At 46.2% G+C, this 50,699-nt stretch overlaps 1 protein-coding gene across 1 annotated transcript; it reads right to left on the reverse strand.

The window, feature by feature from the left end:
• Positions 1–8,090: 8,090 nt before the first annotated feature.
• cct4 (chaperonin containing TCP1, subunit 4 (delta)) lies at positions 8,091–48,151 on the reverse strand. The gene is made up of 14 exons (XM_068025976.1): positions 47,893–48,151; positions 44,507–44,559; positions 35,054–35,143; positions 32,895–33,003; positions 30,991–31,133; positions 28,179–28,300; positions 21,759–21,891; positions 15,313–15,452; positions 12,032–12,128; positions 11,778–11,888; positions 11,519–11,649; positions 10,000–10,234; positions 9,756–9,869; positions 8,091–8,292 (listed from the first exon to the last, which is right to left on the reverse strand). The coding sequence occupies exons 1-14, from the start codon at positions 47,999–48,001 to the stop codon at positions 8,278–8,280; spliced, it is 1,602 nt and encodes a 533-aa protein (XP_067882077.1). The 5' UTR covers positions 48,002–48,151; the 3' UTR covers positions 8,091–8,277.
• Between the last annotated feature and the right edge of the window lie 2,548 nt (positions 48,152–50,699).

Genomic DNA, 50,699 nt, shown 5'->3' on the forward strand with positions numbered 1-50,699 from the left:
TGAGAGAGAGGGGGGGGAAGAGAGAGGGGGGGGGAAGAGAGAGGGGGGGGGGAAGAGAGAGGGGGGGGGAAGAGAGAGGGGGGGGGAAGAGAGAGGGGGGGGGAAGAGAGAGGGGGGGGGAAGAGAGAGGGGGGGGGAAGAGAGAGGGGGGGGAGAAGAGAGAGGGGGGGGAAGAGAGAGGGGGGGGGAAGAGAGAGGGGGGGGGGAAGAGAGAGGGGGGGGGGAAGAGAGAGGGGGGGGGGAAGAGAGAGGGGGGGGGAAGAGAGAGGGGGGGGGGAAGAGAGAGGGGGGGGGGAAGAGAGAGGGGGGGGGGGAAGAGAGAGGGGGGGGGAAGAGAGAGGGGGGGGGGAAGAGAGAGGGGGGGGGAAGAGAGAGGGGGGGGGAAGAGAGAGGGGGGGGAAGAGAGAGGGGGGGGAAGAGAGAGGGGGGGGGGAAGAGAGAGGGGGGGGGAAGAGAGAGGGGGGGGGAAGAGAGAGGGGGGGGGGAAGAGAGAGGGGGGGGGGAAGAGAGAGGGGGGGGGAAGAGAGAGGGGGGGGGAAGAGAGAGGGGGGGGGAAGAGAGAGGGGGGGGGAAGAGAGAGGGGGGGGGAAGAGAGAGGGGGGGGGAAGAGAGAGGGGGGGGGAAGAGAGAGGGGGGGGGGAAGAGAGAGGGGGGGGGGAAGAGAGAGGGGGGGGGGAAGAGAGAGGGGGGGGGGGAAGAGAGAGAGGGGGGGGGGGAAGAGAGAGGGGGGGGGGGAAGAGAGAGGGGGGGGGGAAGAGAGAGGGGGGGGGGAAGAGAGAGGGGGGGGGGGAAGAGAGAGGGGGGGGGGGAAGAGAGGGGGGGGGGGAAGAGAGGGGGGGGGGGGGAAGAGAGAGGGGGGGGGGAAGAGAGAGGGGGGGGGAAGAGAGAGGGGGGGGGGAAGAGAGAGGGGGGGGGGGAAGAGAGAGGGGGGGGAAGAGAGAGGGGGGGGGAAGAGAGAGGGGGGGGGGAAGAGAGAGGGGGGGGGGAAGAGAGAGGGGGGGGGGAAGAGAGAGGGGGGGGGGAAGAGAGAGGGGGGGGGAAGAGAGAGGGGGGGGGGGGAAGAGAGAGGGGGGGGGGGGAAGAGAGAGGGGGGGTGGGAAGAGAGAGGGGGGGTGGGAAGAGAGAGGGGGGGTGGGAAGAGAGAGGGGGGGGGGAAGAGAGAGGGGGGGGGAAGAGAGAGGGGGGGGGAAGAGAGAGGGGGGGGGAAGAGAGAGGGGGGGGAAGAGAGAGGGGGGGGGGAAGAGAGAGGGGGGGGGGAAGAGAGAGGGGGGGGGGAAGAGAGAGGGGGGGGGAGAAGAGAGAGGGGGGGGGAAGAAGAGAGAGGGGGGGGGAAGAAGAGAGAGGGGGGGGGAAGAGAGAGGGGGGGGAAGAGAGAGAGGGGGGGGAAGAAGAGAGAGGGGGGGGGAAGAAGAGAGAGGGGGGGGGAAGAAGAGAGAGGGGGGGGAAGAGAGAGAGGGGGGGGGAAGAAGAGAGAGGGGGGGGAAGAAGAGAGAGGGGGGGGGAAGAGAGAGGGGGGGGGAAGAGAGAGAGGGGGGGGAAGAGAGAGGGGGGGGAAGAGAGAGGGGGGGGAAGAGAGAGGGGGGGAGAGAGAGGGGGGGGAAGAGAGAGGGGGGGAGAGAGGGGGGGGGAAGAGAGAGGGGGGGGAAGAGAGGGGGGGGGAAGAGAGAGGGGGGGGGGAGAGAGAGAGGGGGGGGGAGAGAGAGGGGGGGGGGAAGAGAGAGGGGGGGGGAAGAGAGAGGGGGGGGGAGAGAGTGGGGGGGAGAGAGAGTGGGGGGGGGAGAGAGAGTGGGGGGGAGAGAGAGGGGGGGAGAGAGAGGGGGGGGGGGAGAGAGAGTGGGGGGGAGAGAGTGGGGGGGGGAGAGTGGGGGGGGGAGAGAGTGGGGGGGGGAGAGAGTGGGGGGGGGAGAGAGTGGGGGGGGGGAGAGTGGGGGGGGGAGAGTGGGGGGGGGAGAGAGTGGGGGGGGAGGAGTGGGAGAGTGGGGGGGAGTGGGGGGGAGAGAGTGGGGGGGAGAGAGTGGGGGGGGAGAGAGTGGGGGGGGGTGGAGAGGGTGGGGGGGGAGAGTTGGGGGAGGAGAGTGGGGGGGGGGGTTGGGGGGGGGAGTGGGGGGGGGGGTTGGAGAGAGATGGGGGGGGGGTTGGAGGGGAGATGGGGGGGGGGAGGAGTGGGGGGGGGGAGAGGTGGGGGGGGTTGGAGAGGAGATGGGGGGGGGGTTGGAGAGGAGATGGGGGGGGGGTTGGAGGAGGGGAGATGGGGGGGGGTTGGAGAGGAGATGGGGGTGGGGGGGGTTGGAGAGGAGATGGGGGGGTGGAGAGGAGATGGGGGGGGGTTGGAGAGGAGATGGGGGGGGGGTTGGAGAGGAGATGGGGGGGGGGTGGAGGGATGGGGGGGTGGAGAGGAGATGGGGGGGGTTGGAGAGGAGATGGGGGGGGGGGTTGGAGAGGAGATGGGGGGGGGTTGGAGAGGAGATGGGGGGGGGTTGGAGAGGAGATGGGGGGGGGTTGGAGAGGAGATGGGGGGGGGTTGGAGAGGAGATGGGGGGGGTTGGAGGAGATGGGGGGGTTGGAGAGGAGATGGGGGGGGTTGGAGTGGGGGGGGGAGAGGAGATGGGGGGGTTGGAGAGGAGATGGGGGGAGAGGGGGGGGGGGTGGAGGAGATGGGGGGGGTTGGAGAGGAGATGGGGGGGGGTTGGAGAGGAGATGGGGGGGGGGTTGGAGAGGATGGGGGGGGTTGGAGAGGAGATGGGGGGGTTGGAGAGGAGGTGGGGGGGGTGGAGAGGAGATGGGGGGGGGTTGGAGAGGAGATGGGGGGGGGTTGGGGTGGTGGATGATGAAGGAGTGGGGGGGGTTGGAGAGGAGATGGGGGGGGGGGTTGGAGAGGAGATGGGGGGGGGGTTGGAGAGGAGATGGTGGAGAGGAGATGGGGGGGGGGGGTTGGAGAGGAGAGATGGGGGGGGGGGTTGGAGGAGGAGATGGGGGGGGGGGTTGGAGAGGAGATGGGGGGGGGTTGGAGAGGAGATGGGGGGGGGTTGGAGAGGAGATGGGGGGGGGTTGGAGGAGATGGGGGGGGTTGGAGAGGAGATGGGGGGGTTGGAGGAGATGGGGGGGGGTTGGAGAGGAGATGGGTGGGAGGGGGGGGGGTTGGAGAGGAGATGGGGGGGGGGTTGGAGAGGAGATGGGGGTGGAGGGGGGGTTGGAGAGGAGATGGGGGGGGGGTTGGAGAGATGGGGGAGGTTGGAGAGTGGGGGGGGGGTTGGAGAGTGGGGAGGGGGGGTGAGTGGAGAGGGGGGGGGGGTTGGAGAGTGGGGAGGGGGGGGTTGGAGAGTGGGGGAGGGGGGGTTGGAGAGTGGGGGAGGGGGGGGTTGGAGAGTGGGGGAGGGGGGGGTTGGAGAGTGGGAGTGGGGGGGGGGGTTGGAGAGTGGGGGAGGGGGGGGGTTGGAGAGTGGGGAGGGGGGGGTTGGAGAGTGGGGGAGGGGGGGGGTTGGAGAGTGGGGGAGGGGGGGGGTTGGAGAGTGGGGAGGGGGGGGGGTTGGAGAGTGGGGGGGGGGGGGAGTGGGGGAGGGGGGGGGAGGGGGGGGGGGGTGGAGAGTGGGGGGGGGGGGTGGGGGGGGGGGGGGGGTTGTGATGTGGGGGAGGGGGGGGGTTGGAGAGTGGGGGAGGGGGGGGTTGGAGAGTGGGGGAGGGGGGGGGTTGGTGGGGTGGGGGGGGGGTTGGAGTGGGGAGGGGGGGGGTTGGAGTGGGGGGGGGGGGGTTGGAGAGTGGGGGAGGGGGGGGGTTGGAGAGTGGGGGGGGAGGGGGGGGGGTTGGAGAGTGGGGGGGGGGGGTGGAGGTTGGAGAGTGGGGGAGGGGGGGGGTTGGAGTGGAGTGGGGAGGGGGGGGGTTGGAGAGTGGGGGAGGGGGGGGGTTGGAGAGTGGGGGAGGGGGGGTTGGAGGGGGAGGGGGGTTGGAGAGTGGGGGAGGGGGGTTGTCAGCCGCTGATTTACTGGAGCCGCTGATTTCGATATTTCAGCCGGAACTGCAGTCAGAGGTTGGGGTTGAAGAGGTTTTCCCGGGACCGGCGGCGAGACGAGCAATCCCCCCGCACCCGCTGTTAGCCCCAGGGCTCCGCCCACCCGAGGCCCCGCTCCCCCGGGGCGCCAGCTGTTACCTGAGAGCGGCCACCGCTCTGGATAAGCCAGAGTCAGCAGCCTCCTGGCGTCTGCGACTGCGGCTCTGGCGGCGGCCTGGCCCGGCTCGCTCTCCCGCCCGGCCTCTGGCTGCTGTTGTCGGGGCTTGGGGCCGGCTCTGATACTCGGTGATGGCGGCGACCGGTTACCCGGGAATGGCGAGCCGGTGGCGGTGCTGCTGCTGCGGTGAGGCGCGGCCTGGGTTCGGTTGCCATGGTCACCGCCGCCGGGCTCAGGCCAGAATCCCCGGGCTGGGCGCCGCGAGCACGAACAGGAGCAGCAGCGGCTCAGCAGCAAAGTTATGCCGGCCGCCTGCAAAGCGCGTGTGCCAAGGCCGCTCCGACCGAGCTGCAGAAACCGGGAAGCCATTCGATGGAATGATAGTAAAGTCAATATACGGTCAGGTTGCAGGGCACCGAGCCCCGGTCATTGCTCCTCCGCCCCAATAACTGACGCCCTGCCTCAGCTCATCCTAAAGGTGCCGGGCGTGTCCTGCTCTTGCTTTCATTGGCCGGGTCACACAGTTTGCACCGCCCAGTGTTCATCCACACAGGCCGGCAGCACTCACCCCTGCATCCCGCTGCAGCAGCAACACTTTAACCCCGAGCTCCAAACTCCTCTCTCATTATACCTGGCGCTCCACTATGAGTATTGTCAGCTTTTAGCTGTAACTTTAATCTTTGCAATTGTTTTCGTGTAATTATTAACAATGAATATATCTCCTACGGTTTTCCTTAACCTTGCAATTAAAGAAAATTAAAAATGCAACAACTTAAAATTTCAATGACGGAGACACCGGTCCGAACAAGCACTGCCACCGACACGGGTGTTAGTCCAGTATTATTCCTTCGCGCTCATGCCCAAGTGACTTGCTCTAGCACAACGGCCATATTTCAGGTTCCAAGTTTTAACGTTTATATTTCAATCTTAGTTCTTTTGAATATAAAAATAGGATCTGCGTATTTATGCAAGTTCTTGCTGGTTATCCCACATAATCTTTGGCAGTGTCTCAGGAACCAAAACGACTTTCTTCCACTGCAGGGTTTTGGATTCTTAGGTGACTAAATAGTCCATTTCTGGATCGGGCACACGCTGCCAAAGCTGCGACAGGTGGTGCTGGATGAGGCGAGTGGATGGGATGCTCGAATTTCAAAACACTGCTTCCGCTGTTCGTGCTTGGTTGCTGCCTGGGCATGTGGACATTGTTCGAATGGGCTGGCACCTGCACCAGATACTTCTCCATTTTGGGCAGTCTCAGGCAAGAGATTCATTCCCATGACTCAGTGGGATGTCCATTTTTTCAGGGAGGCTTGAAGGACATCCTTGTACTGTTTCCTCTCACCTCCTTGGAACCTCTTTGCCACGATGGAGCTCAGAGTAGAAAGCTTGTTTTAGGAGTCTTCTGAGGCATACAGACAATGTGGCCCACCCAATGTAACAGAGTAGCCATTACCAATGTTTCAATACTGGGGGTGTTGGCCTGAGAGAGGACACTGATACTGGAGTGCATGTCCTGCCACTCAATTTGCAGGATCTTAGAGGCACTGCTGGTGATATCTTTCCAGGGCTTTGAGATGTCTGCTGTTCAGTGTCCATGTTTCCAATGGATACAGGAGGGCAGGTAACACTGTGGCGCTGTAGACCATGAGCTTAGTGCCAGATTTGAGGTCTTTGTCATCTAACACTCTTTTCCTCAGACGACCGAAGGCTGCGCTGGCACTTTGAAGGCAATGCTGAGTTTCATTATTGATGTCTGTCTGGCCTTGCTGAGAGGAGGTTCCCAAGTTATGAGAAGTGATCCACATTGTTCAGTGGCTCGCCGTGGATCCTGATAGTTGGGGGTGGGGGGATGGGGGGGGAAAACAGTGCTGCACTGCGGGAGCAGGCTGATAGAGGACCTTTGTCTTGCGGATGTTTAGCTTAATGACCATTATTTCATATGCTTCCGTGAATGCAACGATAATGCTCAGCCTGAGTGTGCACATATGCAAGCGCATCAACGTACTGCAACTCGATGACAGAGGTTTGGGTGACCTTGGTTCTGGACTGGAGGCGACGTAGATTAAATAGTTCCCTGCTCGTCCTGTACAGTAGATCTACTCCGATAGGGAGCTTCATGGAGATGAGGTGGAGTGTTGCAGCGAGGAAAAGAGCATTGGTGCAATGACATCGCCTTGCTTGACCCCAGTTTGCACTCTGATCGGGTCAGTGGAAGATCTGTTGGCAAGGATTACAACTTGCATGTCGTCGTGCAGCAGGCGGAGGATGGAGGACAGATTTGAGGAGGATGTTCCATAATCCGTCCCAGTTGAAGGCCTTTGTGAGGTCAAAGGAGGCCATGTATAAAGGTGGCTGCTGCTCCCAACATTTTTCTTGGATTTGTCCTGCTGTGAAGATCATGTCCACAGTGCCTCTTGATGGATGGAATCCACAGCATGATGCTGGTAGCTCTTCAGCCACGGGGAGGACTCTTGCGATAACCTTCCCTGTGGCAGACAGCAGGGATACCCCGCTGTAGTTAACACAGTCTCGTCACCTTTGTTGAAGATGGTCACAATTACGGCATCGCAGAGATCCCCCAGCATACTCTCCTCCTCCCAGATGAGGGAGATGAGTGTCAAGAGTGCCTCTCCACCATATTTTAGAATTAAGGCAGGAATTCTGTCTACGTCAACAACCTTATTTTTTTTAGCTGTCGGATGGCCTTTTCAATCTTGTCGGGCTGGGATTGTGCTGAGTTCGCGACGGGTAGCATGGTGTGGAATATGGTCGAGGGCACTCGCATCAAGGACTGAGTCGTGATTGAGGAGATCGTCAAAGTGCTCCTTCCAATGAGCGGCCGCTCCATTCTTTGTTCTAAGTGGGGTAGGTCCTTGAGCCACAATTGGTCTTGACTGTGCTGAAGAATCCACGCAGGTCATGGCTGTCGGCAAGTTGCTGTACTTCCCGCGCTCTTTCAGCCCACCAGCTGTTCTTTAAGTCACGGGTCTTTTGTTGGACCTCGGCCTTCAATTGTCTGCATACCTGCTTTTTCTCCCCCTCGAATTTTGGTGATACTTCCAGTTCAGGAACATTTGCGATTCAGTATCTCCTGGTTGTTCTCGCCAAACCAGTCTTGACGTTTACTGGTCATGAAACCAAGAGTATCTTCGCAAGTGCTGATTATAGTAGCTTTGAGGGCAGACCAGGCATTTGGACATTGTGGTTCCTGTTTGTTGAGCATCACGAAGTTAATTATGAAATACTGCCTGAGTAGGTCTTTCTTCGCAGAGTCCTTGATACCATCGATATTGATTTTCCTGCAGCAGTGCTTCTGCTGCCATTTTTGGAGTGGGTTTATCCTACTAAATTACATTTGCTGACCAAAGCACAATTTCACTGCTACAATAAACTCTTCCTGAAAACATATTGCTCGGGAGGTAATTGAATGTAGTAAAGTTTTTTCAGGAAATATGTGGGATTCATTCTATACAAATATTATCCAGAATGTATAGGAACAGAGAATTAAGAAACTCTTCTGCTAACAAGCTGAATTGTTTCAAGAATTATTCTGTATTCACACAATAACTCTGAAAAGCCAACTCTAAAGCAAACATCTGGAGAATTGGTGATGCAATTCTCCTGCTAGTTAGTTGTCCAAATGCTGATTGTCATTTTACTCAACTGGTTTTTGACTACAAAATATCTTAGTAAGCAACTCATTCTTTGTGTACTCACAAAGAAAATTACCCGTCAGTGTTCACGCATCCCAATATCAACATTTAGTACAGACTGCTACTGATTCCTTCAAATTTGTTTCTGAAATCCAATCAGCAGTTATAAAACCGAGATGGTATAACATACAATACATGGTTAATACGGTCTTTAAAAAAATTGCTGGTATACAAGAACATGAATGCTCAAAGGAAAATGTGAATCAAGCCAAGATGATTTTCAAACTTTCAACATTTTATTAAGTTATAACATTACTACAGTTAGGAAACACAAATGCGGCAACTCTGCAGTGATAGCCTTTCTGATGTTCCATAAACCTGTGTTCAATCACAAGTTGTCATAGCAGATGAGTGCATGTGGAATAAGACATCTCACTTACTTCTGTTAAACATTTCGGAGCTTATCGTGCATTAACCTGGAAGAAAAAGAAAAGTAACCAAATTATATGTTGCATTCCAAGGCAGGGATAAATTTACATAAACATGTTGGTCTGAAAACTCAATGCAAACATCAACCCTGAGCAACATTAATTACTCGTGTATGTAATTAGTGACCTACTGAAAATGACGCAAAAATTTTTTACTTCTACATTATTCATCTGCTTTATCCTCCTATCTCTATCCTCATTTGCACATGGTACCAGGATTAATCTGAATTTTCAAAAGGGCCTTCGATAAGGTGCCCTATAATAGACTAATAAATAAGGTCAGAGAATGCAGAGTCAAGGAACAAGTGGCAGAATGGATTGCTACCTGGCTTCAAGACAGAAAGCAGAGTGGGAGTAGAGTAGTTCTTCAGAGGGGCAGAGCAAGGGAAATGGTGTTCCACAAGGATTAGTGCTGGGGCGACTGCTGTTCACAATTTTAATAACAATTTGGATTTTGTGGAGGGTGGTCAATAGTGAGGAGGACTGTGACAAATTACAGGAGGACATTAATAAACTTGCAGAATGAGCAAATAATTGGCAAAAGTTCACAGATAAATGTGAGATGGTACATTTTGGTAGGAAGGTCACTTGTTACTTGGAAGGTGCGAGTCTAGGTGGGGTAGGGGAACAAAAGGATCTTGAAGTTCAAATACACCAATCACTAAAAGGTGCGCCACAGGTTAGCAAGGTTATCAAAAACCAAATCAAGCACTAGGCTTCATTTCTAGAGTAATAGAACTGAAAAGTAGGGAGGTTATGCCTAACCTATATTGAACCTTGGTTAAACCAGATATAGAGTTATTATATTATAGAAAGAATATGCAGGCATTAGAAAGAGTGCAGAGAAGATTTACAAGGCTGGTACCCGAAATGAGTGGGTATACATTTCAGGAAATGACGAACAGGCTGGTTCTCTTGAAAAAAGGCGGCTGAGTGTGTGATCTAATAGAGGTCTTGAAAATTATGAAAGATTTTGATAGTGTGGATATAGAAAGAATGTTTCCACTTGTGGGGAAGAGCAAAACTAGAGAGCACCAATATAAAATAGTCGTGAAGGAATCCAATAGGGAATTCAGGTGTAACTTCCTTATCCAAAGAGTGGTGAGAATGTGGAACTTGCGAGCACTGGTAGTGGTTGAAGCGAATAGTATAGTTGCATTTAAGGGGAAGCTCGACCAGCAAATGAGGGAGAAGGGAATAGAGGGTTACAGTGATCGATTTAAATGAGGAAAAATGGGAGGAGACTTGAGTGGAACATAAACACCGCATGGACTGGCTGGGCCGAATGACCTGTTTCTGTGCTGTTTATCCTATATAATTGGTATCAGACCATTTTTCTGCTCATTTTACCTTTAAGAAAATGAAGCTTTTGGGAACACGATAACAGTGTACAAAATTTACATTGTATGGGGTTGGGGAGTGGTGGTGGGAAGAAGGAACAAAAAAATTACCACATCATCAATCTTGAGGATACTACGAACAGTTTCTGTAGCTAGTGTCAGGGCACTGAGGGAGACCAGCAGAGGCTGCACAACCAGCTCCTCCAGAATGTTTGAAATACCACCCTGAAAAATAAATTAACAAAAAAAACCTGAAAAATAAATTAACAAAAAAAAATGCACAAATTCTGCTTGCAAAAGTTTTTCTTCAACGTGTATAAGCAATACTAACAAAAACTAGGAATGCAAATCTCACCTTTCTGACATTAATTCCTGCAGTCTTTTCTCCCTGTGCATGTCTATTTCTCAGCTCAGTGACAGTCGAAATGGGATTAAGACCCGCATTTTCAGCCAAAGTAGATGGGATAACTTCCAGGGCATCAGCATATGCACGTACACAGTATGCCTCCATGCCACTAAGAGTACGGGAGTATTCAGTCAAACGTAGTGCCAGCTCAATCTCAGGAGCTCCACCTCCAGCAATCAAAGCCCTGTTAATAGACAGTCATTAACTGGAATGTACAATAATTTTTTTAAAATAAAGTACTGATTTCATCTTTGTGTTGATTGGACGAGTGAGATACTTTATTCTGGGTAACGGTCCTGCAAATTATCCTCCATTAATTATGCTGGGCAGAGTCAATGGTGGTGCAAATTTAAACATAAAGTGCCTGAACTAATGGGTTTAAATGGGCCAGACAGCGTTTTTACACATTTCAATAATTTTTGTTAAACACTGAAGTACCAATTCAGAATTCTCATGATTTCATGGTGTGATCTCCCATGACCATGTAAATTGCAGAAAAATCAAAATAAATGCATTTTGTATTGTTGATCAGAGACTTGTATTGATGGGATTACTAAGACAAAAGAAATCAAGTAGCCAAAGCACCAATTTTCTTTGACATTGGGAGAAGTCATAAATTTACGAAATAGAATTTTAAAAAGCAGAAATTACAGTAATCCAACAAAGTCAAGATGTAATTACATTTTTTTCAAAAACACACAGAAGTGCAATAAAGTGGCCAAATAACTCCCATTAATCGGTTAAATGGTTAACTTCCATTCAGAAGGCACGTTTTAAACTCCAGCCTCAAACGGAGAGCGTGGTGGTGCGAACGGGAAACAATCTGCCAGGGGAGTAGGGGGGAGCAGCTAGGTCTGGAACGAGCGGCTGAAGGGGGCAGGGGGGAGAGAAGGGGCCGGTGGGGAGGAGGGGGAGAAAGCGAGTGGCCGAGGGGAGAACACGGCCAGTGGGACAGGAGCTAGTAGCTGCATTCGCCCGAAATCAGTCTTGGTCAGTTATATAAACAAATCACAATAACGAATTAGCAGCACATTTTACACGCTGCCCAGTTTTCTTTTCTATCGATCGGGGAGCAAACAGCCAGAGAGCGGGGTAGGGAGGAACGGGGAACAATTGGCCTGGGGAGTGGTGGGGGGGCGAGCAGCTGAGGTGAGGAAGCACTGAGGCCTGGAGTGAGTTGCCGAGAGGGGAGAGCTCCAGCCTCAGTCTTCCGCACAGCCGCTTTCTGCAGCCGAGTGGGGGGCTGGATACCTGATGACGTTTTATCGTGCATGCACGAAGATAGACCTGGCGTGCATACACAATGACGTTGGTGCTGTGCGATCACGTCATCCCGCGCATGCAGAAGTTCGTCCTGGCAGGATGTGGCTGTGCACGTGCGTAGCCTTGCGCACTCTGATGACCTCAGTGAGCTACTGCGTTGTCAGGAGTCACATTGTAGGATAAAGGAGTAATATGGGAAAATTACCTTTTCTTTACCAAGCAGCGAATGACACAGAGAGCATCATGAATGGAACGCTCAGCCTCTTCCATTACCAATTTATTGGACCCACGGACTACAATGGATACTGTTTTTCCTGGATTTGCACAGCCAGTAATCTACAATAAAAAGTAATAATTTTAGTATAATTAAGGCAACTACAATTACATACAATATTGAAGCTTCAGTGCAACTTATTTAAAATGGAAGCACTTAAAAGCAGATTGCTGTTCGCTTCCAATATTACCTTAGTCAGTTTGCCAGAACCATTCAAACGGATTTCTTCTGCCAACTCGGCAGTACCCAACATATCAGGTGTGAACTGATCAACATGGGCAACTGGTTTTATGCCTAGTGTCTACAAAGAAAATTAATATTTCATTAATTCAATAATTAATTAAATCAGGACTATAAAGAAATAGAAATTTAACAATTAGAGCATGTAAATTTTGCAAACAAATATAAATTTAGTCACACAACTGTATCAAAAGCCTCTTGTACCTTACAGATGAACTCAATATCTTCTCTCTCAATATCTTTGATCACCATAATCTTCATCTTATTGAGGAAGTGCAGGGCCAGGTCACTAAGGGCATCCCTGTAACAAACATTAATAGTGTTAATCCTGAAGGGATAACCAAGACCGAAGGAACAAAACATTTCAAAGTTATGTGACTACATAAAGGAACAACGCAAAAAAAAAAAATTACATGACAAATAGTTCAACTTTTTTTGTACTCAAAGGTCTTGAAAAAGGTCATTTCTTGGTAAGTGAACAAGGATGTTTTTGATACCCAGCATCAGTATTAAGCACTCCCTGGTAAATGTACGGCAAAGACTCCTTCCAGCATGCATGCTTGACATCAGCTACCCTTATGATCTGTGTGTAATACTGTTAAACAACAAACAGTTTGCACTTTGGATTTACACCAACCAGGAGCTAAGCTGAAACTGAATAGACTTGCTCTGCTGGCGTTTAGACATCGATCTTCCACGCTGGTCTAGGCTACAAGTCTTAGAAGATACAGAGTGAGAAGTCATTTTGCTCATTAACATAAGAAATAGTAGGAGTAGGCCATTCAGCCCCTCAAGCCTGCCCCACCATTCAATAATACCATGGCTGACCTGTTCCAGACCTCAATGCCTCTTTCATGCCAACTCCTCATAGCCCTCAACCCCCCGATATTTCAAAAATCTATCTACCTCCTCTTTAAATACTTTCAGTGATTAGCCTCCACAAATCTCTGGGGTAAAGAATTCCAGACATTCACCACCCACTGAGAAAAGAAATTCCTTCGCATCTCAGTTTTAAATGAGCATCCCCTTATTCTTTAACTATGTGCCCTAGTTCAAGATTCCCCCACTAGTGGAAACATCTTCTCAACATCTACCCTGTCAAGCCCCCTCAGAATCTTGTACGTTTCAATAAGATCACCTCTCATTCTTCGAAATTCTAATGAATAAAGGCCTAACACCTGTTTAGCCATTCTTGATAGGTCAACCCCTTAATCCCAGGAATCAGCCTAGTGAATCTCTTTTGAATCACCTCCAATGCCAGTATATCCTTTCTTAAATACGGGGACCAAAACTGTACACAGTACTCCAAGTGCAACCTCAGCAACACTCTGTACAGTTGCAACAAGACTTCCCTATTTTTAAACTCCAACCCCTAGCAATAAAGGCCAAAATTCCATTTGCCTTAATTACTTGCTGCACCTGCAAGCAAACTTTTTAAGTTTCATGCACAACACCCAGATCTCTCTGTGCTGCACTTTTTTGAAGTGTCTCTCTATTTAAATAATAGTCTGCCTTTTGATTCTTCCTACCAAAGTGCATGACCTCACACTTTCCTACATTAAACTCCATCTGCCAAGTTTTTGCCCACTCACTCAACCAATCTATATCCTCTTGCAGATTCCATATGTCCTCATCACAACATGCCCTCCCACCTATTTTTGTATCATCAGCAAATTTGGATATATTACACTCTGCCCCTTCCTCCAAGTCATTAATATAGATAGTAAATAATTGAAGCCCTAGGACTGATCTTGTGGCACTCCACTAGTTACGTCTTTCCAACTTGAAAAAGACCCATTAATCCTGACTCTGTCTTCTGTGAGTTAACCAATCCTCAATCCATGCGAATACATTACCCCCAATACCGTGAGCTCCTATCCCGTGCAATAATCTTTTTTGTGGCATCTTAACTGAATGCCTTCTGGAAATCCAAATACACTACATCTACCAGTTCCCCTTTATCCACTGTGCTTGTTATATCCTCAAAGAACTCTAGCAAATTGGTCAAACATGATTTCCCTTTCACAAAACCATTTTGACTCTGTTTGATTGCATTAAGCTTTTCTAACCATCCTATTTCTTCCTTAATAATGGACTCTAGCATTTTCCCAACGACCGATGTTAGGCTGACTGGCCTATAGTTTCCTGCTTTTTGTCTCCCTCCCTTCTTGAACAGGGGCATCACATTCGCAGTTTTCCAATCTACTGGGACCCTCCTGGAATCCAGTGAGTTCTGGAATATTTCGACCAATGTCTCCACTATCACTGCAGCCACTTCCTTTAAAACCCTTGGATGCAGACCATCAAGTCCTGGCGACTTGTCTGCCTTTAGTCCCATTAGTTTGTCAAATACTTTGTCCCTCATGATAGAGACTGTTACAAGATCCTTCCTCCTATTAGCTCCTGGCCTGTCTGATATCTGTGGGATGTTTATTGTGTCCTCCACCGTGAAGACGGATGTAAAATATTGGTTTAAATTATCTGATATTTCCCTGTTCCCCGTTATCAATTCTCCAGTCACATCCTCCAAGGGTCCCACGCTCACTTTAGCCACTCTCTCTTTTTATATACCCGTAGAAGCTCTTGCTGTTTGTTTTTTTATTTCTTGCCAATTTACTTTCAATCAATTTTCTCCCTTTTTACTAGCTTTTTAGTCATCAGCTGCTGGTTCCGAAAAAATTCCCAATCCTCTGGCCTACCACTAGTTTTCGCCGCTTTGTATGCCTTAGTTTTTGATTGGATACTCTCCTTGGCCGCCTTTGTTAACCACGGGTGGTTCATCCTTCTCATAGAGTCCTTTTTTTGACCAGGATAAACTTTTGCTGAGTGTTATGAAATATCTGCTTAAATGTCTGCCACTGCTCATCCACTGACATTCCCCTTATTTTCCCAGCCCACTTTAGACAACTCTTTCTTCATACCTCTGTAATTGCCCTGAAGTTGAGGACACTGGTTTGAGAACAGAGTTGCTCGCCCTCAACTGCCCCACCCAAGCTCCAATCAATCTTCAGTTTGAAAAATAACTTGCCAAAGTCTAATGTCAAATATGCCATATTTTATTTTACTCTCTTGACACAATCCCCAAGTCCCTCATAAATTGAGTCTGAGTGATCAGAATAATCTATATTTTAGTACATATGAAATAAAAGTATGGCCAGCTGTGTAAATATGTAACATCACACAATGTCCTATTACTTCCCACTTAAATGAAAATGCAAGTTATGTTTTATGTTCACAATCAAATTAAGTTACTAGCATGTTGTAGAAAGCTGCCATTAAGAGTTTTTCCCTTCTATGGGCCCTAACCTCTTCAAGACACCTTAAACATTACCAAAAACAGTTTGCCACAGATAGGGTACAGTATAAGTACATGCTATACTAGCCAACAGCCTAGTACCTTGCTGCACCAGCACACCAGACCACATCACCAAACTACCATTTTTTTTTTGAAAAAGCACAGGTTCACGTCTGACTCAAAGAATTACCTCAGAATTGATTTTTGTATTAGCAGAACATTGCATCCAGCTTTTTTAATCTGTTTCACCAAGTTCAAAATGTAGGCTCTCTCTTCACGCAATACCCGGTCCATCTGAGCATAGTCAGAAACTACAATTTGACTTTCCATCTGTGGAATAAAATAATGACACAAGAAGTTCTTGATCACATACACAGTGATTCTGACCTGAGTCAGAAGGTTATGGGTTCAAATCCCAGTTCAGAGACTTGAGCACAAAATCTAGGCTGACATTCCAGTGTCACACTAAGGGAAAGATTTAAATTAAATGTACATCCCACATTACAAATTTAATATTTAACAAATAGTTACTGGACAAAAACTCAACTGAGAATACCAGCTGTTACACTGTCTGAAACTTTGGGTGGGCAATTACCCTATGCCAACCAACAAGCAAGCAACTTGCTGTGCCAGAGGCTACAAGGTGTGATGCAACAGGAATTTAATGCTTTAAATGTACTAAAAAGGTGGGGCACAAGTTTCTGGTCTGATAAAAGCACAGCACAAATACAAAGATTTTGAGGCATGAGACTGCTGAGTATGCGCTAATCCCAAAAACACATGTAATCCGTTGTACTTCTTGTGCCTCATCATGATAAATAATTGGCAAACTAATGGATGTAGCCTAATACTAGTACAACTTAATCTTCTGCAGAGTGACCAGTGTTAATCTATTAATGGAGTGTCAATGGCTTGATTATATGCAGGTGAAGGGTGTTAACTGGGGTCTTAGTTCAGCACTGAGAAGCAGATACTCAGAGAGACTGGTGAAGAGTTTGAATGAGGAGCTACATGTTTGTAATCCCTTTTACTCTGCACGATAAATGTGAGGCTGAGTAAATATCGGCTCCAGCATTATCCTTCCATAACAAGCTTTCTGAAGTTTAACATGGTAGCAGAGAATGATTGCCTAAAGCTGAAAATTGGAAATTAGGATTTTTTTTTAGTTAGAAAACTAAAATCTCAAGGGCTATTGGGTAAAATATAGCAGAAAGCAAGTGTAAATTGTCAGGCTATGATTACCCTCCCTGATGTTATCGGAGTCTGAACCATATGACCAATGGAAAAACCAAGTGGAAAGGTAGTTACGGATTACATCTCTATCAAAGAGGAAACAAGGTATGGCCTTGGCGTCGTCACTTCCTACCAAAAGTAAATTTAAAGTGAAGTGTTTTGTGAACTGGAAGCTCACCAGCTGGATACCAACGAAGGGTTGGGTCTTCGGTTAGAATTCTTGGATGAAATTAACAAGAAAAATGACCTACTAAATGCGTTATGAGGCATGGTCAGACTTTGATAAATTTTGGAAAACAGATGGTTATTCAATGCACTTTTAATAGACTGTATACAAGATTGAGGAAATTCAATTCAAAGTGATTCCTGACAATGCAGCCGGCCGCTGAGTCATCAGGCTGCGCCAAGATGCGCTCATGCGCAGACAAGCTCCTGCTCTCTGCGTGTGCGCGGCGTTCCAACTCGCCAGGACTGGTTAGCGCATGCGCCAACACGTAACGTGTACATTTTCGTGCAACGCACCTGGTCAGCTCCTCTCCTCCCTGCCCATCCCCTACCCCGCCGCTCTCTTCCCCCCCGCCACCCGCCCTCTCCCCCCTCCCGCTCTCTTCCCCCATCCGTCCAGACGCTAGCTCGAGGCGGCGCCGCTTCTCTCCTCTCTGCCACGTGCTCCTACATCGCATTGCTTCTTAGAGCGGTGCGGGAAGGAGGCAGGGAGCGAGCAGCCAGAGCGGAATGGCACTGAAAACAATTAGAATTGTGCAGCACTGTCAGAGGTGTTGTACTTTCGATTTCCATTGCGTGCTGCCATAGGTTTACTTTGCCATTGTGATTATTTGAGCAGCGCCATCTTTAGTCCTGGTAGCTGCCTTAACGTCGCAGACTGTGACATTTAAGTGGAACAAGTTGCATTTGCGCATGTGCAAGTACAGCGCCATCTAGTGGTTGTGTTGTCAGCAAATGCAGCCAATTCAATTTGGAGATCCCTGGTGCAGTGCTAGCTTTTAAATTGCGAGACTGTGCTCGGGTGTAGCATATGGACAGGCTCCTGGATCTAACTAGGGTTCGGTTCTTGGACAAAGACTTCTTGTTGGATCAAATGTCTGCGGCTTTAAAAAAATTCCTGGGGAAACAGTAATTTCCTGCAGCCCTGGTAGAACAAGCAGGGCATTCAGCGGTGACACAAAGAATGGAGAACAAGAACATTAATATTTACTAGATTTAGAAATAATCCAGATAACTGGAAGTAGTCATAAGTACTATGGAGGAGTCAAAGACAGGAGGAATGAGGATAAAAGCACTTTTAGCAGGTCTGACTATTACAGTGGAAGACAGAATTCTAACAGCAATCATAAGCGAATGAATCCCAGGAATGCCCAAGAAACCGTTAATAGGTGCTTTAAGTGTAACTCAGAACCACCCTAAGCGGAGGGCAGAGTCTTCGAAACAAAATACAACACAGAATTCTGAGGCAGAAGAGGAAGATACTGATGGATTTGAACAAATTGTACGAGTCACAAGGAGCTTTAGTCCAGTGACGAATGTGTTAGTTGCAGATTCATTCAACTGTGCTGTATTGGATAGTGCTTGCACGTTGACAATATGTGGAACTGACTGAATCCAGCTAACACTGTAACCACTCAGTAGTGAGGATGGATGCAAGGTTAAGGAGTATAAAAGTACTAGCAGCTTTAGTTTTGGTGACAACACACTGAAGAGAGTAGTAATTCCATGTAAAGTAGCTGGGGTAAGCCACTTTATCAGGACTGATGTAATCTCCAGTGAGAGACCTTTACTCTTGAGTAAGCCTTCAATGAAAAAGGCACAAATGAAACTGGATATGGAGCATGATAAGGTAATTGTTTTTGGGAAGTCAGTGAATTTTCAATTTACCCAGTCAGGGCATTATTGTATCCCCTTAACAAAACCTGATGTTTCTAGACACAGCGTTAGAGAAGTATTGATGGCATCAGGTGTTATGAATCACAGAGAAAAAAGGCAAATTGTCTAAAAGTTAGAGAGATAATTTTCTCACCCTTCCAGTTAAGAGATTAAAACCCTGCCAAAGGATGCAGATGTGATTGACTGAAGAGGATACGAGGATAATAGGGGAGATTAGCACAAAGTGTGAAATCTGCAAAAAGTATTGGAGGACACCATCACGTCCTATTGCCAGCCTTTCATTGGCACGTGACTTTAACAAGGTAGTTGCCATGGAAGTTCCCATAAAGCTATGGGACAAAGACAAGAATATTTTCATTCTACATTTTATAGACCTAGCAACTAGATTTAGTCTTTCTACAATAATAAATAGCAAGGACAAAAGGGTGATTATAGACAAACTTATAGAGAAATGGATAGGGGCTGCACTTGGGGCACCAGATAGGTTTCTGACTGATAATGGAGGGGAATTTACCAATGACGTGTTCAGGGATATATGTGAAAACGTGAACATTATGGTTATGAATACTGCAGCTGAAAGTCCTTTCAGCAATGGGCTTTGTGAAAGGAATCACGCAGTGGTTGATGAAATGTTGCATAAAATCTTAGCTGACCAGCCAAACTGCAAGTTGACAACTGCCCTGGCACGGGTGGTTCATGCGAAGAATTCGCTTCAGATGGTTGGAGGATATAATCCCTATCAATTGGTCGATAGGTGAAATCCTAAATTGCCTTCTGTACTGCACAACAGTCCTCCTACTCTAGAAGGTACTACGATTAGTTCCATTTTTTTCTAGGCATTTGAATGCTTTACATGCAGGGAGACGGGCTTTCATCAAGACTGAGGTCTCAGAGAAAATTCAGAGCTCTGAGGCCTTGTACAAGGCCTTCTGAGGCAGAATTTAATTCAGGAGATTTGGTGTATTATAAAAGAGGGCCAAGGGAATGGAAGGGCCCTGGTAAGGTAATCGGTCGTGATGTTAAGATGGTAATATCAAGCATGGAAATCAAACCGTTAAGGTTCAATCCTAATGGTTAATCGGAGTTGATTACAAAATCTCAGAATCTGAGCAGCTGATAGAAGGGAAAAGAGGCACCTTGTACCTCAAATACTCATATTTTGTGATGAAGGTCCTGAGGCACTGAATATGGTAGATCAAGGATTGGATATTAATGTGAGTGATCATGATGCTCAGTCAAGAGCTATCGCATCCAAAGGCCAATTGCCCCGAGTCGGTACTCGGGTGACATATATTCCAGAGGGGTTTAATAAATGGAGAGATGTAACAATTGTGGGACATGCAGGAAAATCTAAAGGCATGTTTAAATATTGATTGAATGTTCAAGATGATGGCCAAGAAGCAAGGTCCATGGACTGGCAGAATGGGGTGAAGGAGTGGAGTGTTAAGAAAACGCAGTGCAAGTTCTAAGAGTGGGTCTGGAAGTGACTCTTGCATAAGGAAGTGATCACTTACTGGAGAAAGAGCCTCCGATAAAGTGCGAGGGAGATCTTCTCGCAGTAATTCCGAAAGACAAAGTGCTAATAGAGGCTTGATGCTGGTTTTGATGTGCTGGAGTTAAGCACGATGATGAAACATCCGAGGGTTAAGAATGTTTTAAGGGCAAATAAAACATTGAAAAAAACTAAATCTGGAGAAATGTGTATTGAAGTTCCCATCCTTAGGTGACCCAAAGAACATGAAGCTAATAATTTTAAGTGATGCTTCACATGCTAATCTTGCTGATGGGTATTCAAGTGCAGCTGGCTTCACAATACTTCTGATGGGTGAAAATGGGAAACATTGTCTTTTAGCTTGGGAGGCTAAGAAAATAAAACGGGTTGTTAAAAGCACTTTAGCTGCAGAAATACTGGGTCTCATGGAACCAATGGATATGGGGTTCTATTTGTCAAATATTTTGGGTGAAATTCTGAAGAAGGGACATACTCAAGATAGGATACGCATTGAATGTTATCTGGATAATCGTTCTTTGTGGGACAATGTAGGCTCACACTTTGTGTAAAGTGAGAAAAGATTATGCATTGACCTTGCTGGATTGAAACAAATGCTGGACAGAAAAGAACTCTCCAAACTTAAATGGGTAGATGCAAGTCATCAGATATGAGATTGTACTAAGTACTTCTTTTTGTGAAACAAGGAAATTGTTAGGGGTGCTAGAGGAGAGGCGTCTCACAATGTAATACTTTGTACCCAATATGGAATTTAATTTGATTTATCTTGACATGTCCTTTGAACGTATAAAACCAAGTTGTATTGTAAAAGAAAGAAGGGAGTCTGTTCATCTGTTGTCTATCAATGGTTTGATTATATGCAGGTGAAGGGTGTTAATTGGGGTATTAGTTGAGCACTTATAAGCAGACACTCACTGAGACTGGCTAAGGGTTTGAGTGAGGAGCTGCATGTTTGTAATCCTCTCACTCTGCACAATAAATGTGAAACTGAGTAAATATAGGCTCCAGCATTATCCTTCCATAACAAGACTTTTGAGTTTAACCACCAGTAATTGCATTTTTAAAAATTTTTATATGGCTCGGTGTGAAATTTTTGTTTCATAATGCTCCTGTGCAGCACCTTGGGACATTTTACTATGTTGCAGGCTCTATATAAATAATTTTTAGGTCAGTGAGCACTGGGGAGTGGGACAACTGGAACAGGATGCATGTTTTTCACAAGTTGCAGTTTAAGGGAGTATCCGATTACTATTTAAGGCTACAGGCAATGATCGGTATGTAAAGGCCAAGACGAGCTCACATTCGCGGCTTTGCAAGGGTAGACTTGCTCCAGGTCCTAGTAGGGTCACAATATCCCACACGGACGTAGACATAGTGCTTTCAGCGCCTGTGCTATTTGAAATTTATCTTTATTAGGAAATGATTTAAATGATATAATCAATATATTTAACAAGGAGAAAACCAAGGCTGAAGAAAGAGCTACTCCTATGGAAAAGTAGCAGTCAGCTGTGACAGATGCAGGAACAGAGGCTTCACGCACCTTAACAAGCTAGACTGCACACAAGCAGGGGATCTGCTGCTTTATTTCAGCAGAGACATTTGGAGTGTCTGACTTCCCCATAAAGTGGCACTCGATATATATCTATCAGGAGTTCCTGGTTGCTGCAGGCCAAGCAGGACAGGGAGAGGTCCAGCACAGTGACCTGTAATCTGGTGGAGAGGCAGACAAAATATTGTAATGTTTTTTCTGGCAGAGAATGCTACTGGCTAAGTAGGGGCATTTGTCACAATACAATAATTGTTCCAATACCACACCTCATCCATACCAAGGTCGACATATGTCTAATATAGTATTTTCACAACTGCATTCTGCTTTTTAAACTTTAAGAATATTCACAGCAATGTCAATTTTAATTAAATGTGTGTTAAGAAACTGAAGGCTGATCCTGGTTTAATCCTTCAGCCAAACTACAAAAAAAAATTGTACTTACATCAGTCTTTGGAGCAGACAAACAGAACTGGATGAGCCCAACCTTAGCCTTTTCCACTCGGCTTACACCGGCATTAACTACTTTCTGAGTCAGAACCAGTCCATTCACCAATTCACAGTCATCAATAGTTCCGCTGCAAAGCAGATTTTGATTATTTATTGTAAAAATGTATTTTGTTATAAAAAGGCATGCAAATATTTTAAAAAGCACAAATGCCACTTGAAGACTTCCAATTAATCGACGTCTGCTGATTGGGGGCTCAAACCCATGCTCACGAGTTTTAGGTAGGTGCAACTACCTAACTATAGCTCGAGGAAAGGTGACTATCTTTGGAGTGGAGGTGATTCATATCCGACACTTTTAACAACAAAATTTCTAAAGTGAGTAAACCTGCTGTGGCAGACTCAATAACCCAATAACTGAGCCAGACTGGTCTGCAGAACTCCAGAACACTGTTGATGTTTGACAAACTAGCCTGACAAGTGAAGCCATGCAATTTTAGCTGGCTAATTTTCAGCAGTGCTCCTGCATAGACTTGGAGGCCAGTGGCTGGGGAGCAGCAAGAATCTTCCTATCACCGGGCTCCCAAACACAACTTAAACATCAGCACAGACTGAGGGATTAGGCCTGGGACCTGGTCAGCACATCCCTGCCACTGTTCAGTCTTTTATTTATTTTTTTTTAAAAAGCAGCCTGGTAGCTCCACTCTAAAACAAACCAGATGAAAGTCAACCAAAATCACACCAACCCATGAAGCTACTAAATGAACTAACGATCTAAAACAGATTTCCCCATCATGTTCGCCAAAATATATGAAAAGAACCCTGCTCTTCCAAAGTACAGAAAATTGAAGAAACCTTACACAGAGTTAAAAGAAATTCATGCAAAAGTTCCTCATTAATTTAATGTCAACAGCTGCTGTGACTATGCCAGAATCAACTTACAGCACACCTTTTGCTGGAGTGGAGCATCTCTCAGCATGTTACACTTAGCTACACTTTGCTACACTTTATTGTGCATTCGTCGGATTAAAAATGTTTTGCTTTTTAAGTTGCGCGAAGTGCAAGCTGCAAGGGAAAAGTGGCAACTGGGACCTCAGTGAACAATGGGACTGATAGTCTATCTCCCTAGTGGGATTCAAGGACTGAGAAAGAAACAGGAATGACTGAGAAGGAACGTGACTTAAAGTCAGATTAGGCACAGAAAGAGAAATTAAGAGGAAAAGAAAGTTTGGATTAAGGGAGAGAGAAAAGACAAAGGAAAATAATTTTTTTTTTAAATCACACCTCAATTTACTATCTTTAGGAATGAGACTCCACTGTTCAAAACCTTGTCTTTCTCAACTGGAGAGATTGAATGGCATTGCAGGAACATAAATCACATTAAAAAGGGTACTTGGTTAATTTCCAGTCCCAACTTTCTGCAGCTAGTTTAACGATCAATTAACGTGTAAATGCAGCAACTTCATGAAACTCAAGGTGGGCCAAAACTGAGCTGCCATTTTTGTGAGGTGAACAGTGCAAAGGCGCAAACTGTCCAGCAACTTCTGTCAATTTGCAATTCACAGCTTATCTCTTCCTCATCACATGCTGCTGGATATTTACACATTCATAATGGTGAGCACCATTAAACTCAGTTATTGTGACAGAAAATTCTGGACTAAAATGCAACCTCAGTTGGGATATGGGGAGCAGGCAGGCAAGTAGAAGTGAGGCCCAAGATCAGCCATGATCGTATTGAATGGCGGAGCAGACTCAATGGGCCATATGGTCCACTTCTGCTCCTATTTCATGTGTTCAAGCAAAAAACAGAAAATGGTGACCGGAGAAAAAGAGAGAGAGGAGCACGGCAGGAGCAGAGGTTTAAAAAGTGCGGCAAAAGCTCAGACAGAACGAGAGAGGTGTGCATGGCGGGAGCGGAGGTTTAGAAAGCGCCAAATTAAGAAGCAGAACCTCAAAGGTGAAAATCTCTGGATTATTACCTGAGACACGTGCAAATTGGCATAGGGCAAATAAGATTAGAGAAATAAATGCGTGGCTCAAAGAATGGTGTGGTACAAGTGGGTTCTGGTTCGTGGGGCACTGGCACCAGCACTGGAGAAAGTGGTGGCTGTACCGTTGGGACGGTCTACACCCTGAACCGTTCTGGGGCCGGCGTTCTAGCAAGGCGCATAACTAGGGAAGTCGAGAGGGTTTTAAACTGAACAGTGGGGGCAAGGGATCAAATTTGGGAAGATATGATAAATCAAGGAGTAGAGACAAGGCAAGAAAGGTATAAATATGGGAAATGATATACAGACTGTGACAGGAAGGAACAGAGCATATAAATGTAACAGTAAATCAACAGATAAGGCTAGATGTTACAAAAATAATAAAAAGGACAAAACTAAAGGCTGTGTATCTGAATGCACATAGCATTCAAAACAAAACAGACAAACAGCGCAAATAGAAATAAATAAGTACTGATCTGATAGCCAGTACAGAGACATGGCTGCAGGACGCCATAGATCGGGACCTGAATATTGACGGGTACATGGCATTTAGGAAGGACAGGGAGCTAGGAAAAGGTGGAGGGGTGGCTCTGTTAATTAATGATGATATTAGCGCAACAGAAAGAGATGACTGAAGTTCAGGATACCAGGATGTAGAAGCAGTTTGGGTAGAAATGAGAAATCATAAAGGCAAGAAGTCACTTACGGTAAAGGCGTACAGGTCCCCTAACATTAACCAAACTGTAGGACAGGGTATAAAGGAAGAAATAATGGCAGTTTGTCAGAAAGGTACAGTGATAATTATGGGGGATTTTAACCTACATATAGAGTGGAAAAAATCCATCCATCAATATTGGCAACCACGCTCTGGAAGTGGTTCAAGAGTTCACCTACCTAGGCTCAACTATCACCAGTAACCTGTCTCCAGATGCAGAAATCAACAAGCGCATGGGAAAGGCTTCCACTGCTATGTCCAGACTGGCCAAGAGAGTGTGGGAAAATGGCGCACTGACACGGAACACAAAAGTCCGAGTGTATCAGGCCTGTGTCCTCAGTACCTTGCTCTATGGCAGCGAGGCCTGGACAACGTATGTCAGCCAAGAGCGACGTCTCAATTCATTCCATCTTCGCTGCCTCCGGAGAATATTTGGCATCAGGTGGCAGGACCGTATCTCCAACACAGAAGTCCTCGAGGCGGCCAACATCCCCAGCTTATACACACTACTGAGTCAGCGGCGCTTGAGATGGCTTGGCCATGTGAGCCGCATGGAAGATGGCAGGATCCCCAAAGACACATTGTACAGCGAGCTCGCCACTGGTATCAGACCCACCGGCCGTCCATGTCTCCGCTTTAAAGACGTCTGCAAACGCGACATGAAGTCCTGTGACATTGATCACAAGTCGTGGGAGTCAGTTGCCAGCGTTCGCCAGAGCTGGCGGGCAGCCATAAAGGCGGGGCTAAAGTGTGGCGAGTCAAAGAGACTTAGCAGTTGGCAGGAAAAAAGACAAAAGCGCAAGGGGAGAGCCAACTATGTAACAGCCCCGACAAACAAATTTTTCTGCAGCACCTGTGGAAGAGCCTGTCACTCCAGAATTGGCCTTTATAGCCACTCCAGGCGCTGCTCCACACACCACTGACCACCTCCAGGCACTTACCCATTGTCTCTCGAGATAAGGAGGCCAAAAGAAGAGTGGAAAAATCAAATGGGCAGAGATAGCCTAGATCAGGAGTACATAGAATGTTTTCGGGATAATTTCTTGGAACAATACTTTCTGGAGCCAACAGAGAGCAGGCTATACGAGAGCTGGTATTGTGCAAAGAGATAGGATTAATGACCCTTTAGTAAAGGCGCCCCTAGGTAGCAGTGATCATAATATGATCAAGTTTGAAATTCAGTTTGAGGGGGAGAAGAGTGGGTCCAAGACTAGCATTTTAGACTTAAATAAGGGCAATTATCTGGGCATGAAAGCAAAGCTAGCTAAAATGAACTGACAAATTAGCTTAATAGATAGGTTAATAGAGATGCAGTGACAGGCATTTAAAGGGATATTTCAGAATACACAGAATAGATACATTTCAACTACGAAGAAGAATTCCAAGGGTGGAACCCGCCATCCATGGTTAACTAAAACAGTTCAAGATAGTATCAAACTTTAAAAAAAAAGCCTACAATTGCACAAAGATGGGAGGCAGGTCAGACGATTGGACAAAATATAAAAAACAGCAAAGAATGACTAAAAGATTGATAAGGAAGGTAGAATTAGAGTACGAGAGAAAGCTAGCTCGACAAAAAGATAGATAGTAAGAGTTTCTATAGATATTTAAAAAAGAAAAGTTAACAAAGTGAGCGTTGGTCCTATACAAAGTGTGTCTGAGGTATTAATAATGGATAATGAGATGGCAGATCAATTGAACAGATATTTTGCATTGGTCTTCACTATTGAGGATACAATTAACATCCCAGAAATAGCTGTAAATTAGGAAATGGAAGGGAGGGAGGAACAAGAAAATTACAATCACCAGGGAAGTGGTACTGAACAAACTGTTGCAGCTGCAGGCTGACAAGTCCCCAGGTCCTGATGGACTTCATCCTAGAGTGTTAAAAGAAGTGGCTACTGAGATAGTTGATGCATTAGTTTTAATTTTCCAAAATTCCCTAGATTTGGGGAAGGTTCTGTAAGATTGGAAAATAGTGAATGTAACTCCTTTATTCAAAAAGGGAGGGAGACAGAAAGCAGGTTAGCTTAATATCTGTCTTCGGAAAAATGTTAGAAGCTATTATTAAAGACATTGTAGCAAGGCATTTAGAAAAATTCAAGGTAATCAGGCAGAGTCAACATGGTTTTGTGAAAGGGAAATCATGGTTAACCAATTTATTGCAGTTCTTTGAGAGTTACATATGTTGTGGATAAAGGGGAACCAGTGGATGTATTGTATTTAGATTTCCAGAAGGCATTAGATAAGGTGCCACATCAAAGGTTATTACAGAAAATAAAAGCTCATGGTGTAGGGGGGTAACATATTGGCATGGTTAGAAGATTGGTTAGCTAATGGGAAACAGAGTAGGCATAAATGGGTCATTTTCTGGTTGGCAAGATGTGACGAGTGGTGTGCCACAGGGATCAGTGCTGGGGCCTCAACTTTTTGTAATTTATATAAATAACTTGGATGAAGGGACCGAAGGTATGGTTGTTAAATTTGCTGATGACACAAAGATAGGTCGGAAAGTAACTTGTGAAGAGGACATAAGGGGGTTACAAAGGGATATAGACAGGTTAAGTGAGTGGGCAAAGATCTGGCAAATGGAGTATAATGTGTGAAAGTGTGAAAATGTCCACTTTGGCAGGAAGAATAAAAAAGCATATTATCTAAATGGCGAGAGATTGCAGATCTCTGAGATGCAGAGGGATCTGGGTGTCCTAGTGCATGAATCTAAAAAGGTTAGTATGCAGGTACAGCATGTAATTAGGAAAGCTAATAGAATGTTATCATTTATTACGAGGGGAATTGAATACAAAAGTGGGGAGGTTATGCTTCAGCTATACAGGGCATTGGTGAGACCACATCTGGAGTACTGTGTACAGTACTGGTCTCCTTATTTAAGGAAGGATATAAATGTGTTGGAAACAGTACAGAGAAGGTTTACTAGACTAATACCTGGAATGGGCAGGCTGTCTTACGAGGAAAGATTGGACAGGCTAGGCTTGTATCTGCTGGAATTTAGAAGAGTAAGAGGTGACTTGATTGAAACATATAAGCCCCTGAGGCGTCTTGAGGGGCTGGATGTGGAAAGGATGTTTTCCCTTGTGGGAAAATCTAGAACTAGGCGTCACTGTTTAAAAATAAAGGGTGTCCCATTTAAGACAGAGATGAGGAGAATTTTTTTCTCTCAGGGGGTCTTGAGTCTTTGGAATTTTCTTCTTCAAAAGGTGGTGGAAGCAGAGTCTTTGAATATTTTTTTTAAGACAGATAGATTCTTGATAAGCTAGGGGGTGGAAGGTTATCGGGGGTAGGTGGAAACGTAGAGTAATCAGTTCAGCCAAGAACTTATTGAATGGCAGAGCAGGCTCGAAGGATCGAGTGGCCTTCTCCTGCTCCTATAATTCGTATGTTCGTATGGTAAAAACACTCAGCAGGTTCGACAGCATCTGTGGAGGGACAAACAGAGTCAACGTTTCAGGTCAATGACTTATCACCAGTTCCGTCTGTCCCCTTCTCTCTCTCATCCATCGCCGTCTCTCAAGCATGATCAGTTGTAATGACTCTATTTCACTCTATCTCCACAGCTTCTGTATGACCCTCTGAGTATTTCCAGCAATGTTATTTCAGATTTGCAGCAGCTGCAGTATTTTGTTTTAAGTTCTCGAACACCATTTTCAAGTTCATGAAATTCAAGATATGAATAGCTAGCATGGAAGCTTGTTCTTACCCTAGTTTCCTGACAATTTTGATATCTCGGAGATCCACACTGGTGGCCGTTGCAGGATCAATTACATTCATTACGGCATCAACACTCATTGGAGCAAGAAGGCTGGCATACTGAGAAACAACCTACAAAATAAAAAAATAAGTTAAATTTTAGTAGAGTGTATCGTCATAACATGGCTCATCTTCAGTAGAAAATATTAATCAGAGTGCTGAAAGCTGGCCTAGTATTTTATCAACTTCTTTCCTCAGTACTTTTACATATCTGGGAATTCCAACTATATGCTGCTCTTTTGCAAATAGGCACATTACATGTAAACCTGGAGGAAAGCAGGGGCACAGAAGGTACTCTGGATGGACGAATTCAGATCCCACAGAATGGCTCAGGGGTACCATCACGAAGGATGCATCTTCCAGAATAGAAGGGAACCAACTAAGAAATTAATGTACTTGGCCTGATCTTCACCAATCTATGTGGCCCAGGTACATCTGTCCACAACATCGTCCCTTTGAAGGCAAAATTTCATCTCCAATAAGGAAATCCTCCATCATGAGGTGTGACATTACTAGAGGGTTAAGTAGGATGGACTAAGGGCAGATCAAGCAGCCGAGAAGTGGGCCATCACCAGCATTAGAATGGCGTGCCACCACAATCTGTAAGCTCACAGACTAGAATATTCCTCACTCCGCCATCATCAAACTATAGGAGAGAATCTATCTCCACTTGGAGAGGCAAAATTTGATTAGGAATAGTCAGCATGGCTTTGTCAGAGGGAGGTCATGCCTAACAAATTTGATTGAATTTTTTGAGCATGTGACCAGGTGTGTAGATGAGGGTAGTGCAATTGATGTAGTTTACATGGATTTCAGCAAAGCCTTTGACAAGGTCCCACATGGGAGACTTATCAAGAAAGCAAATGCACATGGGATACAAGGTAACTTGATAAGGTGGATTCAAAATTGGCTTAGCTGTAGGAGACAGAGAGTGATGACAGATGGCTGTTTTAGTGACTGGAGGCCAGTGTCCAGTGGTGTACCACAGGGATCTGTGCTGGGTCCCCTATTGTTTGTCATTTATATAAACGACATAGATGACTATGTGGGGGGTAGGATCAGTAAGTTCGCGGATGACACAAAGATTGGCCGAGTGGTTAACAGTGAGGTGGAGTGTCTTGGGTTACAGGAAGATATAGACGGGATGGTCAAATGGGCAGAAAAGTGGCAGATGGAGTTTAACGCTGAAAAGTGAGAGGTGATACACTTTGGAAGGAGTAATGTGACACGCAAGTATTCAATGAATGGCTTGACACTGGGAAGTTCAGAGGAACAAAGGGACCTTGGTGTGTTTGTCCATAGATCTCTGAAGGCAGAAGGGCAGGTTAACAGGGTGGTGAAAAAGGCATACGGGACACTTGCCTTTATCAATCGAGGCATAGATTACAAAAGCAGGGAGGTCATGTTGGAGTTGTACAGAGCTTTGGTAAGGCCACAGCTGGAGTACTGTGTGCAATTCTGGTTGCCACATTATAGAAAGGATGTGATTGCATTGGAGGGGGTGCAGAGGCGATTCACCAGGATGTTGCCTGGGATGGAATATTTAAGCTATGAAGAGAGGTTGGATAGGCTTGGGTTGTTGTCACTGAAGCAGAGAAGACTGAGGGGTGACCTGAGCGAGGTGTACAGGATTATGAGGGGCATGGACAGGGTGGATAGGGAGAAGCTGTTCCCCTTAGTTGAAGGGTCGGTTACGAGGGGTCACAAGTTCAAGGTGAGGGGTGGAAGGTTCAAGGGGGATCTGAGGAAGAACTTTTTTACCCAGAGGGTGGTGACGGTCTGGAATGCCCTGCCTGGGAGGGTGGTAGAGGCAGGTTGTCTCACATCCTTTGAAAAGTACCTGGATGAGCACTTGGCACGTCATAATATTCAAGGCTATGGGCCAAGTGCTGGCAAATGGGATTAGGTAGACAGGTCAGGTGTTTTAATGCATCGGTGCAGACTCGATGGGCCGAAGGGCCTCTACTGCATTGTATTATTCTGTGATTCTGTGATATAGGCAGCAACAGGCACAACTAAATGAGGCATCAATCTAGCAAAGCTGCAACTGAACAGGATACTAAAAACCAAAAGATGACTACAGGCAAAGCCAACGAATCAGGGCAAAGCTATCTCGCCCGACTAAATCCAGTTCAGTGCTGTGATTAACAACCAGGTGACTAACAGGAAGGTCCCCATTCTCAACCATGGTGAAACTCAGCACCTGAGTGCAAGAGACAGATTCAAGTGTTTGCAAGCAACTTCAGCCAAAAGTGAACAACCCTACTTCTCCTCCCAAGGTCCCCATCATCATAGAAGCCAATTCTGTTCACTTCACAAGACATTAAGAAGCGAGAGTTTATACCAGACAGAGCAAAGGTTATCAGTTCCTGACAATATTCCACTGATGTGCTGATTTTTTGTTGCCAAGTAATTTAATTGGTTATTTTGCCAAACTTCAACTCTTAATGACTGAATGTCAATGAATAAATTTGCATGTCACCAAATTAGCTGAAAAATTTGCTTGATGTGCAATAAATTTGTACAGCATCCAACAGACTCCAAAAAGTTCAGATACAAAGTTGTAAAATATTTGCAATATATTAATGAATATACATTTATAATGAACATACCTGAATATGATTCAAGTGCAACAAAGCATGTTACAGAAATTGTGTGATGGTCCACTCTATACAATATTCTTAATACGTTAAATTGTATGCAGCAAAGCCTATTAATGTAACAGTAAACAGCATGTACCACACAATTAAAAGTGCCCTTACTTTGGAGCTGAGAGCAGTGGTAGCACTGTTCAGGAGAGATTCTCGGTCACTTAGTTCCACAGGTTGGGCAATGCCGTTCAAAACCTCAACTCCCTTTTCCAAAGCCTTTTGGAAAGACTCAGATATGATTGTAGGATGGATTCCTTTAACAGAATAGTTGATCAAATAATTTTGTAAAAATAAAAAAAAACTATTAAAATTACTTGCACATCAACATTTAAGCATTTGTTTACCAGGACATAAGTGACTTGTCCATAGATCACTGAAGGCAGCAACACAGGTAGATAAGGTGGTTAGGAAGGCATATGGGATACTTGCCTTTATTAGCCGAGGCATAGCATATAAGAGCAGGGAGGTTATGATGGAGCTGTATAAAATGCTAGTTAGGCCACAGCTGGAGTACTGTGCACAGTTCTGGTCACCACACTATAGGAAGGATGTGACTGCACTGGAGGGGGTGCAGAGGAGATTCACCAGGATGTTGCCTGGACTGGAGCATTTCAGCTATGAAGAGAGACTGAAAAGGCTAGGGTTGTTTTCCTTGGAGCAGAGACGGCTGAGGGGGGACATGATTGAGGTGTACAAGATTATGAGGGGCATTGATAGGTTAGATCGGAGGAAACTTTTTCCCTTAGCGGAGGGGTCAAGAACCAGGGGGCATAGATTTAGGGTAAGGGGCAGGAGGTTTAGGAGAGATTTGACGAAACATTTTTTCACCCAGAGGGTGGTTGGAATCTGGAACGCACTGCCTGAAGTGGTGGTGAAGGCAGGAACCCTCACAACATTTAATAAGTATTTAGATGACCAATTGAAACGCCACAGCATACACAGCTACAGGCCAAGTGCAGGAATATGGGATTAGAATAGTAGGGTGCTGGATGGCCGGCAGACAAGATGGGCCGAAGGGAAGGGCCTGTTTCTGTGCTGTATAAATCTATGACTTTTACATGTACAAGTTGCAGTATGAGTTCGAAGAAAATTAATCTAATAAAAATCAATGTTAAAGAGAAAATGCAAAAAAGAAACAGGTCAGTCAGCACTTAACAAGAGAAATGACAAATGTATACTCTTATTCAGACGTGTAAACAAAGACAGGCAAGCATTTAGTCGGTTGTAGGAAAAATAGAGGGGTTGGAGGAGATGATTAATAGAATACTGTGAGATGATATAAATGATTTACAGTGTGTGGAAAGAAACTAAAAGACATACAAAAAGGCCAACACAAAGACCCAGAAAATGGCAGTCTGTTTTTATCATGTTGGACAGAAGGTAGAAACAGCCTGTGTTGTTAGGGAACAAGGCTAGGGCCATAACCAAAAAGGAAGGCGTGGAATAAGAGTTCAGTATTGCGTCAAGTTCGAAACACACTCAGGTCTGGCTCGGGGGGAATGAAACCAAGGCCTTTGCTGGAGACTGATCATTCAGGGACACAAAGGGAAGAGTCAGAGGGGATGTTGAAAATTTGGCAAGAAGCGAGGTTAGGAGTGATGGGAGTCAGAAAAACGAACTGTGGACCAATAAAGCCAGGATAAAGACTGAACCAATGCTGTTGGAGAGAAAGATGGCAAGCATGCAAGCAGCAACAACAGTAGAGGGCAGACTGCATTAAATGCCACAGACAGTAGTCAAGAGAAGCACCAAACGGGGAAGAAGGAAATTGTAATGCAGATGGAATAAAGCTGAACGAGAGACAAGTGCTGAGAAAACATATGTTGGTAAAACCAAGTCTTGGGAAATCATCATAAACAAGAAAGGGAGAACAATGACTATCTTACAGAAATCAAGTTTCAAACTTTTTTCTATAAAAAGGATCATTGCATTAAATCTGATGAAATTGCTTCATCCTGTCATTTCAGTATGTATTGATATTAAGAGTCAGCTCTGATATTAATTGTGACACATACCTTTTTGAAGCAGTTTTGCGCAGTAGTCGAGCAAAGCTCCTGCAATTACCACAACAGAAGTGGTCCCATCACCAGCTTCCACATCCTGGGCCTTTGACAACTCTACCAGCTTACGTCAAAGAAAAGAAACTGCTTTTAGATTACAAGTGTGGAAGTGATGCAAGTTTGGAATGGCAACTGTTTATTAAAGGTGACACAAATTAATCTTCATGATCAAATAAATATGCAAACTACAGGCAGCTTATGCATAACAATTTCTGAGTAACTTTAATTTATAATCAAATCATTGGAATCAACGTAAAGAGAGACGACATTTTAATTGAACTGATTTCCTCCTATCTTGACTACTTTTTCGCCCTTTGTCCAGTCTCTCCCCAGCTACATCCATGACTTTTCTGATTCCCTCTGTCCTTTTAACACTTTGCAATTTCCTAACCCTAACTGTCTTCTCTGCACCATGAGCGTCCAATCTCTCCAGATCTCCACTCCCCACCAGGACAGTCCAAGGGCTCTCCATTTCCTCCTTGAATGAAGGTCCAACCAGTTAACATCAATCACCCTCCTCCGCCTGGCTGAACTTGATCTCTCACGGAACAATAGCTCCTTTAACTCATCTCACTTCCTCCAAATATTTGATATTTTCGGGTTGGGCATGAAATAAAATTGAAGGATTCGGCCCAGGGTCGGGTTTGGGTAGCAAACTTCATCAACTTTGCTTTCAATTTCCACCCTTCTCTCACCGTCACACAGTCCATCTCTGACTCTTCCCTTCCACAAGTGTCTCCAATTGTGGGGATAAGCTATGAACAAATATTCATAAGCCAACTGACTCCCGTAGTTACCTCGACTACACTTCCTCACACATTGCTTCTTGTAAGGACTCCATTCTCCGAGTTTCTCCGTCGCATTTGTTCTGATGACACAACCTTCCACACAGTGCTTCTATGTCTTTCTTCAACTGAGCATTCCCCCCCTTCCATGGTTGAATGAGCTCTCATTTCCATTCTCATTTCCAGCAATTCTGCTCTCACCCCTTCCTCCCAGAACCACAATTGGGTTTCCCTTGCCTTCACCTTCCACCCCACCAGTCTCTGCATTCAATGGATCACCGTCCACCATTTCTGCTACCTCCAGCGTGATGCACCACCAAACACTTCTTCTCTTCCCCTGTCAGCATTCCTAAGGGACCGTTCTCTCTGCAACATCCCGGGCCACTCCTCAGTAACCCCCAACACCCCGTCCCCTTCTCTCAGCACCTTTTCATGCAAGCACAGAAAATGCAAAATCTGCCCTTTTACCTCCTCTCTTCTGATAGTCCAAAAACTCCTTCCAGGTGAAACACTATGTACTTCTCTCAATTTAGTATACTATGCTCACAATGTTGTCTGCTCTACATGGGGAGACCAAACGCAGACTTTGTGGAACGCCTCCGTCCAGTCCGCAAGCATGATCCTGAGCTTCCAATAGCCTGCCATTTTAAATCTCCACCTTGCTCTCACACTGACTTCTCTGTCCTCGGCCTACTGTAGTCATCCAATGAAGCTTAACACAAACTCGAGGAATAGGGCCTCATCTTCCGATTAGGCACTTTACAGCCTTCTAGACTCAACACTCCAATGTCAGACCGTAATCTCTGCCCCACATTAAGTTTCCTTTTTTTTTGTATGTTTCCGCCTGAATTTTGTTTTCTTGTTTTTGCTTTCAGACAGCAGCTGTTCATCATTCTGCCACTGACACCTCCTCTGGACACATGTTTTGTTTCTTTACTTGTCCCAAAGCCACTCCCTTTGGCTCTGCCTCATCAACTCTTTTGTCATTTAATGTCTCCCGTCTTCCCCCAGCACAGACCTTCCCTTTTGTTCTTTTTCCATCCATTTATCTACTTAAAACCCGATTACATTCTAACTTTTCCCAGTTCTGAACAGGCATCAAACTGGATCTTTAAATCCATTTCTCTCTCCACAGATGCTGCCAGACCTGCTGAGTATTTCCAGCATTTTCTGTTTTTATTTCAGATTTCTAGCATACGCAGTACTTTTCCTTTTTATAATATCTTGTTGGATTAAAAAAAATACATTCCAGCGAATTGTTCCAGATAGCCATATACCAATTTAGGAATATCTCTGAGAACAATCGTAACAGAGTAGCTTCACATTTACCATTTTTGCTGCTGGGTGCAAAACCTGCATTTGCTTCAAAATAGTTGCTCCATCATTGGTAATGATCACATCTCCTTTTCCATCTTGAATCTATAGGAAGAAATAACATTAACTTACACAAAATGTCAAGTGAAAAGGGCATATTGTGTGACAATGTATATTACTGCTAAAGTTGGCATATAATCTGAAAAACCTTTCCCAGACCTTGGTGGGTGAGGGCAGGATGAGGAATGGGAGAGAAATTGCATTTTACATAGGATTATATAGGATAAACAGCACAGAAACAGGTCATTCGGCCCAGCCAGTCCATGCGGTGTTTATGTTCCACTCAAGTCTCCTCCCATTTTTCCTCATTTAAATCAATCATTGTAACCCTCTATTCCCTTCTCCCTCATTTGCTGGTCGAGCTTCCCCTTAAATGCAACTATACTATTCGCTTCAACCACTACCAGTGCTCGCAAGTTCCACATTCTCACCACTCTTTGGATAAGGAAGTTACACCTGAATTCCCTATTGGATTCCTTCACGACTATTTTATATTGGTGCTCTCTAGTTTTGCTCTTCCCCACAAGTGGAAACATTCTTTCTATATCCACACTATCAAAATCTTTCATAATTTTCAAGACCTCTATTAGATCACACACTCAGCCGCCTTTTTTCAAGAGAACCAGCCTGTTCGTCATTTCCTGAAATGTATACCCACTCATTTCGGGTACCAGCCTTGTAAATCTTCTCTGCACTCTTTCTAATGCCTGCATATTCTTTCTATAATATAATAACTCTATATCTGGTTTAACCAAGGTTCAATATGGGCGGCACAGTGGCGCAGCGGTTAGCACCACAGCCTCACAGCTCCAGCGACCCGGGTTCAGTTCTGGGTACTGGCTGTGCAGAGTTTGTAAGTTCTCCCTGTGTCTGCGTGGGTTTCCGCCGGGTGCTCCGGTTTCCTCCCACCTCCAAAAGACTTGCAGGTTGATAGGTAAATTGGCCATTGTAAATTGCCCCTAGTGTAGGTAGGTGTTAGGAGAATGGTGGGGATGTGGTAGAGAATATGGGATTAACGTAGGATTAGTATAAATGGGTGGTTGTTGGTCGGCACAGACTCGGTGGGCTGAAGGGCCTGTTTCAGTGCTGTATCTCTAAATAAAAAATAAAAATAAATAATATAGGTTAGGCACAACCTCCCTACTTTTCAGTTTTATTACTCTAGAAATGAAGCCTAGTGCTTGATTTGCTTTTTGATAACCTTGCTAACCTGTGGCGCAACTTTTAGTGATTGGTGTATTTGAACCCCAAGATCCCTTTGTTCCCCTACCCCACCTAGACTCGCACCTTCCAAGTAACAAGTGACCTTCCTACCAAAATGTACCATCTCACATTTATCTGTGAACTTTTGTCAATTATTTGCTCATTCTGCAAGTTTCTTAATGTCCTCTTGTAATTTGTCACAGTCCTCCTGACTATTGACCACCCTCCACAAAATCCAAATCATTTATGAAGTTGTGAACAGCAGTGGTCCCAGCACTAATCCTTGTGGAACACCACTTCCCACCTCTGCCCCTCCTAAGTACTACTCTTTACTCCCACTCTGCTTTCTGTCTTGAAGCCAGCTAGCAAACCATTCTGTCACTTGTCCCTGGACTCTGCATTCTCTGACCTTATTTTTGAGTTTACTCTAGGGCACCTTATCAAAGGCCTTTTGAAAATCCAGATTACTCCGGTACCATGTGCAAATCAGTCCAGAAATATGAGGATAAAGCAGATGAATGCATGGCTGGAAAAATGATGCAAGAGGACTTTAGATTCCTGGGACATTTGGACCAGCTCTGGGGGAGTTGGGACTTGTAGAGGCCAGACAGGTTATACCTAAACAAAGCCAGGACCAATTTCCATGAGGGCCATTTGTGAGAGCCATTGGAAAGGGCTTAAAATTGGCAGGGGTGTGGGAACCAGGTGAAAATACTATAGAGGAATCCCAAGGTGCACAGAATACTGGGAGAGACAGACAGCACTAGAATAGGAAATAGTAAGGTATTTGGTGGGTTCAGACGAAGGGGAAAAGTAATTAAGTCTAAATTAGGTTTGCGGTGAATGTGAAGAGAGATTGGTGAGTTGCAGGTGCAGATAGCCACCTGAAAATATGATAGACCCCTAAACTGTAGTGGTGACATTGGGAATGGCATTAAACAGGAAATTAGAGACACATGCGATAAAGGAACATCTGTAATTATGGATGACTTTAATCTGCATATAGATTGGCCAAATCAAATTAGTCACAATACCGTAGAGGAGGAATTCATGGAGTGTATACGGGATGGTTTTCTGGACCACTATGGAGAGGAACCAACTAGAGAACAGGCCATCCTAGACTGCCGATAAATCCCCAGGGCCTGATGGTATGCATCCCAGAGTAATTAAGGAAGTGGCCCTAGAAATAGTGGATGCATTGGTGGTCATCTTCCAAGATTCTATAGACTCTGGAACAGTTCCTACAGATTGGAGGGTAGCTAATGTAACACCACTATTTAAACTGAGAGGGGGGAATATGCAACGAGACCTGGGTGTTCTCGTACACAAGTCGCTGAAGGTAAGCATGCAGGGTGCAACAGGTGGTAAAAAAGACAAATAGTATGTTGGCCTTCATAGCGAGAGGATTCGAGTACAGGAGCAGGAATGTCTTGCTGCAATTATACAGGGCCTTGGTGAGGCCACACCTGGAATATTGTGTGCAGTTTTGGTCTCCTTTTCTGACGAAGGATATTCTTGCTACAGAGGGAGTGCAGTGAAGGTTTCCCACTAATTCCTGGGATGGCCGGACTGACGTATGAGGAGAGATTGAGTCAGTTAGGATTATATTCACTGGAGTTCAGAAGAGTGAGGGGGGATCTCACAGAAACCTAAAAAATTCTAACAGGACTTGTCAGGGGAGCTGCAGGAAGGATGTTCCCAATGGTGAGGGAATCCAGAACCAGGGGTCAGAGTCTAAGGATATGGGGTAAACCTTTGAGGACTGAGATGAGGAGAAATTACTTCACGCAGAGAGTGGTGAGCCTGTGGAATTCGCTACCACAGAAAGCAATTGAGGCCAAAACATTGTATATTTTCAAGGAGGTAGATATAGCTCTTGGGTCTAAAAGGATCAAAGGGTATGGGGTGAAAGCAGGAAGTATACTGAGATAGGAAATGATCAGCCTTGATCATAATGAATGGCGGCGGAACAGGCTCGAAGGGCCAAATGGCCTACTCCTGCTCCTATTTTCTATGTTACAGCCATCGTAGTCCATGTAGGTACCAACGACATAGGCAGGACAAGGAAAGAGATTCTGTCAAGTCAGTATGAGGAGCTAGGAACCAAATTAAGCAGAACCTCAGATAATAATCTCTGGATTATTACCTGAGCCATGTGCAAATTGGCATAGGGAAAATAAGAATCGAGAAATGAATGCATGGCTCAAAGACTGGTGTGGTAAAAGTGGGTTCTGCCTTGTGGGGCACTGGCACCAGTACTGGGGAAAGCAGGGACTGAACCGTTGGTACTACCCTTGCTGGAACCAGTGTTCTAGCGAGCCACATAACTAGGGAAGTAGAGAGGGTTTTAAACTAAATAGTGGGGGCAAGGGATCAAATTTGGGAAGATGTGGTAAATCAAAGAATAGAGACAGGGCAAGAGAGAAAGGTATTAATATGGGAAATGATAAACAGACTGTGACAGGAAGGAACAGAAAGTACACATTTATGAGGAAATCAGCAAATAAGGCTAGAGGTTACAAAAATAAAGGACAAAACTAAAGGCTCAGCATCTGAAGGCACATAGCATTTGAAACAAAACAGATGAACTGATAGCACAAATAGAAATAAATAAGTACAATCTGATAGCCATTACAGAGACATGGCTGCAGGATGACATAGATTGGGACCTGAATATTGAACGGTAAATGACATTTAGGAAGGACAAGAAACTAGGAAAAGGTGGAGGGGTGGCTTTGTTCATTAACAATGGTATTAGCACAATAGAAAGGGATGACTGAAGTTCAGGAAACCAGGCTATAGAAGCAGTTTGGGTAGAGATGAGAATTCATAAAGACAAGTCACTTATGTGAGTAGTGTACAGGCCCCCCAACAGTAACCACACGGTAGGACGGGGTATAAAAGAAGAAATAATGGGAGCTTGTCAGAAAGGTATAGCGATAATCACGGGAGGATTTTAATCTACATATAGACTAGAAAAATCAGATGGGCAAAGGTAGCCTAGATGAGGAGTTCATAGAATATTTTCGGGATAGTTTCTTAGAACAGCACGTTCTGTAGCCAACCAAAGAGCAGACTGTACTAGAGCTGGTATTGTGCAATGAGCTAGGATTAATTAATGACCTCATAGAGAAGGTGCCCTTAGGCAGCAGCAATCATAATATGATTGAAATTTACATTCCGTTTGAGGGAGAGAAGAGTGGGTCCAAGATTAGTATTTTAAATTTAAATAAGGGCAATTATCAGGGCATGAAAGCAGAGCTAGCTAAAGTGAACTGGCAAATTAGCTTAACGGATAAGTCAATAGAGATGCTGTGGCAGACATTTAAGGGGATATTTCAGAATACAGAGAATTCCAACGAGTAAGAAAAATTCTAAGGAGTGGACCCATCATCCTTGGTTAACTAAAGAAGTTAAAGATAGCATCAAACTTAAAGAAAAAGCACAAATATGAGTGGCAGGACAGAAGATTGGACAGAATATAAAAAGCAGCAAAGAATGAATAAAAGATTAACAAGGAGGGAAAAATTAGTGTATGAAAGCTGATGAGAAATATAAAAACAGATAGTAAGAGTTTCTACAGATATTTAAAAAAGATAAGTTAACAAACTTAAGTGTTCGTCATATCGAAAGTGAGTCTGGGAATTAATAATGGAAAATAAGGAGATGGCAGATGAATTGAACAGGTATTTTGCATCGGTCTTCACAATAGAGGATACAAGTAACATCCCAGAAATAGCTGTAAATCAGGATATGGAAGAGAGGGAGGAACTTAAGAAAATGGCAACTACATTTGGTCCCCACATCAAAATCATTGATATATATTGTGAACAGCTGGTGCCAAAGCACTGATCCCTGCGGTACCCCACTAGTCACAGCCTCCCGAAGCGAGAATGACCTGTTTATTACTACTCTCTATTTTCTGCCTGTAAACCAATCCTTAATCCATGCCAGTATATCACCTCCTATTAAAAGCCTGCTACCCGACGTGTGTCGGGTTCGGGTCGTGTCGCACTTCCAGGTCCAGCATTCGGGCTCGGGTCGGATCGGACACACTCCATCACCGCCTCTGGTAAGTGACTTTAATGTTAATTTATTTTTTGGACTTTAAAGGTGGTTTTGCTACAGTTATTCTAAGCTTGTGCAGGTGAGTAACAAAGTGAAAAACGGAAGGTAAGTTAACTGATGGTCAGGTTGGGTGAGGCAGTGGAAAAAATGGAAGGACTCGGGCCGGGTTGGGCTCGGGTGTGGTTCTGTTGGGCTCAGGTCGGGTCTCATTTGCAGACCCGTGCAGGCCTTTACCTCCTATTCCATGTGCTTTAATTTTGCTAACCAACCTCCTGCGGGGACTTTATCAAAGGCCTTTTGAAAATCATTTGTTTTACCCAGTCCACCGACTCCCCTTTATCAATTCTGTTAGTAACATCCTCAAAAAACTCCAACAGGTTTGTCAAACATGATGTCCCATTCCTAAATTCACGTTGACTATGCCCAGATTATCCAAGTGTCCATTTATCACATCCTTTAGCATAGATTCTAGCATTTTCCCAACGACTGATGTTTTCTCTCTTCCTCCCTTCTTAAATGGTGGGGTGACATTTGCTACCTTTCAATCTGTAGAAGCCACCCCAGAATCTATAATTTTGGAAGATGATCACCAATGCACCCATTGTCTCCATAGCTACCTCTTTCAACACTCTGGGATGTAGAATACCAGGTCCTGGGGACTTATCAACCTTCAGCCCCATTAATTTCTCCAATACAACCTTCTTACTAATACTAATTTCCTTCAATTCCTCATTCCCCCTAATCCCTTGGATCTCTAATTCTAGGAGATTTCTTGTACCTTCCTTCGTGAAAACACACTAAGTAAGCATTTACATAAGAACTAGAAGCAGGAGTAGGCAATTCAGCCCCTCGAGCCTGCTCCGCCATTTAATACGATCATGGCCGATCTCATCTCAGCCTCAACTCCACTTTCCTGCCTGTTCTCCATAACCCTTCAACCCAATACTGATTAAAAATCTGTCCAGCTCCTTCTTAAATTTACTCAATGTCCCAGCATCCACCGCACTCTGTGGTAGTGAATTCCACAGACTCATGACCCTTTGAGCAAAGTAATTTCTCCTCATCTCTGTTTTAAATCTGCTACCCCTTCTCCTAAAACGATGACCTCTCATTTTAGTTTGCCCCACAAGAGGAAACATCCTCTCTGTCTACTTTGTCAATCCCCTTAATCATCTTATATACCTCAATTAGATCTCCTCTCATTCTTCTAAACTCCAGAGAATAAAGGCCTAAATTGCTCAATCTCTCTTCATAAGACAAACCCCTCATCTCTGGAATCAATCTAGTGAACCTCCTCTGAACTGCCTCCAATGCAACTGCATCCCTCCTCAAGTAAGGGGACCAAAACTGTACGCAATACTCCAGGTGCGGTCTCACTAATGCCTTGTGCAGTTGCAGCAACACTTCCCTACTTTTATACTCTATTCCTTTAGCAATAAATGCCAAAATTCCATTTGCCTTCCTTATTACCTGCTGCAACTGCGTACTAGTTTTCTGCGATTCATGCACGAGGACACCCAGATCCCTCTGCACCGAAGAACTCCAGTTTCTCTCCATTTAGATAATTTGCCTTTCTATTCTTCCAGCCAAAATGGATAACCTCACACTTATCCACGTTAAACTCCACCTGCCAAATTTTGGCCCATTCACTGAATTAATCCATATCCATTTGTAAATTTCTTATTTCTTTATTGCAACTTACTATCCCACCTATTTTAGTGTCATCTGCAAATCTGGCTATAGCACCTTCTATCCCTGCATCCAAGTCATTGATATAGATTGTAAACAGCTGGGGCCCGAGGACCGAACCCTATGGCATCCCACGAGTTACATCTTTCCAACCAGAAAAAGACCCATTTATCCCGACACTCTGTTTTCTGTTGGTTAATCAATCCTCGATCCAAGCTAATAAATTGGCCCAACCCCATGTGATCTTACCTCGTATATTAAGCTTCTCTACCATTTCTCTACTCGCCATTATAAATTCTCCTGACTCTGCCTGTAATGGACCCACATTTGTCTTATCCAAACGCTTCCTTTTTATGTACCTACAGAAGCTTTAACAGTCTGTTTTTATGTTTTTTGCTAGCTTACATTCATATTCGATTCTCCCTTTATCAGTTCCTTCGTCCTCCTTTGCAATATTCTAAAATCCTCACAATCCTCAGGTTTACTACTATTTCTGGAAACTTTACAGGCCTTTTCTTTTAATCTTATACTCCATGACTGAATGCCTTTACTTTTGGAGTTTTTGTGCCTTGAAGGAATGTATAGTTGCTGTAAACAATGTAATATTTCTTTAAAGATTACCCATTACCTATGTACTGTCATAGCTTTAATGTATTTGCCCAATCCACCCCTGCCAATTTGCCCCTCATACCGTCGTAATTTCCTTTGTTTAAATTTAACACCCTGGCTTCAGATTGAACTACCTCACTTTCAAACATAATGTAAAATTCTACCATATTATGGTCACTGATCCCTGAAGGTTCTTTTAGAAGATTAATTAACCCTTTCTCATTACATAATAATATATCTAAAATAGCCTGTTCTCTCATCGGTTCCTCAACATACTGCTCTGGAAAGCCACCCCTAACACACTCCAGAAGCTCGTCCTCCACAGCATTAGTGCTCATTAGGTTTACCCAGTCTATATGTAGACTGAGTTCAACCATGATTACTGTATTACCCATACCACATGCTTCTCTCATCTCCTGATTAATAACATTCCCCACACTACCATTACTGCTTGGTGGCCTATAAACAACTCCTACCAGTATTGTCCTCCGATCTGAGATCCTCCCTTAATAATGTACTGATCCCACCCCTTATTATCAGTGCAACACCACCTCCTTTTCACCTGACCTTCCGAAATGTCAAATATCGTTGAATATTCAGTTCCCAGTCTTGGCCACCCTGTAGTCGCTTTTCTGTTTTGGCAATTATATCATACCCATTTACCTCTATTTGGGCACTTAAGTCATCTACCTTGTTGCTAAAGCTGTGTGCATTCAGGTAAAGTACCCTTAACCTTGTCTTCTTGACGTTCTGCATTCTAAGCCTGGTTGATGCTCACCTTTGTTTTGCCTTCCTTCTAATGTCACTTGCTCCTTTTCTACCTCCTCTTACCAGCTTTACTTCCTTCCAATTTGAGCTACACGTCAGGTTCCCATCAACCCTAACAAGCTAGTTTAAACCCTCCCCAACAGCACGAGTAAATCTCCCTGTGAGGATGTTAGTTCCAGTGCTGTTAAGGTGTAGCTGGTCCATCTTGTACAGGTCCCACCTGCCCAGAACCAGTCCCAATGCCTCAGAAATCTGATGCCCTCCCTCCTACATCAATTCTCCAGCCACCTGTTCTATCGATCAATCCTCCTATTCCTATGCGCACGAGCACGTGGCACTGGGAGTAATCCTGAGATTAGTGCTTTGGAGTTCCTGCTTTTTAATTTCCTTCCTAACTCCCTAAAATCATTCCTCTTCCTACCTCTGTCATTGGTACCAATGTGGACCACGACCTCAGAAGTTCAGTTATTATTATGCAGGCAAACGCAGTAGCCAATGAATGACCACATTACATATACTTGGCGATGCCTGAGGAAGGAAGGCTGGTGAGAGCTCAATAATTCCTTCTCAACTCAAATTCATCGCAGACTGATATCTCAAACTTGTGTTTTAGTATTGAGCATACTGGCTCAGTGAGCTTCAGTATAACACCCTAACATTCTGAAACTACTCAAAATAAGACAGAAGGTGGACACCAGATTATGTTTTGAATATTAATGGGAAAAGTCCCTCTAATACTTTTGAAATTATAAACTTAGTTGACTGAAGATCATCATGCAGTATACAATGGCATTGGGTTAATTTTATGAAAAAATCTTGCATTAATATTCCATCTTATAAATGCCTCTCAGCATGCCAGAGGCGCAATGACCTATGTAACAGATTGTTACAGATTAATTAGATTGTGTTCGCAGTTAGGAAGTTATTTTGGTATGCCAAGTATTATGCATTAATATATTTTTGCTTAGAGAAGGGAGACAAGAGGCAAAGTAGAGAGACATGTTGCCCATTCCAGGAGGGCAAAGAAAAACAAAAACACAAATTTCAATTAGAAATGCAACAAGCCTGTACCATTTTATCCATGCCCTTTGGGCCAAGACTTGTCCTTATGGCATCTGCAACAGCTGAAAAAGAAACAAATTGCTTAAAACTTAACAACTCATCCTTGTGTACATTATGAAACCGTATTTTAGTGAGATGGAATCAGCTTCCTAAACTCAAACTAAAAATCCACAGCACAGAAAAAAGCCAATACCCAAATGTATTAATCAAGCAATGCCACTGAATGGAATATTGCGATTTCGAGGGGAAATGTGGAAAGAATCTGTATGTCAGTCTTCCATAGTTCAGTGAGAGATGAACAAGTAACCATCTCTCAACAAATTCCTGATGATTGTTTTCAGTTAAAAATTGTGCCCGTCAAGGGTCGGAACAGGACTAGGCCATTCAATACGATCATGGCTGATTATCCACTTCAATGCTTCTTTCCTCACACAATTCTCATATCCCTTTATGTCATTGGTATTTAGAAATCTGTCAATCTCTGCTTTAAACACTCAATGACTGAGCTTCCACAGCCCTCTAGGGTAGAGAATTCCAAAGATTCACAACCCTCTGGGTAAAGAGATTTCTCCTCATCGCTGTCATAAGTGGCTTCCTCCTTAGTTTGAAATTGTGTCCCCTGGTTCTAGACTCCCCAATAAGGGGAAACATCTTAGCTGCATCAACCCTGTCCAACCTTTTAAGTATTTGTAGGTTTCAATGAGATCTCCTCTCATTCTTCGAAACTCTAGAGAATACAGGCCCAGTTTCCCCAAACTCTCTTCATAGGACAGTCCTGCCATCCCGGGAACAAGACTGGTGAACCTCCATTGCACTCCCTCTATGGCAATAATATCCTTCCTAAGGTAAGGGGACCAAAACTGCACACAGTACTCCAGCTGCAGTCTAACCAAGGTTCTGTACAATTGAAGCAAGACTTCACGACTCCTGTACTCGAATTCTCTTACGGTAAAAGCTAACATAACATTAGCCTTCTTACTCGCTTGCTGCAATTGCATGTTAGCTTTCAGTGACTTATTAACGAGGACACCTAGGTACTTGTGTACATCTACAATTTCTAATCTCTTACCATTTAAGAAACACGAACTGTGGAGCAGACACTACATTATATGGGGGGGGAAAGGGGGTGATCCCTGAATGTGGGCTCTTGGCTTCAGAGACTTCACCTCACCGTCAACTATCAAACACAGCAACCTGCCTTACCCTCCGGCTCCTCACCCTCTCCCCTCCCCCCCCCCCCCATCCATCCACCCTCCCCCCCCACCCCCCGATCCATCCACCCTCTCCCCTCTCCCCCCCCCCGATCCATCCACCCTCTCTCCTCCCCCCCCCGATCCACCCACCCTCTCCCCTCCCCCCCCCGATCCACCCACCCTCCCCTCCCCCCCCCGATCCACCCACCCTCTCCCCTCCCCCCACCGATCCACCCACCCTCTCCCCTCCCCCCCCCTCCCCTCCCCCCTCCCCCATCCACCCTCTCCCCTCCCCCATCCATCCACCCTCTCCCCCATCCATCCACCCTCTCCCCTCCCCCATCCATCCACCCTCTCCCCTCCCCCCCCCCGATCCATCCACCCTCTCCCCCCCCCCCCCCGATTCATCCACCCTCTCCCCTCCCCCCCCCCCGATCCATCCACCCTCTCCCCTCCCCCCCCCGATCCATCCACCCTCTCCCGTCCCCCCCCCGAACCATCCACCCTCTCCCCTCCCCCCCGATCCATCCACCCTCTCCCCTCCCCCCCGATCCATCCACCCTCTCCCCTCCCCCCCCGAACCATCCACCCTCTCCCCTCACCCCCCCCGAACCATCCACCCTCTCCCCCCCGAACCATCCACCCTCTCCCCTCCCCCCACCCCGATCCATCCACCCTCTCTCCCCCCCCCGACCCATCCACCCTCTCCCCTCCCCCCCGAACCATCCACCCTCTCCTCTCCCCTTCCCCCCCCCCCCGAACCATCCACCCTCTCCCCTCCGCCCCCGATCCATCCACCCTCTCCCCTCCCCCCCGAACCATCCACCCTCTCCTCTCCCCTTCCCCCCCCCCGAACCATCCACCCTCTCCCCTCCCGAACCATCCACCCTCTCCCCTCCGCCCCCGAACCATCCACCCTCTCCTCTCCCCCCCCCGAACCATCCACCCTCTCCTCTCCCCCCCCGAACCATCCACCCTCTCCTCTCCCCCCCCGAACCATCCACCCTCTCCTCTCCCCCCCCCGAACCATCCACCCTCTCCTCTCCCCCCCCCGAACCATCCACCCTCTCCTCTCCCCCCCCCCGAACCATCCACCCTCTCCTCTCCCCCCCCGAACCATCCACCCTCTCCCCTCCCCCCCCCCCCGAACCATCCACCCTCTCCCCCCCCGAACCATCCACCCTCTCCCCCCCCGAACCATCCACCCTCTCCTCTCCCCCCCCCGAACCATCCACCCTCTCCTCTCCCCCCCCGAACCATCCACCCTCTCCCCTTCCCCCCCCCCGAACCATCCACCCTCTCCCCCCCGAACCATCCACCCTCTCCCCCCCCCGAACCATCCACCCTCTCCCCTCCCCCCCCCCCCGATCCATCCACCCTCTCCCCTCCCCCCCCCGAACCATCCACCCTCTCCTCTCCCCCCCCGAACCATCCACCCTCTCCCCTCCCCCCCCCCCAAACCATCCACCCTCTCCCCCCCCGAACCATCCACCCTCTCCCCCCCCCGAACCATCCACCCTCTCCTCTCCCCCCCCCGAACCATCCACCCTCTCCCCCCCCGAACCATCCACCCTCTCCCCCCCCCGAACCATCCACCCTCTCCTCTCCCCCCCCCGAACCATCCACCCTCTCCTCTCCCCCCCCCGAACCATCCACCCTCTCCCCTTCCCCCCCCACCCTCTCCCCTTCCCCCCCCCCGAACCATCCACCCTCTCCCCTTCCCCCCCCCCGAACCATCCACCCTCTCCCCTCTCCCCCCCCCCCGAACCATCCACCCTCTCCCCTCTCCCCCCCCCCGAACCATCCACCCTCTCCCCCCCCCCCGAACCATCCACCCTCTCCCCCCCCCGAACCATCCACCCTCTCCTCCCCCCCCCCCGAACCATCCACCCTCTCCCCTTCCCCCCCCCCGATCCATCCACCCTCTCCCCTTCCCCCCCCCGATCCATCCACCCTCTCCCCTCTCCCCCCCCCCCGAACCATCCACCCTCTCCCCTCTCCCCCCCCCCCGAACCATCCACCCTCTCCCCCCCCCCCGAACCATCCACCCTCTCCCCCCCCCGAACCATCCACCCTCTCCTCCCCCCCCCCCGAACCATCCACCCTCTCCCCTTCCCCCCCCCCGATCCATCCACCCTCTCCCCCGCCCGAACCATCCACCCGCCGTTCCCCCCAATCCTGGTTCCCTGTCCCCGCCCCCACCTTTGGCGGCTGAGATGTTGCTGAAGCGAATCTGAGCCGGTTTGTCGCGGTCCTGGTAAACTCCCTTGGCCCCGCTGCTCGGGCCTTTGTTGGCGCTTTTCTCAGGCATCGCGGTGGATTAAGCCGGGTGAATGGAGGCAGATTGTCCTCTCCCGGGGTGGATGCAGACGGATTACTGTTTCAATCCGGGCCCCGTGTCTCTGAAGCAGAGAAGCTTCCAGAAACCGCCAGGACCCCAGCCGCCGCCGGTGTGACGTCAGCAGCTGTCCAAACAGAAGCCGGTGGGAATTCTGTGGAATTTGATTTCAAAAGAAATATTTCAAACACGATTAAAAACACAAATTTTTCCTGTGCGAAGAAGCTTTAAAATAAGCACAATGTGCAGTTGTTTCACCGATGGAGTTTGTTGGTGGGAGTCATGTGACTTCGTAGCCCCCAAAAAAGGACATGGGAAGTGGCTGCTGCTGAAGAAACAGTTGGTGATGAAAAGTGACTGACCTGCAATTTCAACTCAGTTTCTCTCCACAAATACTGTCTGAGCTGCTGAGTATTCCCAGCACTTTCTGGTTTTATTGCTGCTGGAAACTTCACTTTGGAAAAGCTTTGCTAACCCTCCCAGAATTGAACATTAATCTCCAGGCCACTAGTGTCAGTGACCCTGAGCATCACAAAATTGTGGAGCTTTCATTTTCTTTAAAGCTTTTAATAGCTTAGTACTTATAAAAATATAAGAGCTGGAAAATAAAAGACTGAGAGTCAACTATTATCCAACTGAGTTACAACATGCATCTCTTAAAGGCTGAGACAAGAGACATAATGGGAAATAAGGAAATGGCAGAGATGTTAAACTATGACTTTGTATCTGTTCACAAACTACATACTAGAAAAAGTGGGGGAATTAAGGGTCAAATGAGATTAAGGAACTTAAAGTAATTATTAGTAAAGAAGAACTACTGGAGAAATTAATGGCATTAAAAGCTGCCAAATCCCCTGGACCTGATGGCCTACATCCTAAGGTTCTAGAACTAGCTGCAGAGATGGTAGTTACGTTGGTTTTGATCTTCCACAATTCCCGATATTCTGGAACAGTCCCTGTGGATTGGAAGGGAGCAAACATATTCTGTTGTTCAAGAAAGCCAGGAACAACAAAAGGGGGAACTACAGACCAGTTAGCCGAATATCAATTGTCAGGAAAATGGTAGAATATATTGTTGGGGATGCAGTAACGGCACTTGGAAGTCATGAGTTAACATGGATTTATGAAAGGTATGTTTGACAAACTTATTAGAATTATTTGAGGATGTAACTGGCAGGCTGGATATGGGGGAACCAATGGATAGAATATATTTGGATTTTCAGAAGGCACTTGATAAGGTGCCAGACAAGAGGTTGTTACACAAGATTAGGGCTCATGGGATTGAGGGTTATATATTAGTATGGATTGAGAATTGGTTAATGGACAGAAAACAGAGAGTGGAATAAAGGGGACATTTTCGGGTTGATAGCTGTAACTAGTGGAGTGCTGCAAGGATCAGTGCTTGGGTCTCAGCTATTTACAATCTATATCACTGACTTAGATGAGGGAACTGAGTGTAATATATCCAAGTTTGCTGATGATACAAAGTTAGATGGGAAAGTAAGCTATGGGGAGACTGCAAAATAATATAGATAGGTTAAGTGATTGGGCAAGAAAGTGGCAGATGGTGTGTAGTGTAGGGAAGTATAAAATTATCCACTTTGATCACAAGAATGAAAAAGCAGCATATATTTTAAAAGGTGAGAGACCAGTAAATGTTGGTATTCAGAAGGATTTGGGGTCCTTGTACACAAATCACAGAAAGTTAACATGTAGGTACAGCAAGCAATTAGGAAGACAACTAGTATACTAGCCATTATGGCAAGCGGGTTGGAGAATAAAAGTAAGGAAATCTTGCTGTAATTATATAGGGCTTTGGTAAGACCACACTTGGAGTACTGTGTATAATTTTGGTCTCCTTACCTAAGAAAGGTTATACTTTCTTTGGAGGGAGTGCAACCAAGATTCACGAGATTGATTCCTGGGATGATGGGGCTGTCTGATGAGGAGAGATTCAGTAAAATGGGCCTATACTTTCTGGAATTTAGAAGAATGAGAGGTGATCTCATTAAAACATAAAACATTCTCAAAGGGCTTGACAGGGTAGATCCTGCGAGAATAAAAGCTAAATACTGCAGCTGCTGGAAATCTGAAATAAAGACAAAAGTGCTGGAAATACTCAGCAGGTCTGGCAGCATCTATGGAGAGAGAAGCAGAGCTCTTCTGATGATGGGTCACTGACCTGAAATGTTAACTCTGCTTCTCTCTCCATAGATCCTGAGAGGCTGTTTCCCTGGGTGGAGAATCTAGAACTAGGGTGCACCGTCTCAGGATACGGGGTCAGCCATCCAGTACTGAGACAAAGAGAAATTTCTTCACTCAAAGGGTTGTGAATCTTTGGAATTCTCAACCCCAGAGGGCTGCGGATGTTAGGAATAGTCATGTTTGACATCAATAGATTTTTGGGTAATAAAGGAATCAAGGGATATAGGGATCAGGCAGAAAAGTGGAGTTGAGGTCAAGGCTCAACCATGATCACGTTGAATAATGGAGCAGGCTCAAGGAAATATATGGCCTACTCCTGCTCTTATTTCTTATGCCCTTGTTACAGACAGGTGATAAGCAGTGTGGGTGGATCCCACTGTTCAACTCCCAACTGTCCACAGCGAGTCCATACGAACTAGGAGCAGGAGTAGGCCATTCGGCCCCTCGAGCCTGCTCCATCATTCTA

The sequence above is a fragment of the Heterodontus francisci genome, unplaced genomic scaffold (genome assembly GCF_036365525.1).
Source record: "Heterodontus francisci isolate sHetFra1 unplaced genomic scaffold, sHetFra1.hap1 HAP1_SCAFFOLD_1278, whole genome shotgun sequence".
Lineage (NCBI taxonomy): Eukaryota > Metazoa > Chordata > Chondrichthyes > Heterodontiformes > Heterodontidae > Heterodontus > Heterodontus francisci.

Coding starts and splice junctions, on each gene's coding strand:
- cct4 (XM_068025976.1), bottom strand. CDS start 48,001: ATGCCTGAGAAAAGCGCCAACAAAGGCCCGAGCAGCGGGGCCAAGGGA. Junction 44,560..47,892: donor CAACATCTCAGCCGCCAAAG/GTGGGGGCGGGG, acceptor TTTCTTTTTCAG/CTGTTGCAGATGCCATAAGG. Junction 21,892..28,178: donor AAAATTGTCAGGAAACTAGG/GTAAGAACAAGC, acceptor TCTGCTTTGCAG/CGGAACTATTGATGACTGTG.